The sequence below is a fragment of the Dendrobium catenatum genome, unplaced genomic scaffold (genome assembly GCF_001605985.2).
Source record: "Dendrobium catenatum unplaced genomic scaffold, ASM160598v2 fragScaff_scaffold_400, whole genome shotgun sequence".
Lineage (NCBI taxonomy): Eukaryota > Viridiplantae > Streptophyta > Magnoliopsida > Asparagales > Orchidaceae > Dendrobium > Dendrobium catenatum.
The window spans coordinates 72947-141024 of NW_021318862.1; the positions used below are offsets into that span (position 1 = coordinate 72947).

Below are 68078 nucleotides of genomic sequence, written 5' to 3' on the forward strand. Positions count from 1 at the left end.
GTTCACTTTAAATTCAGCCCTTCATTAAAGCTTCATTTGGAGCAACTTTCGTACCATTTTCTCAAACAAATTTTTAATATAAAATTTAAAAAAAAAATTAATATAAAAATTTTAAATTTTTAATGTAGAAAGTTGCTTGAAAACTATCCCAAATAAAACAAAAATTTTAACCATTTTTTACTTATTTGCATATTCCACCCCAATTATTAGGTCCTTTCACTGGATGTAGAGGAATGTTCGGTTTTAGCCAAAAATAGGTAAAAAGTGCAAATACCGAGTTTTTTGAAAAACTCGGTATTTTTTCAAAAAACTCGGTATTTGCACTTTTTCGGCAAAACCGAACCTTCCTCTAGGTCCTTGCACCGGACCAAATAAAAACTCCTTTACTACATCTCAATATTTCTTCTTTTATTTGTTAAAAATAGTGACCCATTGCGACAGAGGCCCACATGAAATGGCGAGCATGTGATTGATATATACATAAAGAGATGAGCTAATATTTATAGTTTGTTTAGTTCTTATGGCAAGCCCGTGACCAGCTTTATATGTTCATGTTCGTGAGCATGCGAACAAGGCAAAAGCTTAGAGTGGGGACTGGGAATATTACAGCCTATAAAGAGCCGCACCTTCCAACATTTATAACAACTTAGACTTTTTTTTGTCTTTTTTTTTGGAAATTTTGGGGCAGAAGCCCATTCATTCAAGTAAAAGAAATATTACACATGTAGAAGAGAAAACAAAACTCATCAAGATAACTGAAAAAAAAAAGGTTCTCTGCTAGGGTTTCGTCTCTCCTTTTTCCCCTGCTGAGCTTCTCTTCCTCCGCCGCCCCTCCGGCTTCGCCGGAGGTTTAACTGCATGGAGTCATCTCTCCTCTCCTCTGATTTTCCCCCTCTCTCTAATACTGGTGTTGTTGTGCCGGCCTCTTTGCGCAACTGGAATCAAATTTTCGCTGCAGATTCCTTCACTGCTCCTAAAGTCTTCAACTTTTCTCATCACCCATCTGAACCTGACATTATCCCCTTCTCTGGTGAGAAGCTAGCTAAGGGGAGTGATGATTGGAGCCTTTGTCTTGTTGGCTACTCCATTGGTCGTAAACCCTATTATGAAGCTTTGTTCGGAGTGATCAACAAAACGTGATCTCTTAAAGGTTCTCTACAACTTCTCTCGCTCAGCAATGGCTTTTTTATTCTGTGATTTTCCTGTGTGGAAGATTTTGATATGGCATGGTCAAAAGGTGTGTGGTTCATGCTTGGAAAGCCCTTTGTCCTTCAGAAATGGCATCCAAAGTTCAAGCCAAAGAGAAAAAATTTCTCCTCGGTTCCTATCTAGGTAAAAATACAAGATCTTCCTCTGGCCTGTTGGAACTCGGAGGGTATTTCGAGAATAGCTAGCAAAATTGGTATCCCTCTGGCTGCTGATCATCTCACGGAGCAAAACACTCGGCTCACCTTTGCTCGGATTTATGTACTTGTAGAATGCAATGCAACATATCCTGATGAAATTAGGGTTTCATTGGACGGAGATGTGGTTGAGTTGAAGGTGCAATATGAATGGAGGCATGTTCCCTGTGAACACTATAAGTCACTTGTTCACTATTCTTCTTCTTGTCCATTGAATCCTAAACCTGCTGAGGATGATCCTAGGACTTCTTTTCCGAAATCTCATGGTAGAAGTCACAGTAAGAAACCAACCAACCGCTTTCCTTCAAGACCTCCCACCTCCAACAGACCCCCACGGACGGATTCTAAACCTAAAGATGCTTCTGTCCCTTCTTCTGCAGGTCCTTCTTCTCTGTCCATCACACCTACCCACACCAATAGCATTGGGAAACCTTTACACTATCAAATTCACTCCCCTCCCCCTCCTTCCAACAAAGTTATTACTTAGTCTAACTCCTTGGCTGATGATAATCCATCAAATATGCTTCTTAACTTGATTGTCTCTCTCAATGAGGAACCCGATAATGATGCTATTATTGCTAGTATTCCTAATCTTAATATCCCCACTGAAGAAATTTCTGATTCTTCATCTTCCATGTTGAACATTACCCACAAACCGTCTACAGCCATCACCTCTCCCAACAAATTTGAGATTTTAAACTCTCAAACGGATATGGATCAGCATGACAATATGGCTACTAGTAATGATATTGTTGGTAGTTCTCTAAAGCAACCAGGGAAAAGCAAGAAGCAACCAACTGTGGAAACCTCCAAAAAATCTGCTAAGGGAAAGCAGAGTAAACAATCCCAAATTCAAACTTCTTCCTAATGTTTATTCCTAACATTGGAGTGTGGAATGTTAGAGGTTTCAATAAGCCTGAAAAAGTTTTAAGCTGTAAACGGCTTATTTCTTCTTTTAAGCTTGACATGCTCTGTTTACTGGAAACCCGTGTTCATGCACCTTCTCTCCTGGATCCCTTCTTTGACTCTTCTCATTCTCTCTTCCAGAATAAAGATAGTCTCAATAATTTTAATCTCACTTCCTCTGGTAGGATATGGATTAAATGTAATTCCGCTAAGCTCACCTTTTCCCCTACTCTTGTGACCACGCAGTTGATCAATGGGATTGTTACTGTTGGTAGACAATCCCCTTTTTAGGTCTCTATTGTTTATGCTGCTAATGGTGCTTCTAACAGAAAGGATCTTTGGTCTTCTATCAACATGGTTGCTCCCTCTTACGACTCCCCTTGGGCCGTTTTGGGGGACTTTAATTGCTGTTGGTATGCAAATGAGAAATCTGGAGGTTTGGCTCTGCATCACTCCAACCTGGTAGATCTTAATAATATGATATTTGCAAATAGTCTGGTGGATTTGCATTCCGTGGGTTACTTCTTTACATGGTTTAATCAGCAAGCTATAAATCCTATTTTTATTAAACTTGATCGTGCTCTTGTTAATGAGGAATGGGTGAAGAAGTTCCCTAGTTCTTTTTGCTCTTTTCAGAGCCCGTCCTGTTCGGATCATACTCCGATCATCTTACATCTGGGGGTCTCTTTTACCTCTCATCACCATTTTATGTTTAAGAACTTCTGGACTAAGCATGATAGATACTAGGTTTTTCTTTTAAATGCTTTTTCTATGCCTTTAGTTGGAAACCCTTTATCTCATTTATGTAGTGTTCTTAGGCATTTAAAGGGTAACATTAAAAATCATGATTGGGCAAACTCTAATTCTATCAATGTGCAGCTTGATGTCCTACATGCTAAACAACATAATCTCTTAGATCTGCTTCAAATTAATCATACTGATGTTTCTCTTGGTGCCTCTCTTAAAGACATCAATTTGCAAATTTCTGAAGTTACTTCTATGAAGGCTAGTTGGATCATTCAAAGGATAAAATTAAACTGGCTTCATCAAGGAGAGGATGATCTTAAATTTCTTTATGCTAAAATCAGAAGTCGGTTGGGTAGCTCTAAATATGTTGTAAAATTATTTTCTTGTAATCCTAATTCTGATAGGGGGAAGGTGCTCCAATCCATTATTAGTCACTTTCATGAGTTGTTTAATCCTCTGCCTCCTTCCTGTATGAATGTGGATTTTTTTCCCATAGGGTCTTCTGTTCCAGATTTTTATGTTAACTTACTTACTAGCCCTATTTTAGATGATGAAATTAGGGCTGCTGTTTTCAAAGGTTATTCTAAATCATCTCCTGGTCCTGATGGATTCAACTATCACTTTTACAAAACGGTATGGCATATCATTGGACCTCTTGTATGCAATGCTGTCAGATTTTTCTTCTTCAAAGGGTATCTTCCTAGTGGGATCAAAGCTACTACTCTTGCCATTATTCCCAAACATCGCAATGCCACTTCTATTTCGGACTATAGGCCAATATCTTTATGCAATACCCTCTACAAAATTATTGCAAAGGTTATTGCTAGTAGGATGAATCCGATTATGCCTCTTATTGTTAAAGATACACAAGCAGGTTTTGTAAAATCTAGAATATCTACTGATAGCATCCTTCTTGCCAATGATATTCTATCCTTGGTTAATAAGATATGGGGTTGGTAACATGTTTTGTGCCAAGATTGATATCAAAAAAGCTTTTGATTCGTTTTCCAGGGATTTCTTACTTGCTCGTATGACTCAAAAAGGTTTCCCTAAACCTTTTATTAGATGGATCAAAGCTTGTATTTCAAATGTTAATTTTTCAGTGGTCATTGATGGTGCATTGGAAGACTTCTTCTCCTCTTCTGCTGGTCTTAGGCAAGGTTGCCCTCTAAGCCCTTATCTCTTCTGTTTAGTTATGGATGCTTTTTCTAATCTTCTGGAGGTTAGAGGTTTTAAAGATGGTGATTATCATTTATCTCATCTTTTGTATGCAGATGATGTTTTAATTATTGGAGAAGCAACTATTGACAATTGTAGAATTCTTTCTTCAATTCTAAATGAGTTTGCTAATGCCTCGGGTTTACATATAAATTTCGACAAAATCTCTGTTATGTTCTCCAAAAACCAAAGGAACCAGGACATGCTGTGCCAAGCCCTCTCTATCTTTAATGTCACCTCCAAGATCACTTATCTTGGCATTCCTATTTCCTTCAAAAGGTTGAAGGTGGTTGATTTTTTGTCTTTGATGGACAATTTGCATAATAAATTTACTGGATGGAAGGCTAATCTTTTATCTCTTGGGAGATTGCAGTACTTAAAGTTCATAAAAAAATTGCATATGGTATCGTGGGACACTGTTTGTAAGCCTAAACTGAAAGGGGGCTTGGGCATTCCCTCTTTAAGTGCTCTTATTTATGCTTTTAACTGCTCGGTGATATATCGTATGTATAATTGCACTTCTCCCTTATCTTCTTGGTTAACTGCACACTATATCTCCCCTTAGCATCCACATTCTCCCAAAGCTAGCAAATTTTGAATTTCTGTCTGTAAAATTGCTGCTATTGTGAAATCAAATTTTAAGTTTGTTATTACACCTACTGCTCCCATTTCCTTGCACTGGGATCATTGGTGTAATAACTCGACTCTTGCGGATCTTGTGGGTGGTGTTTCTCTGGATTGCTTCTCTTACCCGTTACTGAAGAACTACATTTCAGATACAAGATGGTTTTTGTCTGATGACATTCCTATGAATTTAAAAACTACCGTTTGTAGTTTTCATATTCATGACACTTCTACTGCTTGTTTATTCTGGAAAGATTGTGCAAAGGCTAAATTCAGAGACTTTCTTGAGGGTCACTCCAGTCATCTGTCTGATTGCAGTTGGTATAAGTTTGTTTGGCATAAAAAGAATATTTTGAAACACTCAATTTATGTTTGGCTTGCTCTTATGGGGGGATTGAAAACTCATGATGCTTTAAGATTAAGAACTATTCATGTGCAGGAGTCCTGCTCTCTCTGCTACTCGGCTCCAGAAAATGTTAACAATCTTTTCTTTGAGTGCTCCTACTCTTTTTCTATATTGAACTCCATTATACCTGGAACTAAGAACTTTCTTTTTAGACCCACTATTCTGCAATTATTCCAATGGTTGGAGACTGAATTTTCTAGTTCCCCTGCCACTATGAATTTTAATTTGTTAATGGTTTGCTGTATCATTTATCAAACTTGGAGAGAAAGAAATTATAGGAGATTTGGAAATGAGTTTCGTAGCTCTTCCTCTCTTCATTATTATGTTAAAAAGGTGGTTATTGAGAAAGTATCAAGGTGGAGAAATTCTGATGTTTTACTGGAAAACTTTTGATTGGGGGAGAGGGTTCCTTCGTATTCTATTGCCTTATTGCTGGAATGGTGAATTTAACCAGGACAATGATGATGCTCCTTTTGGTGTAACTATTTCTTTCCCCCTTGGAGGGCCTTCGGGTAACTAGGGGTCTGCTGGATTTCGTTGCTTATTACCTGAGTCCTGGTTTAATAGTTACTGGAGCATTTTTTGGAGAACCTTGGTTCATTTTTGGCTGCTGCTCCTTTTGCTTTTGGTGCTTTCATTTCTCAGGTTCTTCGGCTGGAAGGCTGGAAGGTTGGACGCTTCTGCTATTAGGATGCTCGTGACCTGGGGCTTCTCTGATCATGGGAATTTTGCTATCTGCTTCAAGCTTATTATGGAGAACTTGTTCAATTTTTGACCTGCAGCTTTTTCTTTATTTTTCTGCTTACGTCTATATATTTGGGTGGTATAATTGAGGTTTTTTCTGACTTGCATAAGTTTTTGTTTTATTTTCTTATGCAAGGTTGCTTTACTTGTATTCACCTTTACACAAGTAATCTTTTATTTCTTTGAAATATATGGGCTTTGGCCCCAAAATTTCCCAAAAAAAAGATAACTGAAAAAAAGGGAAAACCAAATAGATACAAGAGCAAAGAAGACAAGAAAATGAACAAAACTAAGAAACTATGAATTAAGTAAAAGAGGACTCAAAATGCTCTTCAAAACGTGAATCCCGACAAGCTGAAAGAGCATCAAAATACTTTTGGATGCCGAGAAAGACCATCTAAGGAGAAGCTGGGCAGCGCCAACATTCATCATCATCCATCCAAAAAATCATATCCGGCACAATATGAGGGATCAGAAAAATACCCCGATTGCCACAAAGACCCTCCTCCACAAAGCAAAAGTATAGTTGAAACAAGATAAAACTCAGCGATAAAAAGACCCCTGGGAAAGAGAAACGCAGCTTCAGAAGAACATGCAAATCATAGAGCCAAGTGCTGGAATAATTGAAAACTTTTTCATTTAGTAGCTTTATAGATAACTGTTTTCTTGATTTTGGCAGCAATGGTTGTATGACATTCATAAGAATTCTCAAATAATCTATCATTCCTTGCTCTCCAAATGAAATATGGCCGCACTTGTGATAAGGTAGTAAAAGCATTTCAATTATTTACAAACACCCATATACTCTATATGAGAGAATGCTTGATTGATGTTGGACCTTAGAAGAAGGCAGCTCGTATGAGGAATCAGTTTTAAGGATTGCAAAGGAGAAGTCATATTCAAAAAAGAGATGAGTGTGGCTTCCCAAAGCATAGAAACCAGAGCCTTAATGAAGTCTTGGTTGGGTACCCACGCTCTGCGCTGGCAGGCTTTGCCTACCTATGCCCACTTATGGTGACTTTCGGGATGTCATACCCACCCACACCGACCCACTTTCCACGCTTCTTGAATACAGTCTGTCACGGATTAATGGCCTTGAGATTTTTTGCCTTTTTCTCTAACTACAAACTTTTAAGCCATATATTAAAATTTATCGTGATCGCAATGCGGTTCAATGCTGCGCACTGCGTAATAAGGATTACTATAATATACTGCATGCATATGATGATTAGTAATGTAAATCGATTTGTCCCTTGATGTTGAGTACCCACCCATACCCACCCACGAGACCATGGGCGTACCCATACCCACCCATGCCCAATGGGCATGGGTGGATACGTGGGTGGGTGTGGGTATGGGTACCCAATGCAGGGCTCTGAATTAGAAACATAGAACACAGTTTGTGCCCGCAGGTATACCCCTTTGAATCAAAGCATCGGCAATTTTAAGCTCGTGTCTTAAGGCCAACTAGGCATATGCATAAAAACAAAGCGCATAACATTTGTGCCAATTGAAATTATGCCAATGAACCCTAGGAAAATCAGCATATAATTGCATGATATAATTCCTAAAAGCAGATTTCTCGGAATGAAGCCACAAACAAACAAATCCCTCCTCAGACATAGGCGTAAAAGAGATGGCTGAGGCAATGGGAGTTGGAAGAGAAGGGGGTAGGTTCCAGCACCCATTTAGAATTAAGGCTTTAACCAGAAAATTAGAAAAATTCTGGTTCTCATGCTCAAGATAAATATGTCATGATATCCATTACAAATTTGTCATTGCACCAAGGGTCCCACATAAATGAAAAACAAGAGCTGCCCAAAACTTTGAAACTTAAGCAATGCTGAATTTTCTTAGCCACTATATATAGAAAATTCCAATAAATAGTGGTGCGAGCAGAGCTATGCTTCCAAAAGTATAAATACTTGGCTCTCCACCAATGGAATAAGTTGCTCTCATAATTAAAAAACAATCTCCAAATTAAAGAGCAGCCAAACGCATGGAAAGAGAAGCAATGGAAGGAATGCCAATGCCACCAAATTGCTTTGGCATAAAAGTGTCTTTCCACGAAAATCATATGTAATTTTCTCATACATATATCTCCTAAGTAAAGGAACCTGAAGCAAATATTGTTTATGATTTTGCAACAAGTCTTAGGAATGATAGCACAACTAATCCAATAGGCCAAGGAGTTGCAAACGGTGAATTTCAAGAACTGAATTCTTCCAACGAAGGAGAGAGTTTTTGCTTTCCAACCATCCAAGGAGCAATGAAACTTTTGCAATAAAGGCTAAAAATCAGAAATATTGAGCTTCCTAGTAAAGATTGGAAGGCCTAGGTAAATGATGGGTTGTGAGATAAAAACAAATTCAGAATGTTACTGATGACTTGCTCCTCTAACACATGCTTTGAGAAAATAAAGGTGTTTTTCTCATAATTAACTTATAAACCCGAATAGGCACCAAACCGAGCCAGCAAAAACTTGATGGCTTGAGCATTCCCAGGAGTTGCTTTCCCAATCACAAGCAGATCATCTGCATAAAGATGGTGCGATGTAGAATTGTTACCCAATGTGAGCCCCTGAAAAAATTTGTTAGAAGTAGCTTCCTCAAAGCAAGAGAAGAAGCCATCCATACACTGCATAATAGGTAGGGGTGAGGGCAACATTGTCTGAGGCCAGAAGTAGAGTTAAAATAGCCTTCTAAAGCCCCATTAATAGAGATGGAGAAGTAGACATCAGTAATGCAACTTTTAATACATGATATGAAGGTTATGTGAAAATCGTTGTCTATAAGGCGGTTGATTAGAAAATCCCTGGACATAGTGTCAAAAGCTTTGTGGATGTCAAATTTTGCACACAAAAAAATTGTTCCTTGCCTTTATATTGAATTCTCCAAGAAGTTCAGAAGCCAGGATAATATTGTCTGAGATAGATCTATTTTTATGAAACCAGTTTAGTTATGGTGCATAATAAAAGGCATAATAATTTTTATTCTCTTAGCAATGATCTTATAAAAGGTGTTGCAAAGAGAAATATGCCTGTAATATGAGACGTTAGCATCATGAGGTCTTTTTGAAATTAAGGCGATTAAAGGTGCTTTTGCTTATTTGGGCATAGAATCAGTAGAGAAATAAGATAAGACCGCATCGCATAGTTGTCTACCAATTATATTCCAAGCGGATTTATAAAAATCGAAGGTGAAACCATCTGGACCTGAGGCAGAAGAAGAGGGGGAAGAGAAAATGGTAGCCTTAATCTCTTCCACAATAACCAGTGCAATCATAATAGGGATAAGATGAGGGGGAACCTTGTCACCAATAGGAATCGGGCTGTAGTCAAGATAAGGTTGATTGGTGGTATTAAAAAGATTCCTCAAATGCTGAATAAAAGTATCACAGACTTCTTTAGGGTCAATAAGAAGACCATCAGAGAAAGTAATAGATATAATCAAGTTGGAGTTATGCCTAGCATTAATCCTTGAGTATAGAAACTTTAAGTCATCCTCCCTACTGGATAACTAGTTGGTCATAGCATGTTGAGCCATCTAGTTAGACCAAGCAGAATTATAGTTTATACTAAGAAAAAATACTAACTTAGACTTCATTTAGTACAGTTTTCTTACTGTTTTATAAATCAATTTTTTAGTATAAAAATTCCAAATTAAAAAAAAAATGTACTAAGAAACGAATTCATATAGTAGTAAGAAAGCTGACACAAACAAAACCTTGATGGTGTAGAGAAGGCTAATTTTTCAATTCACCATATGTTTATGTTTAAACTAACATAAGAAATATATGTACATATTAGTAATATTTGATCTTTTTTAAACTAATATAAGTGATCACCAAAATTTTAAAAAAACTAAATAAGAACAATATAAAAAATAAAAAAATATATCTTTAAGTCAAATTGTTATGATTAAATATTTTTGCATTGTGTTTGATGATTCTGTATTTTATTAATCATCATTATTGATTTTACATAAAAATATTAATACAATTTTGAAAGGTGTTGCACAAGATAATGCAAATTATAGAGGAATTGAGTTGATGTGGCATACGTTAAAACTTTGGAAAAGAGTTATGGAGCATACGATGTGATACTTGTAAAAAATCATATTTCATTTTAGTGGTAATTTAGTTTTCTTTTTAATCAAAAATTTCATAATACTTTTTTGTTAGTTTTTTTTTTTTTTACTTAATAGAAATCAATCTCTTGAGTGAAAGAATGTATTTTTTCATTATTTTATTACTTGTGTAATTATGTACTCTTATACAAGGTTTAAAATTGTGTAATTGGGTATTGAGGCATTTTTCATTCTTGAGGCGAGGCTTAAGCCTCAAGTCATTTTAAGCCGTAAGCCTGAAAATCTAAAAATTGCGTAAAGTCAAAATAATAGTTAAAAGTTATTTTTTATATAATATCCAAATAATATATTAAATTGAATACATATTAACTTGTATTGAACTATGAAGTAACAAATTTACATTCATATGAAACAAAAAATTGTACAAAATGTAAAGTGTTAAATGAAAAATGATATAAAATATAATTGAAATCCAAATATTACATGAACAAAATAATATGAAATATATGAATTGCATAAAAGTATCATATAACATCAAGTTCAAATACAAATTTTTTCTTTCTCAGTTGCCTACTCATCTACGCTTAGTTACTAAAGCTAAAATAATTGGCAATAATTCAGAAATCATTTGTACTATCATTATTAAGGAGATTTTTATTTGAGTCACTGTCATAACAAATTGGTCTCTTTCTTGTCTCATCCTATAGGGTCCAATATCTCTCAATCTCTTCTTCTTTATCTATTTCAGTCTTATTTATCTTTTATAAATATTTATCATTAACATAACTATAATACTCCAAAATTTTAAGAGGAGATGGTGGTGGCATTCAGTTTTCTAGTGATCCCCTGTGGCAGCTATGATGGTGGTGACTATGGTGAAGGCAGTGGGTTGAAGGTCGAGGCAATTGAGAGAAAGTTGTTGCAGCTTGGGGGTGCAAGAAGGTATGATTTTTTTAGGGCTATTGTATAGGATTTAGGAAAGTTTTAAATTAAAAAATTTTCAAAAATAGAGTGAGGCGTATGCCTCATGCCAGCGAGGCGAGGCGAGGCGTGCCTTAAGGCGGACCTCATCCAAGATGAGGCGTAAGCCTCATAGAAAAAGCTCAAGGCGTAAGCCTAGAGGCGTTTTTTACTGGAATTGCGCTAAGGCGAGCCTCAAGGCGAGTCTCATATTGCGCAATTTTAAACAATGCTCTTATATACACAAATTTCATACTAATAAGTATCACAAAATACCAACTCGATCAAGACAAAAACAAACTTTTTTAAGACATTCAGGCCAATTAAGACAAACTCACACACACACCACATACACAAGACTCAAACCCAAGAACTTTTTTTATTAGTAGCTAAAACTCCCAATAACAAACTAAATTGAGTTGCGTGACAAAAGAAACATGTGTTGTGAACTAGATTTTCCTTGAAAATGGTATCATTTTCAGTGGAGTGAGCTCTTGTAATGACTAATGAGAGAGGATTTCAAGAAAATGAATTTTGAAATTTGGTAGGACTAAAACATGGAAATGAAAGAAGAGAGGGTCCCTAATTCAATGTATCGATGGAGGCAATAGTGACGAGGGGGGCATTTGGATGGAGTGAAATAGACAAATAACAAACGTAGAGAAGATCATAATTTTACAAAGAAGTTATCCGCTCCTTTAATGGCATTAATAGAGTCCTTAATTGAAACAATCTTATCCGCTTCTTTAAGCTTAACCATTTTTGTAACCTTGAAACTAAACTAAATGCCTCCTTACTTCATGAATTGCAGTTCTCTTCCTCCCACAAGCTTTTTGATAATAAAAATAGTCATAATAACTTTCACTACATCCAATTAGAAGAATTTAGTACAAATGGCATGCTTCCAAGATCTCTTATATCAATTTAATCAATTACAATCAAATGATAGATGGCATGATACATTTTGATGCTTTCCTCCCATTCCTCATATCCGTGATTTATGCATTTAACTCTCAAGCAAAAAATCTCAACTTTGAAATTTTATTGAAGGTATTAGTGAAAATATTATCCAACTGTGGGTTGTCATGGGTGACTTCAATTGCTACATATATTATTACCTAATAATAAATTATTAGATATTAACAATATGATTTTTGAAATTGGCATAAAGGATTTGGCCTCAGTGAGGCCCTCATATACTTGGTTCAATAATTAAACTTACAATCATATCCATATCAAGCTTAATAGAATTTTAATAAATGAAGCATGGCTAGATCTTTTCCCTTTATTATACTACCAAATTGAAAGCTCTAGAAGTTCACCCCAAATTATTCACACCAACCCCCTCTAAATATCAAACATAGATTCAATTTTAAAAACTACTGGTCTAAAATGTCCTACTTATGGGATGCACTTCTATTAGTTATCTCTCTCTCTCCATCTCTAGTGACCCTTTTTTTTTCTTTATATAAAAAACTCTATAAACTAAAAGCCTTGATCAAAGCTAAAGATTGATATAACTCCCACTTTCTTTCCACCATTAGAAACCATGAGAATAAACAAAACACCAACTCCATGCTTCAATAATGATCCCCAAAACCCCACCTTCAATGTTAATGCAAAAATCCTCATTGAGTCTCTTGCAAATGCATATACTTCTTAGGCTTCTTAGGTCATACAAATATCTATAACTAAGTAGCTAACAAATAGGGAAGATAATATTCACTTCCTATATGGAAAGGTCAAAGGAATTAAAAATCATAACTATATAAAAGAGATCACTACACCTTAGGGCATATTCACAGCTCCTATTGGCATTGTCCAAGCTATCATTTTACGTTTCAAAGTCATATTCAACACCCTAAGCTCCTCTTTGGACATGCTCCACCATCTCCGCCTGGCAACATCATCCCTCAAGACCTCGGTCCTTCCCTTATAGCCCTTGTTTCTATGAAAGAAATTAAAACACTAATTTTCTCTGCCTAAAAATAAGTTACTCTTAAGTCATGATGCATTTACATTTGAATTCTTCTCTAATATTTGAGATATGGGTAAACAACTTTGCTCTGGTATCAAACATTTCTTTACTTGCAATCAGCTGCCAAAAATTACCAAAGAAACTATGATTGCTTTCATCCCTAGAACTCATCATGCCAATAATATTATTGACTTTAGACTTATCTCTCTTTACAACACATTCTACAAAAACATTGTAAAAAATGTTTGCATCTAGGATGAAACAAATTATCTCATATTACTCATCCTAGTCAAGATGGCTTTCCACAACAAAGGATTTTTGTAGATAATATTGTTTTTCCGAATGAAAATTTGGAGATTTTAAAAAACATTCTATCTATTCTATGCTAACTTGACATATGCAAAGGTTATGATACAATTTCAAGAAGATATTTCATCACCAAGATGAAAAAATATATGTATTTCTTCGCCATTTTTATTGATTGGATACATGCTTGTATTAAAAATGTTCACTACTATATATGTATTAATGGGAATATAGAGGGTTTTTTATTTCTATCTCAAGCAAAACAATTCTGCCCTCTATCTTCATATCTTTTTTGTATTATCATGTATGGCTTATCAATTCTTTTTGAAAGCTCTAATTTCGACTATACTTGTAGAGACATTGCACCTGAAAGGAAATACTTCTCTGATCTCTTCTATTACAATAATCTGTTAGTATTCAGTAAATAATGTATAGTAAAATTGCTATTTTCAATGGCATCCTAAATGCCATCAATTCAATTTCCGTTACCTATGGAGCTGGGAACTATATTACTGCAATGGTATTAAAAAATAACAAAGCCATTCCAAACGAGAGCTTTCAAATACTAAAAAACTGTTTTAAGAAATAGTAAAAAAAAAGCCCAAAGAAAACTTTATTTACTACATTAGGCATGAAAGAAATAACCACCATTTTGAAAATGTTTTTCAAAGCTATGCTACTTTGTCTCAAAATCTCGAGAACTTTCAAATATACAAGGAAAATTATTATGTGCAGACACTGGATGCCGCCCAGAGGTCAGCCAGAACGCATCATTTTTTATTGTGTACCGGGAGACGTGGAGCGTTCTAGTTGGCCTTTGGATCATCCGGTGTCTGAACAGAATAATTTTTTTCTAAATACAAAGCTTTATTCTATGATGCTTTGTGCATTACATATTTTTTTGTTGCAACTCATCTGCTCTTGTATTTCTTAACTATAAAGTTGTAACTTTGCTTTTCTGCACATCTGACACCTTTAAGGAGGAGCTCTTCCTCATCCAAAATTGATGAGGTCCTTCCTCCAAAATCTTCTAACCACAAAGCCTCTTCCTCCTCTAAAAAATCAACTGGAGATAATAAATCTCCCCCAAACAAAAACAAAGCCAAATTGGCCAAAAAGGCCAAACCCCACAAGTAATCATATCCCTTCCCCCTATTGCTGCTTGGAACGTTAGAGGGTTTAATAACCCTGTCAAAGTCAAGTTGTGCAAAGACCTTATAACTGCCTACAATCTGAAGCTTCTTTGTATTTTAGAAGCTAAAATCCACCATTCTTCTGTTACTGGTGGTTTTCTTTTACCCATGCTTTGTTTGAGAAAGAGAAAAGTTGTGACAACTTTAACCTTTCACTCATGGTAAAATTTGGGTTAAATGGGACTCCTCTCATTTGTCCTTCACCCCCTCTTTCTCCTCTTCACAAGTCATACATGGCCTGGTTGATGCAGGCTCCTTACCCCCTTTCTACCTCTCGGTTGTATATGCTGCTAATAGTTTGGATGATAGGAAAGTTTTGTGGAATGATCTCCTTGACCTCTCTGCTCGTATTGACATCCCTTGGATTATCATGAGAGATTTTAACTGTTATAGATTCTACTGTGAAAAAGTTGGTGGCAACTATATGTCTACTAACAGATTGAGAGAGCTTAATAGTTTTGTTTTTTATTTTGGATTACAAGATCTTGCTTCTGTGGGGTTAGTTTATACTTGGTTTAATCAAAAGATTGATTCCCAATCCATATCAAGCTGGACAGAATGTTGGTTAATTCTGCCTTTTTGGATCTTTTCCCAGCTGCTTATTACAAAGTTGATTCCCACTCTGGGTCTGATCATGTACCCCTGATTCTTTTTGCTTCTCATATCAGGAGAACCATTTCTAGGTTCATGTTTAAAGAATTTTGGACTAAGTTGGATGATTTTTGGGAGGAGACCCAATTGGCTTTTGAGAGGCCTACTTGTGCTAGCCCAATTGCTTCTTTTTATGACTGTTTGAGATATCTCAAGAATGTAATTCATAAAAAGAATTGATGCTCTTCTAACTACATATCTAATTGCATCCTTGAGCTGAAGAACTTACAACTTCAATGCTTATCTGATATTCAAAGGGACCCTTTGAACCCTGCTTTGAACTCTTCTCTTAAGAATACTAATGACAAGTTAGCTTCTTTTCAAGTTGTTTGGTCCTCTTGGATTTCACAAAGAGCTAAAGCCTATTGGCTTTCCCAAGGGGAGGATGATCTTGGTTTCCTCTATGCCAAGATAAGATCAAGGAAGAACAGGAATGTTATTAAGGAACTTGCTTCACCTACTGGGTTACTTTCTTCACATTCAGATATGGCTTATGCTCTGATTGACCATTTTAAGATGCTTTATAATGCTCCCACCCACCCCTTTGGAAAGCTCATTTAACATTCCTGTTAGAAATACTAACCCTTCCCATTTAATTGTGGGTCTGGTTGCTCCGGTTAGTAATGTTGAAACCAAGAATGTGGTTTTTGTAGGGGTTCATACCTCTGCCCCAGGTCCGTATGGTTTCTCTTTTGGTTTTTACCAACATACTTGGCACATCACTGGTTTTCGTTTATGCAGAGCTGTAAAATATTTCTTCTCCACTGGGCAGATGCCTAGAGGTGCTAAAGCCACGGCCATCACCCTTATTCCTAAGACTACTCATTCCAACTCTATTTCAAATTTCCGACCTATCTTATTATGTAATGTGTTTTATAAAATTGTGGCCAAGATTATTGCTAATAGGATGAAACACATCCTTCCCACCATTATTCATGAGAGTCAGTCTAGTTTTATTGCTAAAAGATGCTCTACTGACAACATCATCCTTGCCTCTGAGATATTTAGGGATTTTAAAAGTCATCACAAATATTTCTGTGCCAAGCTAGACATTAAGAAAGCTTTTGACTCTGTCTCCCGTACCTTCCTGATTAACAGACTTAGGCAAAAAGATTTTCCAGAGACTTTTATCATTTGGATTAATGGGTGTATCTCTGAGATTTATTTCTCTATTTATCTTAATGATGTTTTGGAAGGCTTTTTTAATTCCTCATCGAGGCTGAGGCAGGGATGTCAACTTTCTCCCCTTCTTTTTTGCATTGTTATGGATGCTCTTTCTTCCAGTCTGGATGACAAGGATCAACACTCCTTCATTGGGATGCAGAATCATAACTTCAGTATTAATCATCTCATGTATGATGATGATCTTCTAGTTTTTGGCTTAGCCACTGTTGATAATGCTAAATCCCTGAAAGATATTCTTCATAAATTCTCTGATGCCTCTGGTCTTCATATTAACCCCTCTAAAAGCTCTATTCTTTTCTCTATGAATATTCCTATTGATCGGGACATCTCTGCTTGTCTTGGGATCTCTCGGGTGGAAAACTCTCTCACCTATTTGGGCCTTCCCATCTCTACTTGTAGACTCAATTTCTCTCACTTCCAACCCCTTCTAAGTAGAATTTCTACTCTACTTGAGGGTTGGAAAGTTAAATTTCTCTCTTTTGCAGGTAGAGTGCAATACTTGAAATTCACTATTGCTAACACTATTGCTTATTGGATTCATGGAGCAATTTTACCTAAGGCCTGTTGCAAATTTATTTCTAAAATTTGTTCTAAGTTTTTCTTTTTCGGTAACATTAAGGAGAAGAAGATGCATCTCATTTATTGGAAATCTATGGCTTTGCCTAAATGCAAGGGGGGCCTTGGTCTATCATCTTTTGATTCTCTTTATCATAATATGACTTGCTCTTTTATATTAAGGATGTACAACTATGACACTTTGATTGGCTCTTGGTATAGGGAGAAGTTTGATTCTCCATGGAAATTGCCCCCTGTTACTGCTTCAAAATTTTGGAAATTGTTTTGCCACACGGCTGCTTCCATCCTCTCTTTCGTTTCCCTCTCAGTCCACATGAATTGCAAACTCTCATTCCTTTGGGATCCTTGGTGCAATAAGAAATTTGTTTCTGAAATGTTTTATTCTCACAGATTTTCTCATTTGTGGGTTATGGATTTCACTTATCAAGACCATTGGGCACTCCCTGAGCTTTTACCTGCTGATGTTAAATCCACTATTTTGAATATTGACATTATTGGAGAGCAACCGGTTCTGACTTAGGACTGCTCCCCTAGTCCCTTTTTCTAGGAATTTCTTGGTTTTTTTTTTTTTTCATTCTTACTATGATGATGTGGCTTGGACTAAATATATTTGGCACAAAGGTTACGCCTTATGATATGCCTGCTATGCTTGGATGGCAATGAAAGGGAAACTCAAAACGGCTGATAATCTTACTTTTAGGGGTATTCCGGCTAATCCCTCATGCTCCTTCTGTCTTGGAAATCTGAAAACACACTCCCATATTTTTTTTAATGTGATTTTACATTCTCGATCCTCACTGCATTGTTTCCTTCGACGGTTAAATTTTATTTGAGACCTAACCTTTTGCAAGTTTATAACTTTTTGGGGAGTAATCAGAATTATAACAGGATTGAATATAATTTTTGCTTTCTTACTTTGACTGCTTTGGTCTATTTTATCTGGAGGGAACGGAACAATAGGAGGTTTTCCAATGTTTGGAGAAGTCCTAATGATTTAAAAAGTGTTATCATTTATGCTATTCGTGATAAATCTATACAGTGGAAATATTATGAGCTCCTTAAAGAAAATTTTGTGGAAATTCTGGTGGAATTGATTCTCTGGGTTGTTGGCTGGGCTCTTTTTGACTGTCGGTTGCTGTTACCAAATCTGGAGGCCTCTTCTTTTGTTCACAGTTGGGGTTTTTTTGGCATGGGCTGTGATTGTATATGCTTTGTTGAGGCCATTTTGCATCTCCGTGATGGTTTTATGTATCTGGGCCTTTGGCAGTTGTTGCTTCCTCTGTCTCTCCCAATTCTTCTGATGGCTGCTTTATTGGTTTTTGGGACGATGATGAGCAAGGTCTACATCTTTATTGCATCCTTGGAGGGTCTTATGGCAACCAAGATTGTGATTTCGGACGCTGTGATGTACCGTCTTCTCTGGCTTCGGGCAACTTGTGTCTCTACCGCTGGCTTCGTGGGTTACTATTATGATCTAGGCATTGATGTCTTTGTTATGTAGACCTTTTTTCCTGAGTCCATTTTCTTTTTTGCATTTTTCCTTTCTGTTGTTCTCTTTTGGTGGTATAGTTTCTATACTTGTAATTTTGGCTTCTTGTAACTCTTGGTGATTACTATACGGGCTTTGCCCCCATTTTTCCAAAAAAAAAAATGATATGGGCTAAGCCCTTTAACTTTCTCCCAAAAAAATAAAAAATAAAAAGAAGAAAAATAGGTGTATCAAAAGTGAGGAGCAGCACCAAAACTAAAACGATAATATATATTATAAAATAGCTTAAGACTTAAATGTAAGTTTCCAAGCATACCCTTTTTCACTGATTTTCGGACAACTTTTTCATTGATTAATACAGCAGCTTTAAAAAAGAAAAACTACCTTTCCGACAACTTTATAGTTATTTTTTAAATAGCTACATCGCAGCACAAATGGGGCAAATTATTACGTGCAGAGTCCGGACATAGTCCAAATGCCAATAAAAATGTACCACGTCACCCCAAAAGTATACGGCTTCGGTACCGAGCGCAGTACCGAGCGTCCGGATAGTTCTCCCGTCCGATGTCCGCACAGAATAATCTCTCCACAAATGAACCTTTTTTTTTTAATTTCACTCACTAAGCTTTTACTCCAGCATTCTCCCTAAAAAAACTTTTTTTTTCCTGGAAGTAGTAGTGAATGATGGCAGACATAAAAGCTCCGATATCAGGCTTTTAAGTCTAGGATTGTTCTTAAACATCAGCTTATCAGGAATATTAGTTCTCACCAAATGAAACAATATTATATGCTTAACATCTACAAGAAAAAGCTAAGGCTCTGAAAATACATACAGCTCTATTCTTGTTCATATTCATCGTCGTCATCATCATCCTCATCATCATCCCCATCCTCCTCTGTCTTCCTGTATAAGCTGCCGGAGCCGAACAAGCTCAGCTCATCCTTCCCCTCATCATCATTAATGGCTTCCAAGCCATATACTGTGTTCCTGTGTTTAACAATAAGCCAACGAAGCAGACGGTCTTCCTTGTTTAGGTACTGGAGTTCCTTGGGGAAAGAGGGTGGAACCATCATTGTCATCTGCATCAGGTGACCCTAAGCAAAGCAACAGAATGCAGTGAGCCAAAGACTTATATGTAGTGAAATCGAAAATAATCAAATTAAATTCCATTTATACTTTCACCAATACATCTATTACAATGCCACAAAATTCATTACCGAGCCAATGCTGTCAAACCATATTATCCTAAAGAAACATTCAGGTAACGGTACTTTTGTGGGTGCAGATTGGAAATACAACTGAAATACCTGAATACAACCTTAAAGCTTATGGGTATTTAAGTTATTACAACCCTAAAGCAATTGTAATATAAAGAAGAGAAGGATTTTGAAGGCGACTGATCGGGCCAGGGGTGTATCCTAAAGAAACATTCAGGTAACGGTACTTTTGTGGGTGCAGATTGGAAATACAACTGAAATACCTGAATACAACCTTAAAGCTTCCCCCCCCCAAACTTCTTAAATTTCTACTTTTGCCCCCTTTTTACCCTAACAGCCCGATCAGTCGCTCACCCTTCGTGCTTCTTCACGCAATAGCCGGCAGCAGGAATCGCACGACTCGCAGTCACTGATTTGGGGTCTCTTTTTCACACGGCGGTCATCCACGAGTCAGGCATTCGACAATGAGGATTATCAAATATCGATTGCATAGTATGATGAGTGATGATTGGCTCAATGATTGCTTGATACCTTACATTAAAAAAGATATGTTAAATTTGATTTCTAATGAAGTTGCAATACAACATTATCAAAAGATGCAAAATAGATTATTAAGCTTGTAATAATTTTCAATTTATCTATTATAATGTAATACAAGATTTTTCTTTAAATTATGCATTCATTTTATTTTATTTTTTTAATTTTCTCTATTTCTATGAAAATTTTGCGACCTCCCCCAAAAAAAAATGAAAGGCTAGTTCCGCCCCGGCCTTTGGCAGAAGATAATGCCAACAAGAGGTAAACAGTTACCTGTGAACTAATCTTCATTTTTTATGAGCACTGTTGCAGAGGGAGATGACTCTTAAAACCCTATCAGGGAGTTGCTCAGTTTAGAGAAGCCAATTATTTCATATGGAATGTTTAACTAGATTTAATGAGAAATCCTTCCTGCTAATGTTGGTTAAAACAAGTTTTAATGGCTCATTAATTGTGAACCATTCCAGTTAATTTTTCTATCGGGAATTTAACTGATAACTCTCAAACACTTAGTACTAAATTGCATTATAAGATATAGTTATGTGCAAGCAACTGATGTTATTTTTAATCTTGAGAACCAAAAGAAAATGGATTGAAGTCGCTAACAGTTGAGTTGCAAAATGACTTTGTAAAACTTGAAATTACAGCACTACAGGAAAAACAAATAAATATTCAGTCCTATTGAAAGAGGTTAAATTCATAAATCCAACATTCTTGAACTTCGCCTACTTTGTGGAGAGCTCAACAAAGTTCATCACTCTTCACTGAAAACTGAAGCAGGTCCTCTTGCCTGCCTTTAATTTGTGTGAAATATAAAGATAGAAAGAACATGCTGTTTATATGGTTTCCAATATTTTCCATAAATTGGCATCATATTTAGCAAGGGAAACACTTTTTTTTCCTTATTCTTTGAGTCCTTACCAGTTTTAACCAAAAGTCCCCCCAAAACCAGTTTTGAGAATAGCACCCATAAAATACACATAATCATGTAAGGCAGCGGTTGTAATACATAAATGTAGTGAGCATTACAAAATTCCAATCTGGTGAAATATTGCTAAATTACACTGCCTAAATAGTTACAAATAAAATTTTTAAATTTGTCGATGGAAATCTCATGACAAGTTTTATTTGATTAGACAGACAGCCTAGAAACAAAGACAATTGACATTAGATTAGCTGAGACTAGAATCCAAAGGGAATGATTCGACAAAGTTTCATGCAACAACAACAACAATAACAACAACATCAAGCCTTTGTCCCACTACGTGGGGTCAGCTACATGAATCCTTTTTCGCCATTGTATCCTGTTATAAGTCAAATTCTCATTTAAATCTAATAAAGAAATATCATTTCTAATATTTTCTAACCAAGTCTTTTTAGGTCTACCTCTACCTTTCTTAACATAAGACAAATCTAAAACCTCAACTTCCTAACCAGATCATAGGAAGGCCTCTGTTTAATGTAACCAAACCATCTAAGGCGACTCTCTCAAATCTTATCTTCCACTAGAGCTACTCCAACCTTTTCACTTAAATGCTCATTTCGTATCCTATCTCTAAGGGTAAAGCCACTCATCCATCTAAGCATCCTCATCTCTGCAACATTTAACTTAGTATTATGCTTCTCTTTTAATGGCCAACATTCGGCACCATAAAGCATTGCAGGTCTTTCCACCATCTTATAGAATTTTCCCTTAAGTTTGAGGGGGACTTTTCTATCACACAATAAACCCGAAGCATTCCTCCACTATGATTTGAATATAAGCGTTATTAACTCCTTTCTTTTCAAGAACTCTCCATAGCACTTCTCTTGGAACTTTATCATATACTTTCTCTAAATCAATAAATATCATATGTAGATCATCCTTATTCTCTCTATATTTCTCCATCAAACCTCTCAATAAATGTATGGCTTCCATTGAATCCAAATTGATTTTGAGAAACATTAGTATCACGCCGTAACCTATGCTCCATAACTCGCTTCCAAAGTTTTAAAGTATGACACATTAACTTAATTCCCCTATAATTTGCACAATCCTGTGCATAACTTTTATTTTCAAAAATAGAAATTAATACACTCATTCTCCACTCATCTGGCATCTTTTTAGTCTTCAAAACAGAATTAAAAAATTTAGTCAACCAAAAATTCCTTCATCTCCTAAGCATTTCCACATCTCTATTGAAATATCATCAAGTCCAATAGCTTTTCCACTCTTCATTTTCTTTAAAGCCTCTCTAAATTCGATTTTACTAATACGCCAATGAAAACAAAAATATTTACTTTCATATAAGGTGCTAAAGTCACTAAAGTCAATTGTATTTTCACATTCTTCATTAAAAAGTTTAGCAAAATATCTCATCCACCTTTGTTGAATATCATCTTCTAAGAAAATTACTTTTTGATCTTTGTCCTTAATACACTTCACTTGAACTAAATCTTTACTACTTTTATCTCTTTGTTTGGCTAATTTATACAAGTATCATTCTCCCTCCTTAGTATCTAATATATTATATAAATTATTAAAAGCTAAGCTCTTTACTTCGCAAATAGCTTTCTTAGATTCCTTACAAGCATATTTATAGATTTCCCAATTATCAGAATTTTTACATCTAAACCAATTTTTATAACAAATCTTCTTATTTTTATCTTTTCTTGCACATTCGGATTCCACCACCAACTATTTTTACTATTATGAGTTTTTCCCTTCGAAACTCCAAACACATCTTTTACAATATTCTTAATATCACTAGCAACTTTTTCCCACATAACATTAGCATCCTCGTGGACAAACAAAATCTTAAGATCTAAAATCATACTCTTAAAAATATTTTTGTTAATATTCTTTAAATGCCCCCATCTAATCTTAGAATATCGTTTTACTTTATTTTTTATTTTCTGTCCCTTTATCTTAATGTCTAAAACTAATAATCGATGTTGGGTACATAAATTTTCACTAGGGATAACTTTACAATCTTTGCAATCTAAACAATCTAATTTTCTTATAAGAAAATAATCAATCTGCGTTTTACTATATCCATTTTTATAAGTGATAAGATGCTCGTCTCTTTTCTTAAATAAGATATTTTGCTATCAAAAAATCATAAGCTAAAGAAAAATCCAATCTTGTCTTACCACTTTCATTTGTTGTTCGAAACCTATTATGTGATGAGAACATCAGAGATCAATGGCTACGATCTGGAGTATATTTTTTTATGTGTTTTATGTATTAGTTTATTTTATATTTCTGATTTTTTTCTATTTTTTCCTCTAGGGGTGGCCATGTGGTGTTGTAGCCCAAAGGCATTTTAGTCATTGTTTCTTTTCTTGTTCTGAGGCCTATTTATAGGCTAGTTCACTTGTATTTTGGAGGATGATGATTATTCAAATGAAATTCAACTTTTGTCATGATCTCTTTGTGAGTTCTAGAGAGTGATGGTGAAGCCTAGGAGAGGCTAACAAAGTACCCAACAGCCCACCGGCGGGTGAACTCTTGGTTTTGTTCTTCTCTTTTATTTTCCTTCTTTTTTCCCCTCCCCATTCTCTCCCACAACAGCCGGCTATGGCCTCCCCCTTCTTCCCAAGCCGACCGCCTATTATTCCCCTACCAATCTTCCCAACCCCATGGCTCCCCACACCCGACCCCTTCCCACATCCTGCCAGCGTCCCTACCCTACATCACAGGCCCGCCGGAAACCTCTCATCTCTCTCCACCCGCTGGCATTCCCCCTCCACCTCATCGCCGCCGACAACATATTTCCCTCCCACATTTTGATTTCAAATTTCCCATAAATACTTTCCTAATTTGGCTCCCCTAATTTAGGAATATAATTAAGTTCAAATTAAAATTTGAATTTCAAACCATTCTTAAATTATCATCCCATAAATTAAGAAAACTATCCAATTAGTTTAAATCTAAAATTAATTCCAAATTTAACTATTCAATCCCCTTAATTACTTGGGCCCACCTCCTTAATACCCAACCCCTCTCTCTTCCTCTCTCCTTGGCCGACCCCCCCAACCTTTTCCTTTTAATTAATTACATCCCATGAATTAAGGATCTAATTAATACAATCCCCTCCCCACTTTCCCTCCCAATTTCCCCAATTATTCAAATTCAGATTTCAAAGGAATAAAGCCTAATTCCCCATTAAACATGTAATTAAGTTCAGATTTAATCTGCCCCTCCCCCTACCCCTCCTAAGGCTTACGTTTTCTTTGCTGTCTTGCACTTTTGGAGATTACAGCTTGCAGTCCAGAAGACTTCCAGCACCCTACAACTGCTGTCCAGGGAATTTCGGCAAAAATCAGGTGTTGTCCTGCTGTCCGGATACTCCCACTGCTGTCCAGACTTTCTATTAGAAGACTTTTCCTTACCGTGCAGAACATTTCAGCCAAGACCCTTGCTGTCTAGGAGATTTTGGCAAGTTGAGCTGCTGCCCTGCTCTCCAGAAACCTCCTGCTTGCTGTCCTGAAAATTTCCGACGAGACGAGCTGCTGTCCTGCTCTCCAGTAACCGCTGTTTCCTGTCCTGAAGAGTCACAACCACTGTTCCAAGATTCCAGCAATTTTTTAGTGCTGATTCGCCATCCGGAAGGCTCTCATTTGCTGCCCAAAAGATCCCACACAACTGTCCACACGCAAGACTTCTTCGAGATCAGCCATTGGACTCCGGATCTTCTCCCTCGCACCTTAAATCAAATCTAAGAATTTGATGACGGTGACCTCTTCCCCAAATTTCTATCTCACAAATATATATCAGTTTTCACAAATACCGAAATACATGCAAACAAATACATTTGTCCCATGCAAGTGGAGGGATTTGGTATTCAAATGAACAAACAAGGATTCATATATCTCACTTAGGAGCGATGACCAGGAGATTCATGTATGAATAAGGAAGCCCACTACAAAGAGCCTTGGATACCACTTGCTACAAATGGATCTCTAATGAATGATATAATTTATTTGTGGGGGAGGTAGAGAGATCTAATTTCTCTAAAAGAAATATAGTAAACACATTAGTCTGCTCATGAGTGATGACAATGGCTAAGACGTGAATGTAACAACTCCCCTACAATCGACATTAGATATCTCATGGATACAAACAACAACTGTCAGATTCTGATTACTAACCCTTGCCTTTCATTTATGAAGATGGATCTACATAACACGCCGATGACCGTCCAGTTGGGACAAGGTGCCAGGATTCAGCTGGCAAATGCTGTTATTGAAACTGGAAATACCGGGGCTACCATCCAGTTTGGTAGCATTGACTTTCCTGCTGTCGTTGCAAGAGCTTCTGAGGCTCCTACTCGTCGCACGCATTTCGGAGCCCACATGTACGACAGTCTACCTGTACGAAGCAGCGAATAACTCTATTCAGAAGCTGCTACTTCACGCCACCGGATCCGCAACATTCACACAAGCGGACAGAAGACGTTTACAAATATTTTCATAATACCCCTGCACATACACTATAGCTTGTATACACATAGGTACACTAGAAGAGGTAAAAGCAATCATGAAACCCACATGGGCCCCAGCAAACGTGTTATTGGTACACACGTGACGTCCAGGGATGCTACGCGGGTTATCAAATTTGAATCCGATCCTTCTGAGCAGATAAGTAGGAGTCGACAAGTTCCATAAATAATTACAAAATGCCCCCAAACACCCGCATGGGCCCCAGCAAGTGTGTTATTGGTACACACGTGACGTCCAGGGATGCTATGCGGGTTATCAAATTTGAATCCGATCCTCCTAAGCAGATAAGTAGGAGTCGACAATGTTCAATAAATAATTACAAAATGCCCCCAAACACCTGCATGGGCCCCGAAGAGCGTGTTATTGGTACACACGTGATGTTTAGGGATGCTGCGCTGGTTATTAAATTTAAACCAGATCCTCCTAAGCAGGTAAAAAGGAGTTGACAGGGTATAATTATTAAATGCCCTCAAACACCTACATGGGCCCCGACGAGCGTGTTATTGGTACACACGTGACGTCTAGGGATGCTGCGCGGGTCGATAATTGAATTCAAGTTCGAACCTGATCCTTCTATACGGGTGAATAGAAGTCGATAGGGTTCGAACCAACAAACAAGTATACGGTCGCGACGGCTGGTATATTTGTTTTATTGCATTCATATTAGGTCGTCAAGGCCTATAATAATATGAATTCACTAACAAAGGCATAAAACCTACGAAATCCTATCCTCTGTCAATAACAAAGCAGAGTTGACAAGATTCAATCTATAAAGAGAAATAACCCTAAATACCCTGATGATGACCATGTTGAATGTAAATCTCAATCGGAGGGATTAATTTCAGGCATTTTTCAAATGTCTCTTAAAAGCCCATTTAATCGAAAGCTCCACCCAAATAGTCCAAAACCCAACAAATTCCAATTCCAGATATTTAAAATCAAAATTCAATCCATCAATCACTCAAAGCAAAATCCATCCACCATTCGCAACAGTTTGTCGAGATGGACAAATTCAAATATAACTCCAGCTCACAAATAGCTAATGCCTAGTCGAAAATATCACTATGATCCATTCTCAAATAATCTCCTACTAATAAGAACGTGGTACATGTCCTCTAACAGGCGGTCTGCCGCCAAATGGCACCGCAGGATAAACGGTTATGACCCGGGGCCCTCTGAACCGAGTGGTTTTGCCGCCAAATGGCACCACGAAATAGCGGTTATGGTCAAAGCCAATACACTCCTTAGTGGCATCAAATCCTTGAGACATGAATCAATAGGATATGATCGATAGGGCACAAAGCCCTCTGTTAGCTAAGGTGGATTCAAATTTGTCCCCTTAGACAAACATTCAACCCAGGTCTATGAGGTCCCCTTGGACGAAGCAACCCATGGCTGCCGACAAGGATCCTTCTGTCAAGTTGGGTCGACTACCTCTAACTAAATAGACCAGAGACCACGATGGCCCAGGACGACGGAACCATGAGATCTTGATCGGGTCCATCATCCATTCCCCCACCATCCGCTTTAAGTGCTAGATGGTAATATTTTCAATTTTAAATATCAAATTCTTTCAACGCAAATTTCCAAACCTCCAAAATATTCAAATTTTCCAACTTCCAACCAATTTTTAAATCCAACATTTTCAAATACCAATGTCTATTGCTGCTACTATATGTCTGATACTACGTATCTATGGATACAACGTATCTGATCGACGACTAGCCTTAATCGAAAGTTCTCTCTCGTGATCGGGAGGGGTAATTAACTATAGGGGCTTGCACCTATAGAAAACCAGAACTCGGAACTCAAATCATAAAGTCCTCGCAAAATGAGGGCGAAATCTCTGGGTAATGTCTTATCTACAATCCATCTGCCTTCCAAAATTTACCCCGGTACTTATTCCGTTAAAACTCCCTCGCCAAAAAAAAAGCACTTTAACGTGGCGAGGAGGTCGGGGCCGAATTTTCAGAGTCCACAATTTCCTATCTTCCTAGTCGCTCTTAACTATGGTTTAGTTGATTCACATGGATAATGTTAATTCTCATCCACTATAACCTAGTGAATTAGATAATTGAGTAAGTGGATTCTTATAGTAACAAAACTCATTGTTAGTTTAGGAATCATCGTTGAAAACCAATCATGTATGCAATGTTAGATTAAAATGACTGTTTTACAATCTTAACTACTTTGTATGTGATTTAGCATAAGCTTGTTTTACCGCTCTTTGTGTTTTATTTTGTCATTTATAATCAATATAAAGATATAGTTATTATGGTTTCTAACATTAAGCGTGCAAATTCATTAATCTAATCATCCTTGCATGTTATGTTCCACATCACTATGACCACCATGAATGCTTTTAAAATCATCTACCTCTCTACCAACATGTCCATTTAAATCTCCTCCAATAAAAACTCTTTCTTCAAGAGGTATCTTTTGTATTAATTATTCTAAGTCATTCCAAAATTGTAATTTTAAACACATATCCAAACCTACTTGAGGAGCATAAGCACTTATAATATTAACAATCTTAGCATTAACAATAATCTTTAAAGCTATAAATTTTATTTCCAATTCTGTTAATTTTTATAACATTATCCTTCAAACTCTTATCTACAATCACACATACACCATCTCTAGTATGACTCCCACCTGAATACCAAAATTTATAACCTAAACTATCAATCTCCTTAGCATTCTCTCCAACTCATTTAGTTTCCTGAATGCATAGAATATTTATCTTCCTTAAAATCATAATATCTATTAATTCTATTAATTTTCCTATAAGAGAGCCTATATTCCAAGTTCATATCCTAATTTTAGTTTCATGGACTAACTTCTTTGCCCACATCCATCCTTGATGGGGAACCCTTGCCCATTTAACACTGCACCCGGGTGCCGGTGCAGTGGCCCTTGCACACTTGTCACTGTATTCAGGCCATACAGCGCATCGCTTCCAGGGGACTCCCTAGCATTAACACAATTTTTTAAAATATTCATGTCATAATTATTCGGCAAGTTTTATATTGGCTGTCGACTACCTAATGCAACCCTCCACTTTTATCATCCATGACTTGAAACCTGACAACGGCAAAAAGCATGAAATTTAAACTAATGAATAAAAGGATATGAACAAAGGGTATTCGTCCAACACAAGAAATCTTAGGAAAGCAAACCTAAACCAGGCTTGCTGCAGTGTATTTTACTCCATGCATTTGGAGAGCACAGAGAAGTGATCAAAATAAGAAGTTAAGGAGATTTAAAAGATGAGAGGACAAGCTACAAAGGAGTTAAAAGCTTAATGCGTTACCCATTCTATTAAACCTCATATAATAGTCATGTAAGATGCTTGGTGAGGAGTAACGCTCCATCTCTCTCTCATGATGAGTTTGGGAGGAGAGTTCTTTATTTGAGGAATCTTAGGTTATTATTGTAGCACAAAAATTATATGTGTAAATAGTTCTGAAACAGTCTGCAGATTATGTCACAGCTGGAGCATTGGATCAAAATTGTAATTTCTAATCACTACTTACCACCCACATTCACTTTATTTTATTGTGCTTTCCAACTGCCAACCATCCTCCAACAACAAACTTATTTAATTGACCAAGAGATTACATTCGAGGGTGAAAAAAAGATGAATATGAAAGTAACTTGGAAAGAGCTTCAGAATGGGATAGGAAATTTTTCTTCTTTGGGTGAGTAATCCTCAGTTATTATGGGTGAATTAGTCACAAAATCCCCACTTATCTCATAAAAATTTTCTTTTATAGTAATGACATCCTTCATATCTACTTTCATTTCCACAGTGATTTTTTCTTTGCTAAAATTGGTATCAGAGTTGCCTTTGCCGTGTCTCAAGTTGAGCACTTCAGCAAGCATAAGGCAACCATGATATAGTGAAGCTTCCGGATATTAAACTTTTGTGAATCAGGGAAAATGATGAAGTGACCATTGGATTGCAATTATACTTCCCAAACTCCACTTGGCACCCACCATCCACCGATTTTATTATACTTACTAACAACCAAATATCCCCACACAACCAAAGTTAATCAGCCAATGGTCATTTCTGAGGGTATACAATGCATGAATATGGAAAGTTTTTAAAGAGCTAAAAAGAAGAAAGTGAGAATGTGATCTCAATCTCAAGAGTTTCAGGCTTCCAACATCTGCCAGAGAGATCTTGGGACTTGAATGCCAATTGGACTTTTCCCAAGTATTATTCACGTCATTCAGTAGAGAAAACAATTCATGTACCTCCTACCCCTTGGGATCAATACATGGCTGTTATAAGAAGCAAGTAGGTTATCATTGGACTCCCGAAGGTTTAGCAGAGGGGCTACTAGAGTGCCACGGAAAGCAGAGCAAAGACAAGGAAGGAAAGGAGGGATTAGTTGGCTGTTTAGTCCATAATTTGTAAGAAGAGAACTAATTGCTTTATTCTTATAGCTCTAATGGGAATATAAATAGATTTACAAGGATTTAAATAGCAAGGCAAATAAATTAGGAAACAAATCCTAAATATTCACATTAGAAAGAAAAAATCCTATATCTCAAAATAAGAAAAGAAATAAGGAAACACATCCTAAATCTCAAAATAAAGAAACCAATTTCATGTTAAATAACCTAAAATTATTCTTTTTAAGAGGGATAATTGTCCCCCCTCCCTTGCTTGGCTTTTCAATCAAATATCCTCTCACTAGCTCCCCCTTTTAGGTTCAGTGCTCCTGCTCCTACTAATAGTAGAAGATGAGGGAAAAGCTTCAATTCATTAGAAAACCATTTGGAATGTTTGTGAATTTATTCCTTCTTGGACAATCTAGTAGGTCTCTTCCAATCTACCATGTGTCAATAATAATTGAACTAATGACTTAGTTGGGAACTTGATTGTCAGCTTGGCTCAATATCTTGTGTCTTTTTTTAATTTTTCTTAATTTGAAGGAACAGATGTTGGCTTTGCTATAACAAAGAATATCGGCATCAAGATAGTCCAAGGTGACCAAACATAATACTAGCAAAAACTACGGGTTTTGAAGAGATGAGAGGAGTGAAGGGAGGACTTTTAAAAGGCAAAGAAGAGAGAGGCAACAATTTCTGTATATGTGGAGTACTTTTTGTGAATTATGATTCCCAAGAAGAAAAGGACTTGACATATACGGAAAGATAGAGAAAAGAGAGAGCGAATAAAGAGAAAAATTATGATACTTCTTAATAAATTCAAAGATAATGCCAAATAACATGTTCTCTAGCCTTTTTATGAAAACTAGCTGGCCTGTGCAAATGCACTAGAAATTCTTCTTCTTTTTTTCTCAAGAAAATCTAATATGAAGACATGAGCATATAAATATTAGGGTAAATTACACTTGGATTCTTGAGGTATAAGATTGCCTTCATTTTGGTCCATGCTTTCAAAAACACTTCACTAAAGCCCCTTAAGTAAATATCCAACTGCAAGTAGGTACCTCCATAACAACTCCATTGCAATAAAGACATGAACATAGTGATGTGAAATCAACAAGAATTGCAAGGAACTACTAAAAGTATTGTGAAGCTTTCTACTTTAAGGTTAATGAGCCATAAGGCATGATTATAAGAATTCTCAATTATTAATTTTTTCTTGGTATGCAGTTACAAAACTTAGGAGATTAGAACAAGTTAAGACAACTTAGAAAGTATCACAATAACACTAGATATGCCGTAATAAAATCCTAAGCTTAATATTTAGAAATTTTACTTAGAGTTACCGTTCTCACTCACACTCAATCTAAGGCTTTAGCGGAGAGAGGCTTTCAGCACACCAAACGATGCCACTAAGATGGTAGCAACACCAATGGCTTTGATCCAAGAGAAGATAGTCGGCGGTGGAGGAGTGGATTGTCCGATGAGAAGCCAAGGTAATCGTCGGTGGTTTTTAGAATTGAAATCCAAATATTATAGAGGCAAAACAATATAAAACATAGAAATAGCATAAAAGTATTATATAACATTAAGTTTAACGTCAAATTCCTTCTTCCCAAGTTCCCTACATATCCACATTTAATTCCTAAAGAAAGTTGAAATAGTTAGCAACAATTCAGAAATTATTTGCACAGTCACCACTGAGGGGGCTTTTATTTGAGTCATCGTCAAAACAAATTGATCTCTCCCCGACCTCATCTTGTGGAGTCCAATGTCTCTCAATCATCTTTTTCATTTATTTTAGTCGTCTTGCTATTTCATAAATGTTTGTCATCAACATAAATATGAGAGTAATTGATGTAGAACGAGAGGGAAAGGGTCATGTGAATTTGATATTTCAAATTAATTGGAAAAGAGAGGGAAGAGGTTACTTAATTAATCCCTTAAATGGAGTTCCAATTTTGTGAATGAATTAATTAAAATAGAGAAGGCAAGAGAATAAGGGGGACGGCCATATGGAGAGGGAGGAGAAATGTCCACATACAATATATGTGGACCTAAGCAATAAATGTGATTAGGGAATTAAATCTACTTTTAATTTCAGATTTGAGAGATTTAGGGGGTTTCTCAAAAGAGATTTACTAATTAAGAAAATTAATTTAAAACCAATCCAATTAGAGATTTAATTAGATCTAATTTAAGTATTTTTTCTAAAATATGGATTCTTATTTAGGAAACAAATTCAAATTCAAAATTGTTTGAATTTTGAATTCAAATTTGTTACCAAATTAATAAGGCCAAAATAAGAAGGGCTTTGAATGCAAGATGGGATTTGTGGAGGGAATTTAAACTTCCTAAATCATGATTATAAATTAGAAAAAGGGTAATTAAATCAAATATAATTTAAGATCAAATTAGACTTAATTTAGGAACTTTCCTAAGTTAGCTTAGTTAATTTTAGGAAAATATTTGAAATTCTAATTTGAATTTCAAATAGATTTAATTCTTTCCCCAAATTAGGTAGGCTAATTTTGATAGGTATTAAAGATGATTGAAATTATCATTAAGAGGAAAAGGATGGGGGTGGCCGGCGGCTAGGATGATGGGAGGAGATGGGGTGGCCAGCTAGGAAGCGGTGGTGGAGTGGCTGACAGGTGGAGGAGGGGAAGAGAGTGGCTTGGCCGACAGCTATGGAGGGTTTTGCCGGCGGTCAAGAGGGAATCGGCTAAGGGAGAAAGAGGGGGTTAGGGCGGTGGCTAGAAGAAAGAAGAAGGGTAATTAGAGAAGGAGAAAGGAAGTGTAGGGAAAGAAAAATAAATCATGAGCCCGGACACATCCTGCGGGTGATGGGTGTTGTGCTACCCTCACCTAAGAACTTCAAACCACGAGCCCGGACACATCCTGTAGCTGGTGGATACTACGCTTCCCTCACATAGGGACTTCCACTCTCCTAAGAACTCCCATAGCTCTCAAGAACAAATTGTAGAAAAAAAAATTTCTTAAAAATCCATCATATCAATACAAAAGCAAAGGCCTCTATATATAGGCCTCAAAATGAAAGAAACAAAAAAAGACAGATATGCTCCTAGGGCTTACAAAGGAGAACTTTCTCAAAAGAGGGTAAAAATAACTTTCTCAAAAGAGGGTAAAAATGGAAAATGCATAAATAAAAAAATATAATTAGTAAATTAAGATAAAGTGAAATGATCTCGGTCGTTGATCTTCATCTCTTTCTCAGATAAGCGTACACCGTTGGATGTTCGCATCAGTAATACTCTAATATTTTTAGAGGTGTTGGTGGTGGTGTGCAGCTTCCAATTGATCATTTACAGTTGCGATAGTGGTGGCTGTGGCGAAGGTGAATGGTTGTAGATCGAGGAAGCTGTTACGGCTTGGGGTGCATGAAGGTGTGATTATATAAATATTATATATATATATATATTATATATAATTATAATATATATATTATGGGGAAAGATATACGGCCTTCACGCAAGCGAGATGAGTGTGCCTTAGCAAACTAAGGAGCATGCCTTATAAAAAAAGCTCGAGGCATTTTTCATAGAATAAACTTGAATGGCCTCAAGGCGAGCCTCATTATTGCGCAATATAAACCCCAATGTTCAAAAAAAATAGCAAAAAAATAATATTTAAAACCAAAATCTATCAATTATTATATGTCAAATAGTTGGCATAAAATCAACCCAATGTAAGTTCAATCTATATCTACTATTCAATCTATGGTTTCAACCTTAAGATTTAAATGCCATAAAGCCTTATCAAAAAACCTTGCATACTTTTGAAAAGAAACAACCATTGGAAACCGCTTTTATTTTTGTTTTCTAAAACTGAATATATTGAAGTGAATTTTAATAGTAATAAACCTTGTGGAGAGGATTGTGACTTTGGCCGATCAAGTTCATTAAGAGAGTACACGTTTTTAGAATCTTGGATCTATTGTTCAGAGTGATGGTTGAAATAGCATGGGGATATTATCAACAGAATTAAAGTGATGGTTGACGTGGAGAATGGCATCGGGGCTTGATTGAAATGTGATAGAAAAGTTACCTTCAAATCTTAAAAAAGGAAAATTTCTAAAAGATGGTGGGTTAGAGGACCTGCAATGCTTATGGTGGTCGGAATGTTGGCTATTAAAAGAAGAAGCATTAATACTAAGTTAAGTGTTGCAAAGATGAGGATGCTCAGGTGGATGATGCTTTACCCTTTAGAGATAGGATTCAAAATGAGCATATACGGAAAAAGTGGAGTTTAGCTCTAGTTGGAAGATAAGATTTATGGAGAGTCGTCTTAGATTGGTTTGGTCCACCATAAAAAAATGGCGCCTTCCGATGACCCGGATAAGAAGTAGAGGTATAGATTTGATATGTTAAAGAATATAGAAGTAGACCTAAAAAGACTTGGTTTAGAAAAATATTAGAAATGATCTTTTTTATTAGATTTAAATAAGAATTTGACTTTTAACGTGACACAATAGAGAAAAAGAATTCATTTAGCCGACCCCACGTAGTGGGACAAAGGCTTGATGTTGTTGTTGTTGTTGTTGTTGTGATGTTTAGATATGAAATAAAAATAGCTCAAAAATAAAATGGTTAAAAAAACACTAAACAACTATGTTTAAAAAAACAAAAGAACCCAAATAAGTCCTCCATAACCGATATGTAATTCTCATGTAACAAAAGTTTAGTTGATATCGATGATAGTAGTGAGATCTGAAACAAATAAATCAGAATAACAACAGCAAGAGTTATCAACTCAATATCAAACCACACCAGATCACAAATCAAGTCTTAGGGTTCGTTTGGGACAGCTTTTTACTTGCTTTGCTTTATAAAAAGTTAATAAATAATCGTTTGGGGCATTACGGCAAAACGGAGGTAGCAAAAATTTCACGGCCTGCGACTGCTTTTCGCAACCTACGAATCCCTCCCGCTGTTCCACAGCTTCCCGTTGTTTTGAAGGGTAAAATGACAAATATACCCTAATTTTCGTAAGAGGATTTGTGCTCCGGCTCAATCATTTTCACGATTCCTATACATCTCCTCTATCGCAGCCCTGCAATCTCCCATTCCCACGATGAGTCGTCTGGAGATCACTCGTCGCTGAGTCGTCAGGAGATCGCTCGTCTCCGCTATCGAAGATCGCTCGCCACTTCGATTCCAATTCTCGTCTCCGCTATTGCATCTCTTCTCACAGTAATCTACCAAGGCTACATCCCATAATTGATCGGAGGTCACTCGCCCGCTCAGGTATAAGCTCCTTAAGCTAATCTACTATGGTTTAGGGTTCCGATTACCTACCATTTCTCTATTATAAAATTCTTCTTCGATTTTCTTTCTTCTTCGATATGACGAACTTTCCATTGCCGAGATTAATCCAATCATTTTTTAACTTAACTCTTTCAATTCTCGTAATTAAAAAATTGATCACTTGAAGAAATTTTTATTTGCTGCGAATCTTATGTGTGTTGATTGTAGCTGTATCGCCCTTAGAAATTTCTCCGAGGGCCACCACTGGATGCAGAGCAGCTCTTGCATTCCGGTTTCTGTTGTATTATGGTTGGTATTCTGATTGGTATTCTGTAACAATTCCATTAGAAATTGTAGCTGTATCGCCATTAGAAATAGATATAGGAGCTGTAACAAAAATCCAAATAAGGTAGAAGGGCCTAAAGAAAATAGACAATCAAAGCAGATTAATCTACGTCTGGACTCAATAAGCAACAAAATGATCCCAGCAAGTTCATATTGTTCGCCATATCATCTGGTCCAACCCGGGTTTTGGGACAGAGCAGGCCATCAAGTGTTTAAGGGATTTCCGATTAAAAATTTAGATCTAACATGAGAAGCCTTGACAATTCCAATGTAATTGATGTAGTTTTTTCTGATTTTAATTTAGTAACAATCTTTTATAGTAAATGTATTTAAGTTTGAAACTGTCGTCAAATAGCACCTTTTTTAGGATAAAGCTGTTCAAAGAAGACTTACTGCAGCCTTGGACTCCATGATAATTTGACATTTGGTTTTTTCCAAATATTAGCCGGTGATTTCATTGAGAGTGTGTGAAATTTTATTATCTTTTTGGGTGCCATACATTTTTTTTTAAAAAGTAAAGAGAGAGTGTGTGTGGGGTGGTGCATGTTATGATGCCTTATCGAGTCAGGGTACTCTTTGTAGGCACAGCAAGGTCATTCATTACATTTGTAGGCAGCAATTGTAAGCTTGGTTTCCTAAAATAGCATGGCATCAATACCATTCCAGGATACTATACTTGAGCTGAGCCTTCTCTTCCAATTTTTTTACACTGAGCTTTGCAATTACTTTTTCATTTGGATTTGCTTCCATTTCACAATCAAATTTCAAATCTTAAAAAAATATATCAGTGAAAGTTTAATTAGAATTTTTTTGTAATGAGCTAAACACTAACCAGAAAAGATATTTGATTTGTTTTCCTGTAAGTTTAGTTGCAGAATTATAGATCTGAATGATTGTTTCAAGTTTAATGCATTTGAAACACACAATTGTTCTTACTATTGATTATTTCCAAACTAAACCGGTTATAGAATTAACATTGTTGTGTGCTAATGACTGCTGAATCTCTCTGTTTCCCTACCTTGAATATTGATGATAGCTGAAAGCAGGGGTATTCTTAGAGCATTTGAATGCTAGTTTGCTTGAAGTTTTCTATTTTTAACGATTTAGCTTATGTTGTTTGAAACATCTTTGATCAGCTTATATATTCTTTCTTAAGATTAATTTGCAAAAATTTCCATCTTTTGATTGTTTATATTGACTTTTAGTTTTAATTAAGGATAAGCATGTTTCTTTATATGGTTAATCTAGTTTCATTTAGTAAAGATCATCATTGCACTTGGTTGCATCATTTTAGTCGGATTGTTGTTGTATCTTCGGCCTCATTTTTTTCAGTTTTTTTTTTTTTCTTTTCAGCTTGGAAACGAAGATTTTATTTTTGTCGCTGTTTGGATGAGACGCTCCTATATAAATGTTTGTTACCATGTCTTCAAATTAACAATGCATTCAGTTTGTTACAATGTATTCAGTTTCAATGTATTCAGTTTCAATGTATATTTATTGAACTTTCATTGCTTTGTTACAATGCATTCAATTTGTTACATTGTCTTCAAATTCACGATGCATAAAAATAATTAGCTTTATTGTATGTAGAAAACATTTGGTCAATGTTCTCAGTTTGTCCTATGGAATAATTGAATCATGAAGCGTTTGTTTTAAGAAAAAGAAAATTGAAATAGAGAAACAACTGCACTGTAAGTGCTGCCTATGAAATTATTTTAGCATTGCAGCCACAGGGCATTCAAATCTACATCCTAAGTGCTTAAAGGGACAAATTCCTCATAGAAATTGGTATTGGGATTTTGCATTTTCTGGAATTCTTCTGTAAATAGACTAATTTTTATAAGGATTTGTTCTGTAATTGTGCTTAAAGGGACAAGCCTGTTTTCTAACCAAATGCCCTCTCACCAATGCTTGCAATTTTACCAATCCTTTCAATGCACATAATGCTTTCAAGCATCGGCTGTTGCTGCAGTGGCCACAGTTACAACCATGGCTTGTCTCTTCTGATCAATCAAAGTTTAAAGATACTATTTTTCCCTGCTTGTATGTATGTAATTGCTTTGTCACTCTCCAGTACATCAGGTATTGAAGAGACCATCTATGCACATATTTCTCTTTATCCCAGCTACCAAAATGGCTTTTGTCTCTTTGAATTTAAATTTCTAAGCCGGATTGGATTGGATTGAAGGTGTTCAGAGTTGGGTTTCCATTCAATTCTTTCTTTTTGATTTGATTGGTTAAAGCAGGTTTAAAACTCTCTTATCAGATATTTGTGTATAGATCCTATAATTGAATTAGGGACTTTTAACTTCGATGTAAGATAATTTTCTTCCTCCTAATTTGTTATGCTGCAGGCTCCACTCACACTGAGGAGCTTATTATTGTTTTTTTGAATTTTGGTGTTCTGGATCAATTGTTTTTTTTCAAACTGTTTTATAATTTTTTTTCATTAACTCTTGATCATTCTTATTGATATCTTTATGCAGGAATGGAATGTAGTGAGAATGCAAGTGAGTCACCCGATATTGCAAAACTCAAAAAAGTTATAATTACAGCTTTATGTCTTATAAATGAATGTTATGAAACATATATTTACAAGACACCGTGCATGACCTCGTTGTATAGAGGAGATAGTTGGATTGGAGAGCTACTACAAGGCCATCCAACGAGGTTTCATAATATGTTTCGTATGTCTCAAACAATTTTTGTAGATCTTTTGTATGACTTGGAAAATGTTCATGGTCTACATGATCATCAAGGACAACTGCTAGAGAAGTACTTGCGATAACCTTATATATTTTATCACATAATGAATCAATAAGGTCGACATGTGAGCGATTTCAACACTCAACTGAGACTATCAGTAGGTATTTCTCTATTGGATTGGAAGCTTTAGTGAAATTATCAAGTTCTGTTATCAAGCCTATAGATCCTAGTTTTGAAAATATTCCAAGGAAGATTTTGTATGATAATCGATATATGCCATATTTCAAGGTAAATACTATTATTATAATCTTATATGATTTGTAAATATTTATGAAATATCTAATCATCTTTTTCTCAATTAGGATTGTATAGGAGCTATCGATGGAACTCATGTGGATGCTCATGTTTCAACTGCTGAAAAGGTGGCTTATATAGGACGATGTGGTTTAACGACGCAAAATGTTATGGCAGTTTGTGACTTCAATGTGTTTTACTTTTGTAATGTCAGGATGGGAGGGTAGTACACAGGATAGCCGTATTTTTAAATTTGCTATACGTAATCAACAACATCAATTTCCTATGACACCACCAAGTAAGTATGTATTTCTCTATTGTAATCAACCACCTTACTCATTTTTTTTACTAAATAATGCTCAATTACAAACAGATAAATATTATCTTGTGGATGCTGGGTACCCGATGCAACGAGGGTTTTTGAAGCCATTTTCTGATACAAAGTATCATATTCCTGATTTTCAAAGAGAGAATCAAATTATACATGGGAGAAAAGAAACATTTAACAAGCGTCACTCTTCACTACGAGGTGTGATTGAGAGATCATTTGGTGTTTGGAAAAAGAAGTGGGTTATACTGCGTGATATGCCTACATATCCATTTAAGAAGCAAGTGAAAATAGTGGTAGCTACGATGGCATTACATAATTAATAATTATATACGTCGTCATCCCTCTCGTGATGATCCAGAATTCAATGTTTGTGATAGGGATCAATCATATATACCTCCAGAAGCGTATGAGTATCGAATTGGACAATCATTATTAGATAACGAAGGAGATGTGACAAATCATGAGGCACAAGATGGCGAAGGTGCTTAGGAAATGATACAACTACGGAAGCAAATCACATCTACATTGGTTAATGAAATGAATTAGAAATCATCTTTTTTTTTTTTAATTCTTATATGAAATTATGAACATTCTAGTTTTCATATGATTTGATTGTTACATACATGCACACATCACATCACACTTTATTAAAGAGTAAACATTCTGGGAATCCTAAAAGACCGTTTTTTATCAAGGATTCATCCTTTCAATAATGCTTGACTCTGTTCTTTATAGCCAGCTATTTTCTTCTATAATCCTCTCGTTATTGGTTGCTCCAAAGGTATGTATACTCATTGCTACAAGCCAAAAAAACCTGAAATTGGGATAAATGACAAACTTTATGGATTGTATTGGGAATCAAGTATTCAACTCAGAACTGCTGGGCTTCTTCGGAATATAGGGAAGCATCAGGAACTGCTGGGATTCCTCAAGCATGAACGAGAGGTCTGGCATCTGAGCTAGTAGCATATCCACTTTGTATTGGGAAGCATCAGGAAGAACAGAAGCGGTGCCAATTTTCTCATTAGTTTAATTGTTTTTATGTATTGTTGACAGACAATTTTAACGCAATAGAAGTTGTTTTTATATTTTGTTAAACATAATTTATTACTGTTGTAATTTCCTAAGTAATATATTCTTTAATTTGCTCCGAAAAGCATTAATAATATATAAAACTGCTCTATTTTATTCTTTAATTTGCTCTGTTATCCATAACTTTTGATATCCATTATGCTCATATGCGTGATGTCTTATGGGACAAGTTACTGTACAAAATAATACAACTACAGCAAAGTCGGAAGAGGATTTTTTCTGAATTTATATAACTTATTTTTTTAAAAAAATGAGGGTAGTAATGTAAATTGTTCTTATACAGCTGCAGCAAAGCAGTTTTATAATTATACTACCCAAACAAAAAATACTGTTTTCTATACAGCAACTTCAGAAAGCAGCTTTCTGTGCAGTAACTTCATAACCTGCTTTACTGACAGCTGCAGCCGTCCCAAACGCACCCTTAATTAGTAACGGCAAACGCAACCGCACCAAATAATATGGTTATGATATAAGGATCAAACTGAGAAACTAAATACCCCTAAAAATCACATGAAAATTCCCCTAAAAAAGTTAAAAAAACACTAAACAACTATGTTTAAAAAAACAAAAGAACCCAAATAAGTCCTCCATAACCGATATGTAATTCTCATGTAACAAAACTTTAGTTGATATCGATGATAGTAGTGAGATCTGAAACAAATAAATCAGAATAACAACAGCAAGAGTTATCAACTCAATATCAAACCACACCAGATCACAAATCAAGTCTTAATTAGTAAGGGCAAAACGCAACTGCACCAAATAATATGGTTATGATATAAGGATCAAACTGAGAATCGCATGAAAATTCCCCTAAAAAATAGTAAATAACAACTGATGAATATTCGGCTCATATGAATATTTGAAACTAAAATATTCAATCTTGAATTAGCCCAATCAAACTAGCTAAAACTATACCAAACGGGATGGCAAATACCTTATGGGAATTACTCTAAATTGAATCAAAAATTAAAACTGAGCCTAAGAACTAACTCAAAGATTGTAAATATAATACAATCATCACACTAGCATGTTCTTAACTATAAAAATTACAAAAGGAAATAAAACCAACTAATAAAAGAAACAAATGAATATTACACTGATCATTTCTTGATGCTACATCTTTTACGAGAATAATTAAAGATTCCCATCAAATATGCATAACTTGCATAATTTGATAATTATAAATTAAATTAGGATATAAATTTTGTGCTTTTTACAAGGTAATCCATGAATTATCACAAGTTCGTTCACATTGCAAGATAACAAGATATCTCTGATATTTATCATAAGTAATAGATACAATCTTATCATCAAGAATAATCTCAAGAATGAGAAGAGGTGAAAAGTGATATGTACTCAAAAGGAAACGTGAAAAAAGAGCAAAATCTAAAACTTGACAATAAGCCCGTGAAAAAAAAAATCAAAGAAGACACATTGAAAACTGGTTTTATACCAAATTTTTCATTAATTTTTAATTTACAAGCATTGGTTCCAACGCATTGAAAATTTTTAAATGATCTTACCTTCCTTTCATTCAATTTATTAAAGGTTCTTGATATAAGATTTCAAGAGTTAAATGCACCATGACTTTGCCACCAAGCTTACATACCAAGTATCTCCTATTTATATTAAGATAAATCTCATAATTGTTATAATTAGTAGACAAATTTTTGCAAACACCACAACAAATTTTGCATATGTTGTATAAATTATTGTGCAAAAGTGTTTAGACCTAGAATTTGAAGGTTACTCAACAAGATATATACATTTTCTAGATTGATTCATGGCGACAATCTCAAATTGAATCATGCCCATAAACCTATTGACAAATGAATTATATGCAGACTAAATCATAGGTGATAATAAACCACACCTAAGTGCATGCCAAGCTATAAGACAATGTAACAAATGCCCCAAGTTCTATTAATCACTTTAGTTCGGTCATTAGTTTGTGCATGATAAGTAGTTGAGAAATTAAAATGCATTCCTATTTTCTTTCAAAGAGTATTAAAAAATAGTCATCGATTTTACATCTCAATAATAAACAATTGGTTTAGGTCAACCATTAATCACTTCATTAGAATATATTTTAACAGTGTCAGCATGATTGGATCTATAGTGGGGACACTGGAGGCACGTCCAACCACTAGTTCGAGCCTATCCCACTATGTTGTCCAATTAGGTGAATCCTCAACCTTTCGCTCAATTCCACTTTATTTTATGACTTCGGATAAAAAAAATTTATAAAAAATAGAAACTAAATACAGAGCAAATATCTAGATTGAGAAATTAAAAATACATAATTATCCTAACCAAATCATATGATTCTACCAAAATTAATACTAACTTCAACGCAATGACTTGGATGTTTGATATCGACCTTGGTTAAATAACTAAAAATACATATATCTTGTATGCTTTGGGGTGATTTTGTATGGGTTCAAGCAAATGAATCAAGCATAAAAACTATAATTCTACAATGCAAATTAGTTTGTGTTGCTTGAGGTTTAACATTTTCATTGTAATGATATTGCATTGAGAAAAATTGATAATTTTTGGATGAGACTACAAATAAAGTTTGAAACATTCTTCATCTCCAAAAGGCCCATATCAAGTCCAGAATGATATCAAGACAATGAGTTTTAAAAAGATCCAAGAACTAAATCAAAATCAAATTAAAAGATGTGGTTCATTCCAAGTTTAAACATCAGGTAATTCAGGATCAAACAAACTCATCAAGTGTGCTAGCTGGATTGAAACTAATATTACCCAACCTAAGTTGCACCCCTATTAGCTGCCATTTGGGTTTGGGCATACCTAGCACATGAGGCTTCAGAAAATGGAGAATCTATGGAGTTAATGAATGCAATCTTATCATGAACAACTCCAGTTTTTACATGACAAGAACACTTGAACGTTAGGCAATGAAATAACTTAATTTTTCATAAAAAAAAAATGTGATTTGGCTCAAAACAAAATGGCTGGGCATTAGTCCAATTAGATTAGATTGGTTATCCATCAAGGAAAGAAGTGATTAAGTGGTTAAAAGATCTGTTTTGCTAACCAGTGAGAACATAAAGGCAAGAGAGGGAGGGGAGAACAAGGCATCTGTTCTTAATTTATCCTATCCTTCACTCTATCAAAGGAGTTTTCCAATCCAACGACCACTAAAACTTTATTAAGATGGTAGTCGAAGGGCATCACGTTATGTTTAATGCATGCTTTGTTGATTCAAAGGATTTAACAGTTTTTGTTTATGTTATTTGGAAACATTGTTTAAAATATTTTGGAATTTATCTAGTTGGCTTCTAAATTGATCTAAATTGAGCCTGCTTAGATTCTTGCAAGTGTGATAGCCTAACAAATGTAATTTGCCTATATCAATTTTGTTAAAGTTGGACTAATTAGGTTTTCCTTAATTCAAAATTTATCTTACAGGTTTTGATATAATTAACCTAATTAGTGAAGATTCATGAAAGCTTCGGTGAGTTAGGGATTATCCCATGTTTAGGTACGAGTTTCCTATTTTAGTTAATTTTTTCTTGAATTTTTAATTTTTAATGAATTAAACCAACAATAATTTATTAAATCAGTAATTTTCTATAAATTAATATTTTCAATCATTGTGGGACTTAGTAATTAGGAAGCCATACATTTATTGAGAGGTTTGATGGAGAAATATAGAGAGAATAAGGAGGATCTACATATGATATTTATTGATTTAGAGAAAGCATATGATAAAGTTCCAAGAGAAGTGCTATGGAGAGTTCTTGAAAAGAAAGGAGTTAATAATTCTTATATTCAAAATTCAAATCATTAAAGATATGTATGCATGAGCTATTACTTGTGTTCAAACACAAGGTGGTTTGACCAAGTATTTTTCTATTTCGGTTGGATTACATCAAGGATCAGCCTTAAGTCCATATCTTTTTGCTTTAGTCATGGATGTTCTCACTAAACATTTGCAAGAGGATGTACCTTGGTGTATGCTTTTTGCTGATGATATTCTTCTTGTTGATAAGACTAGAGAGGGAGTTGAAGGTAAACTTGAATTATGGAGGTCAACATTAGAGACTAAAGGTTTTCGCTTGAGTAGATCAAAAACGGAATATATGGAGTGTAATTTTAGCAGTAATAGTCCTAGTGAGGGGATTGTGACTTTGGGCAATCAAGTCATTAATAAGGTACTACGTTTTAGATTATCTTGGATAATTGGTTGTTCAGAGGTGATGGTGAAATTCGAATGGGGATATTTATCAGTAGTAATTCACAAAATGGATGGGTCGAGAGTGGAGGAATGCATCGGTCTTATTGTGCCGATCAGAAAAGTCTCCCCTCAAACTTAAGTTGGAAAATTCTATAAGATGCGTGTGGGAGACCTGCCAAAAATGCTTTTAAAAATGGTGCCGATGTTTGGCCGCATTAAAAGAAGAAGAAGCAAATACTAAGTTAAGTGTTGCAGAGGGAATTGTAGGGATGCCGTAGGGGTTGACGCACTTAGAGATATGGATATCAAACAATTAAGCATATACGTGAAAAGGTTGAGTAGCTCCATGGAAGATAAAAATTAGAGAAGAGTCGCCGGCCTTAGATGGTTTGGTCACATTAAACGGATAGGCTTGCTGATGACCCGGATGCTAGGAAAGTTGAGGTATATAGATCTTGACTTATGTTTAAGAAAAGTAGAAGTAGATCTTAAAAAGAACTCTGGGTAGAAAATATTGAATGAATCTTTTTTTATTTAGATTTACAAGAGAATTTGACTTTTAATTTGACACAATAGCGAAAAAGGATTCATGTAGCCAACCCCACGTAGTGGGACAAAGGCTTGATGTTGTTGTTGTTGTTGTGAGACTTAGTAATTAGGATTAATTGCGAATTGTGGCGTTAAATTAGGGAAAAGAGTCTTTGATGCCATTGGAGTTGAGTGGATTGAGTATAAGGGCGTCTCCTACGATGGTAGATGGCATACTTATTGTAGGGTAACTATTCCTTGGCTATAAAATATGACTTTTATCATTATGCCCTCAATTGATATGAATTAATGGTACATAAGCTATGATGCACAGACACGAACACGGCAGCATGGATACGACACGACACGAAAATGAAACACGTTAATTATTGAAAATATAGGACACAGACACAAGTTGGACATGGTATTATAATTTTTATTTTTAAAAATAGTGTATAAAAATAAAATGAGTATAATATTAAAAATAATTTAAAATAATAAGTCATTTAACTAGAATTTATGCGTAAAATAATTAATATTAGAATGTCGAGAGTCACGTGTTAATGTCGTGTATCAGGCATCGAGAGAGGAGATGATAATGTTGTTGAGAGTCAGGCATTAATGTTATGCAATAAGTATCAGGCGACGTCGAAGTCAAGAGGGCATCTGTCGTCGATGTCGAGAGGGTATTGGTCGTCGATGTTAAAATGAGTTGGATAAAGATGAGCTGTCAAGTTGTGGGTGTATAAATTACTAGCGTCGAGCATCAATGTCAAGACAATGTCAAACTTTGATGTTGAGATGGTTTTGAAATGTCGATGTTGTAACAACATCAGACATCAATGTTGAGATGACATTGATCATTGTTGTGAAACTAAAGTCACGGCCCACCAAAGAGAAAATAAAATGAGAATATTTGATGAATGGGGTATTGAGTGCAGGCGATTGATTAGATGTTGTTGAGAGAAAATAAGAAATTTAATTTTTATATTTTAAATAAATAAAATTATATTAAAAAATTCATAAAATATTTAAGATGCACGCATCAGACACACATGTTCAATTTATATGTAATATTTTTTTTAATAAGACACATTTTCGGCGTGTCTAACACATGTCAGAGATGTGTCAGATGCATGTTGTGTCGGATACTGCACGCCTTTTTGAGGAGAAGTGTCGGTGCATCTTAGTGCATAAGTATAACCACAAACTTTCATTAAATACTACTTTCTTGATCTTAATTCATCTATATGAGCAACCTCTAATGATTGCAGGTTATTGATTTAATTCCAAAAAAAATACAATGGTTTAAATCTGATTTATGTGATATCTCCCAGCATATCTTTAAAATGCATACCCTTGATTGATATCTCATTTGCTTCAAACTTATCACCCAAGCTTTAAATTTGACAGCAAATTAGACTCTAATCTTAAAAAACTAGTGAATATGTGAAAAAACTTAATTTGAGCATTACCACTTATGTTACCACCATTTTATTTATGGCAGGTACACTGATGAGCTGATGTCATGGGAAGAAATTTTGTATTGATCGACATCATTTCAGCTCTATCTGATATTTATAGGTTCCCTTCTATTATGTGGGGCGGTGTCTTTATTTGGTAAGCATCATAGTTTTGGTTTTATTTGGTTATACGATTTCATAAATCACGTTTACATTCTATTTTGGTGGATAAACTGTGGCCGTGTGGATATTAAGGTTTGGTTTCTTTGATTGATTTTATTGGATATCTTGGGTATAATAATGACGTTAGGATTTTCATGTATATAATTTGGAAAAATTCACCCTGTTTAGATGTCATTTTGTCAAAAAATTTGGAATCTAGCAACTTAACAATTGCTCCAAACTAAAATCCTGTCAGAAAAGCAGTCGTGGTTCTCCTACTAATGCATGTACCAAAATGTTCATCACTACATTTCTTTCAGACATTAGATGCTTTCAATCAATTACTGGCAGCAAGTAAAACTGATTCCAATCAATTAGACAGTAATTAACACACAAATATCACAAATTTAACAATCATTGCTATAAAAATTGGAACAATTTTCTAAACTCTTTCTCTAGATACATTTCAGAAAAAAACCTAGAATTTCTCACATCAATCCAACAAAAACAAAAGGTTAGCAAATAACTTTCCAGCAAAGACAAGAGAAGAGATGGAAGAATCGGACCTGAAAGTGGCGGCCATCGAGCTTCTTGATACCGTAGCCGAGTTGCACTGTGCCGAAGGATTTGATGTCGGTGATGACTCCGTTGCACTGGAAAATGCGCTTGCCCAATCGAGCGACCAGATTCATAATCGCTTCTTTCTTCACCGAAGTCTTCGCAAGCAGCATGCAATCGTATAGCGGCATTTCTCCTGCTCCTCTTCCTAATTCCCCTCTTTTGCCTTTTCTGCCTGTGCTCCTCGGCGGCTTCAACAAAGTTAACCAAAGCTTACTAGGTTCACTTTTATTTAATTTTTTAAAATGTTTATTAAATATATTTTTATCTTTTTTTTTTTTAATTTTTTAAAACAAATCAAATTAATCCAAAAAAACATTCAAAATAATTTTATATTATTTTAAATATTTTTTAAAAAATAATTGTCATCACTGGTGTTGGACACTAAGTCACTAATATCACTATTATTTTATTTTTAATTATCATTGTCACTTATATCACTATCGATAAAGCACAATACTGTCATCATAGCTCAATGTTGTCTTAATAATATTGTCATTATAAGTAGGGGTACAAATGAGTCGAGTTCAGCTCAAATCATAACTAGTTCGTGCTTGGCTTGCTAAATTTTCAAGTGGCTTGAACTCAAGCTACGTGCTAGCTAACGAGCCAAATTGAAGGATTTTTATGAAATTTTTACCTTCAAATATCAACCTTATCAAAACTATTCAAAAAATTAAATTTCAAGTAAAATATGACAATGGAAACAGTGCTAACATTCAATAAGAAAAATATCAAATGTTGAAAATAGCACAATAACACAAAGCTCAACCCTACTTAGAACAGCTCAAACAACTAATGCTACAATAACACATTTAATTGCAAATAGATAAGATCCAAAACATAAACTACAACCAAACATCATAGAAATGCAAATGCAAATTCTCATCACAAAGTTCAAATTACAAAGTTAACCAATAAAAATAATTTCTCCGTTCTTTCTTCATCTTTGAGAACTTGCATTTGACAACAAGAGCATTCGAATGCTTGGCTAAATTTAAAGATAACCGAAAATATATAAAAGAAATAATCACTATAATATTATAAAAGATCACGTCTCCAAGCCTTCAGCATCCTCTCATAAATTTTGGTGCAAATCTACAAAATTTAAAAAAATTGGTAAATCATTTGGAGTTAGCATTGATTATAAAAAAAATTAAATAAGATGCAGTTTATCGTGACAACTATCTTAAGTGTACGGTATTGATATCTCAATCTCTTCATCATCTTAGTCTTCATACAAAGTATGTTAGAGATAAAATGAACTTTAAAAAATTATTAAATCATTACAAATGAATACATTTGTCTTGTCCTTCAATTCATAATGAGCACGAACCTAATTTGAACTTCATATTAAAGCATGTACTATTTCAACACCCAATTTAGAATGATACATATCCACAACTCTCTCTTTCCTGCTGAGAATGTAGATTCTAAAGCAACTGTGATGATAGAAATTGACAGCATATCCATAAAACTATTCTTGGCAATATGCGATATTTCGGTATTTCACTTTGTTGCTCATATTGCCATTTCAATTCCTAAGATCCCGACAAAAAAATGTCTAATAATAAAAAATAAGATTTCTAACTGGAAATGCTTAGACACGGGTGAATTTTATATGGGAAAAGCAACTTGACTATTCTAGCCGTAAAAAATAGCTTTCCATTACAAAGTTGTTTGAAAAGTAATAATATAGTAACAAGAAAGAAATAGTCAAGCGAAATTATGGTTGCCATAAAAAATAAAAAATAAAAACAAAATAAAAAACTAAGAAGCTATCCTAAATAGACCTTAAGGGTCCATTTGAGACAACTATAATTTCTTGTAAAGGTGGTTATGAAGTTGTTGTGGAGTAAGTTTTTAGAAGATGTTGTATTGAAAAACTTTTTGGCATAAAAATTTCCTAAAATCAATGGCTAAACATAAACTATAGTTACTATCTAGAGATTAAAACATAATAAAGATGTGCCATAGGAAGCCTAAGTCTTGTGATTTGTTTAACAACTATGCTTAACTTAGGAATTTTTATGGTCCAATAAATCTTATATATAAATCAAAATTCTAAATTTAATAAACCCATGTATGTAGATGAAATTATCTTTGAAGATAATTTCAAATTTGAATAAGATTTTTTTTTTTCTTAATTAATGTGTTTTTAACAAATTTTTTAAAGGTTTAGATATATTTTAGATTGAATTTTATATAATTAAATAATCCCAATCGATATTTATCTATATATTTGATACGTCATCATAAAATTATCTTGATCGGGCACGAATCTTGAGGCAAAAATTAAGATGGAAACTTCAAAAATTAATTTGGAGACCGTCTCAACTCCGATTTCAGCAAACTTATAGTCGAACTGAACGTCTCGGAAATACAAACCCAACGACACCGAATTCGACTCAATCCGAGCTCAAATGAGTCTAAATCAAGGACCCAAAGTGGTTTTGGAAAGTTCAAACCATAATTTGAGTTACCAAACGGTTTTCAAACAAGACGTGCTTATAGTCGAATCGAGCGGCTCGACAAGACGAATCCATCGAGCCCAAGATCGTCAAATTTTGACATAATTAAGACCTTCATATGTCTGACGAATGATACACGATCAAGGGATTCAATATCGGCCGTCCATCCTACCACTCCATATTTACCTATGATCTCTCACCTATTTACAGGCCATGCCACTCCATAATATATATAAATAGCCCCTCATTTCTCTTAAGGAGGGGCCCAAGCCAAGACCCAAGCAAGAAGAACAAGAGAATGATAGGAGGGAAGAGACTCCTCCTCGTCCACTACCGGAATTTCGCGACTTCCATGGGACGCCGGAATTCAGCCCGACTTCCATGGGACGCCGGAATTTCGCCCGACTTCCAAGTGACGCCGGAATTTCGCCCGACTTCCACGAGACGTCGGAATTCCGCCCGACTTCCAAGTGACGCCAGAATTTCGCATGACTTCCACAGGACGTAGGAATTCTGCCCGATCTCCAAGTGATGCTGGAGTTTTGCCCGAATATCATCTAACATCGGAGTTCTCCTCGGCCGTCGACTGACGTCGGACTTCTACCCGACGCCGGATCTCCGCTCGTCGCAAGATTTTTGCCCGACGTCGAACTTCTACATGTTGTCGGACTTTCGCCAGACACCTATCTGATGCTGGGTTTCTGTCCATTGCTGGATTTCTACCTGATGACATCCTTTTGACTTATGTCGCCAGCCGACTACAGTCCTTCCGACCTCCATCACCCGCTGACTACGGTCCTTCCGACTTACATCACCGACCGATTATAGTCCTTCGGATCAAACAAATACATCAGCAGTGATTCTTTGTATTCTTGTCATATAATGTACTCTATAAGATGTACATCAAGCTAAGGCCTTCCCTCAATGAAGGACCTCATTTGTAATCAATTGCAATACTAAGGGATTCATTCAAACTAGGCTAGGCACCGTGGTTTTTCCCCCTTTTAAGGGGTTTTCTACGTAAAAATTTTGGTGTCTTATAAATGCTACACACCCTCTCTCTTATCTGATTGAGTGCCGGATTTTCGTACAAAGCTAAGACATTAAGTTTTATATTTCTTTACCGCCGCGAATACTCTATGACGCAACAATATTTATAATTAGGGTTAATAATTCATTTGAATTTTTAAATTCTCTCCTAAATCACTCACTTGAAGTTTAATCAACTCTAAAGTTTCGTTTGGAACGGTTTTTTTTCTACTTCTTAGAAAAACTTTCTAGAACATATTTTTTTTACTAAAAAACTGCTTTAAGAAGAAATAAGCTATCCCAAACAAAACCTGAAACTTTATTTTGAATAACTTTTCAATTATTTTTATGATCAGGAAAAAGTTAATAAAAAATAATTGATGTTTGAAAAATATTTTTTTTGTCGCTTCTTCAAAAATTTTATTTTAAAAACTAGTTATAAAAAAACATTTTTAAAATTTTCTTTGGAAAAGGAGCTTTTAAAAGTAGAAACAGAAAAACTTAGGTTTCATTTGTGATAGTTTTTTTATTTATTTCTAAATCATTTTTTTAAATAGTGAAAAATGTAAGAACACAGAGCTAGCGGAGAGGAGAGGAGACACCGACGGAGCAGACAAGAAAAGGAAGAAGACCCAGATGAACAGAGGAAAGGAAATGAATGTATTATTAGATTAAATCCAAACGTACAGGTAGACATGTATTTATAGATGTACATAGGTAGAAAAGTAAATAAGTACAGAAATAATATAAGCTAAGTTGAGGCGTCCTGATATCCTCCCGCAAAGTAAGCGTTCTTTGGTTGAATGCTTAATTTGGATCATAATTCAATGAACCGGGCGGTAGCAAAAGGTTTGGTTAGGATGTCCGCAACTTGATCTTTGGACGAAATATGTTGGACGTTGACATTGCCGGACGCGATGTGTTGTCGAATGAATTGGTAGTCTATTTCTATGTGCTTTGTTCTGGCGTGAAAAACAGGATTCTTGGCTATTGCAAGTGCAGAAATGTTGTCACAATATATCGTTGTGGGATTGTGCTGTGGCATTTGAAGTTCGTCCGCAAGTCGACGTAGCCAGAGGACGTCTGACGTGGCCGCAGATAGAGACCGGTATTCCGCTTCCGTGGATGATTTTGCCACCGTGACCTGTTTCTTCACTGTCCAGGATATAAGGTTGGGGCCTAGAAATGTGCAGAAGCCGGAGATTGATTTCCGTTCCGTGCTATATATCCGATGCCCAGTCCGCATCGGAGAAGGTGTTAAGTTGTAAATCACCCTTTGTAATTGGAAGACCGAAGGAGATGGTTCCCTTGACATAGCGAAGCAGTCTTTTGAGTGCGTGGTAGTCGTGAACGGAGGGATGCTGCATGTGTTGGCAGATTCTGTTAGTGGCGAAAGCAATGTCGGGATGAGTTATAGACAGGTATTGAAGGGATCCGGCTAAGCGTCGATAGAGAGAGGGATCGTCAAAGTCTTGTTCGTGACTGTTCTGAAGCTTGGATTTTGGAGTGAGAGGAGTCGGAGACTCCTTGCAGTCAGTGAAACCACTATCGGATAGTAATTGCCTGACATAATGTTCTTGTGTGAGGAAGTATCCTGTGGAGGTTTGCTGGACTTGTATTCCAAGATAGAGTGAAATTTGACCAGGTTCTTTCAGAGCAAAGTTTGAGTGCAGGTCTTTGAGAAGAGTTTGTATGCGATCTTGATCATTACCTGTGACAAGGATGTCATCAACGTAAATTAGAAAGTAGATTTGAGAATTATTGTGATGTGAAATAAGGAGGGAGGGGTCGGAGCGACTGAACCGGAATCCTCGTGTTTGAAGAAAATTTGTTAACTTTTGAAACCACTGCCGTGGGGCTTGTTTCAGACCATACAGTGACTTGTGAAGTTTGCAAACAGCGGTTGGAAGAGTGGGATCGACGAATCCTTTAGGTTGTCGCATGTAGATATCATCTGGAAGGTCGCCGTGTAAGAAGGCGTTGGAGATGTCGAGCTGTAGAATTTTCCAATTTCAGTTTACTGCCAAAGTGAGAAGAATGCGGATCGTGGGCATTTTGGCGACCGAACTGAAAGTTTCGGTGTAATTTTTGCCAAATCGTTGATCATATCCCAAAGCGACGAGGCGTGCCTTGTGGCGATCTACTTCACCTGTAGGAAGAAATTTTGTTTTGAAAGTCCACTTACAGCCGAGTATGCGCTTGTTTGGAGGTGGGGGAACAAGAGTCCAAGTTCCTTGAGTCTTTAAGGCATTGATTTCTGCTGCCATTGCGGTGCGCCAGTGTTCCATTTTGACAGCCTGGTTGTAGTGGATCGGATTGGTAGTGGATGAAGACGTGCTGAGAAGCGAGACAATATGTTTCGGCTTGTGTATTCCTGATTTGGAGCGGGTCTGCATTGAGTGAGTGGGGGGAGGAGGGTGTGCTGTGTTAGGTGCAGAATTGTTGATAGTGGAGTTGGTGGTGGACGGTGTAGGAGTAGGAGGATTTTGGTGAGGAACAGGCACAGGGACAGTGGTAGTGGGGGCTGTGGTTTGTGGATTGAGGTTTCTGGATATGGCTGAGGTTGGGACAAGCAGAGTGGGCGGAATGATTTGCGATTCTGAAGTGTTGTTGTGCTGTTCAGAGGAATTGGCTTGATTGAATGGGAATTGCTGTTCACAAAAGATCACGTGTCTGGAAACGTGAGTTTTGTGTGTTGCAAGGTTGTAACACTTGTAACCTTTGTGGTTAGAGGAATAACCCACGAAAACAAAGTCGGTGGAGCGAGGAGAAAATTTGTCGTGCGTGTAAGGTTGAAGCCACGGATAGCACAAACAACCAAAGGTCCGAAGGTGCGAGTAGTTGGGTACCTTATTGTAGAGAAGTTGGTAAGGAGATTGAAGGATTTTGGATTTCGACGGAAGGCGATTAATGAGGTAAATGGCCGTGGAGATGGTTTCGGCCCAGAAATGGAGAGGAAGATTGGAAGCGTGTAGGAGGGTGCGCGTGAGGTCAAGAATGTGCCGGTGTTTACGTTCGGCGATCCCGTTCTGTTCTGGTGTATGGGGACAGCTTTTCTGATGAATTATGCCGTTTTCTTGTAGGTAGTCATTAAACGCATTGCTAGTGAACTCGCCTCCGCCATCTGACTGAAAGATCTTGGGCATTTTGTTGAATTGCGTTTGAAATAAATTGCATAATATTTTGAATTTCATTAGCGTTTCCTGTTTAGAATGCATAAAGAAAATCCAAGAAAAACGTGTAAAATCGTCTACGAATAACACATAATAGCAAAAACCATTTAATGAAGGATTCGGAGCCGGACCCCAAACGTCCGAGTGAATGAGCTCGAACGGAGAGGAGGTGACCGAATCTCTTTTATTGAAGGAAAGCTTGTGGCTCTTGGCCACGTTACACGATTTACACATAACAGCAGTAGAAGAAAATGGAAAATCTGGAATGCATTTAGCTAAAGAACTAAGCAGACGAGTATTGGGATGTCCCAATCGGGCATGCCATAACTGAGAGGAGGTGGTTTTTGCTTGCAGCGCCATAGGAGCAGTGTCCGGAGACGGTTGTAGATGGTACAAGCCGTTACGTAGATGACCACGTAGAAGTAGGCGTTGATCCTGAGAGTCCTTAATTTCAAAAGAGTTAGCATAAAAAGTAATTGAAACCGAATTGTCTCGAGTTAACTTGGAGACAGAGATTAAATTATGAGTAAGAGCCGGAACATGTAAAAGGGAGCATAGACGAAGCTTACGAGGCGTGTCCGGGAGCGGAAGCAAACCTTGGCCAGTATTTTGAATGGGTAGAGATGAACCATTGGCAACAGAGACTGTTTCTTGGCCGAGGTAAGGGTATGGTTGTTGTATATTGGTGCTGTCCGACGTCAGGTGAGAGGAAGCACCCGAATCGAGTATCCAATCTTGATTGTTGGATGAAGTTGGTTGAGCGAACATTGCTTTGGAGCTGTAGGTGGTGGTCGGCGCATACTTGAAGTTGCACCGGTGCCAGCAGTTTATGGCTATGTGTCCAGTCTTGCTGCAGATTTGGCAAGTTGGGCGCGAAGCAGTGTTCTGAGTGTTGGTTGTTGAAATTTGAGTGGGAGCAGGCGATCTTGGCGGCCCGTTCTTGTTCTTGAAAGACTGTTTTTGATTCCGATTTCGTGGCTGATTGTAGGAAGAGGCGTACAAAGCTATGGCAGCTTGATCTCTGAGGAGTTCTTGATTTACATGAATTTCCTCTGTACAGAGAAGTGAATACAGGTTATCGAGGTCGGCTGGCAGTGAGGAGGTCCGAAAGGCAGCCTTGAAGGAATTGTAGGACGACGGAAGTCCATTGAGGGTGTAAAGAATTATGTCCTCAGGATCAATCTTGGAGCCGGAAGCAGCGATTGTATCGACAATAGTCTTTATGTGGGACAGGTATTGCTGCATAGATAGGTTTTTCATTTGCACATGGTGGAGTTCGTTCTTAAGTTGGAGAACCCGAGAATGACTCGAAGGCTGAAGGCGATGTTCAAGAATCTTCCAGATTTCTTGAGCGGTGGAGGCAGTAATTACATAAGGTAGAATAGGGGGGGAAATGGTGGAGAAAAGGGCGGAAATTAGGTTGCTGTCAACAAGATTCCAGGCAACGTGTTCCGCAGAGGTTGTGTCGGACGGCGGTGTGGTAGAGCCCGTCAAATGGCCAGCGTAACCGTTGGCAGAGAACTGCTGTAGAATTTGAGTTCTCCAAATTGCGTAATTATCAATGGTCAGCTGGTTGGGGATGAGATTTTTGATATTGGAGATGAAGAATTTGAGAGTGGCTGGGATGGTGATGTCCGGAGGGGATACGGTGGTGGGAGAAGGGGAGGGAGGAAGGGAAGAGACCGAACCTTGTTCTCCCATAGATGGCTCTTGATACCATGTAAGAACACAGAGGTTGTAAATTAATTAGAAATTAAATTCAGCTCAAATTAAAATTAAAAGCCTCACAACCAATTCTCTCAAGTACCACCCTATTTTTATTAAATAAAATAGACAATAAAGAGTAAATAAAGAAAGTTTTATTTTATAATGATAGTACCCGATAATTTATTAATCTATATTTTATAAAAAAAAAAAGAATATCTAAATATCTCCGCATGCATCACGGATTCTTTCTGTACGTATATATTGACTTACGAGTTACGACTCATGAAAAAGTCTCTATTTGTATTATTTTATTTTCAAAATGTAGGCTTCCTAATTTATCTTCCTTGCTTCGTAACGAGGGAAATGGGGAATGTGAGAGCCTGCCGCGTGTCACCGACCAAGCCGTCACAGAAATGAGTCGCCATCCTCCTATGGCCCACCACGCGACGGACGGCCCATCAAGGGATCCATGGACCAGGTCGATTTGACGCTTAAATTATATAATGTATTTTTATTAAAAATAAAATAAAATAAAAAATGTAGAAACAAAAGTGGTGAAGGAACCTATTCTCTTGGTTGGTCATCAATACAAATTTTGATTTTGAACATTGTAAATTTTAGTTTATTTTTACAATTTAAGTTATAGTTAGTGTGCGCTGGAAAATTCCTGACGGTAGTGCATGCACACTCATGTAAAGAAAAAAACATAAGACTTATTAGGAGGTTATAGTTTTTATGTGGGAAAAAAAAACCCCACGAGGCCTGATCCGATTAAATATTTCCACTAGTATTTGTATTTGGTTATAAGTTAAGCCGTTTCTCTCAGAATGGCTTTGATACATTGTGAATAATGCACTAGTTGGTTGAAGTAAGAAGAGTCCTTTTATAAGAATTTAGCATATATCCAAGTGATGAACTTCAGGGCCAGAGTTGATGTAAATGGCATGTATTGATCTTATAAGTGATAGTGTGTGTAGGCATTGATGGCGATTATTGTTGATGAAGTTTCTAAGTGTCAAAGTAACCATGCGATAATGATCAAAACTTATAGATTTATGGACAGTAGTGGGCAATGGTGGCTAGAAGATTGTTGTCGGATGATAGAGGTTGGAGAGCTATAGTCAAGCAATGGAGGTAAAAGGACTATAATCAGGTAATGATGGTGTGAAAGATCGCAATATGACAATGGTAATCTAAGGACCTTAAGTTGGTGGGCGACAAAGTTTGCATGATCATAGTTGGACGATGGTGGATGGAGGACAATAGTCAAATGACGGTGGTCGAAGAGTCGTAATTGGTGGGTGATGAAGGTTATAATGATAATAGTTATCAGGTGATGGAGGTTGAAGAACTATAGATGGACGATAGTAGTATGAGGATAGTAGTCTAGCAACATTGATTGGATAATTGCATGCTAAAAGTGGTGGAGGTTGGGGGAACATAGTTGGATGACAATAATCTTAGAATCATAATCGGTAGGAGACAGAAGTTGAAGAATAGTGATTGGCGGAAAAAAAAAACGGGTTGAAAAGATCGTAGTAGAATGATTGTGGTTTGAGGATTGTAATAAGACAATGGTGTCAGAGGATCTTAGTCGATGATAGAGGCCAAAGGAATCATAATCAACTAGCGACCAAGCTAATAGAACATACACACATATGACATAGCTTGAGTCATGCTAATAGATAAATCTAGATTCATTATATTTTATATTGCCCCATGTGCATTTTTTTATGCAACTTATCTTGTATTTTATTGAGGCTCATAGCTTTATACCTATTTATGTGGAATTTGAAGGCCTCCCCTCAATCTAGTATGCATAGTACAAGTCATTTCATTCAATATCTAATGAGGTTAATGCCTAGTAATCCTACCCTATCAATATGCAATCCTCTCTTTAAAATGTATAAAACCCATATATATGAACCATGTTAATGTCATCTATATAACTTGTAATTTACTATTTTAACCCTCCATACGACCATGTGTGCTTGATTGCCTACTTGAGCTTATCTCCATTTGGTACTAAAACTAAGAGCATTAATAAACATCCTTAATCAAGAGTTTTCATGGGTTCCTCTATAAAAGTGAAATTAACCATAGGAGCTTACCCCTATAGGAACATAGTGTCGCATAATCTTTTAAACAAACTTTGTTATTTTTCATGTCATTATAAGAAAATCTTTAGAAACTTTATTCTCAATCAATACTCCATCGATTCAAATCTTGAAGATAAGATCTATAACCATTTTTTTATCCTTCAAGATGGTAAGATAAAACATATTCTTCCCTTACACACGAGTCTCCTATAAAAGTAGCATCGTATAAATACACATCATTCTAAATTCTAAAAGTACTTAAGGACTAAAAGTTGATCTCAAGATCAACGCTCCTCCTTTTGTAATAAGATTCATATTGTGAGAGAGACATTCATACTAAAATGACTCTTAGATATGATTACCTTATGTAGAAAAAAAATCTTTAGTATAATCATATAAGGCAAAGACTTGTTGGAAAAATATACAACAAAGAGTCAAGGTCGAGTAAGACTTGTCAAGTTAGTCAATTATTTGAGAGACTTCACCATACTCATAAGAAGTGAAAGTATTCTAAAGTTTTTTACTAGCCAATTTAAAGTTTTTTACTAGAAAAAAAAAAAAACACATTCATCGAAAAAAAGTTGTAATAGCCCGTATTTTGACCCAGATAAATTTTTTTTTCTAGAGTAAATATAAGTCCAATTTATAAACCATTTTTTCATAGCATTGAGATTGTGGTATTTTAATTACACAATTTTTTTCATAAATTTTGGGCACTGGTGAAAATTCTTAAGAAATTGATACATATTGGTACAAGTGAGGATTTTGAGACTGCCAGGTGTCCATTTTGTAAACAAATTTCATCGATATTTTTTAAATAAAATGATTTATTTTATAGATATTTTTTTGATAATTTTTAAAGTTCCAAATAGATTTATATTGATTTTGTATTAAAATTTGAATAAATTTAATAGTATATTAAATATTTATATTACATTATATAAAAATATCTTAAAGCACTTATGTTTTTTTTTTTATTAAAATCCATCTCATCCCTAAGCATTCAACATTATAGAGAATGGCTTGAGATAATTTGAGAGAAATGAGAGGAGAGAAAAAATAGAAGCTAAGATTTGAAGGTTACAGAGCAATTTTTATTAGTCGGTCAAGTTTGGAGATTTACTCGCCTTGCTGTAAGAAATATTTACCCTATTTCTTATTTCATAGATTCTGTGTTTTTGATATATTTCTTATCAAATTTGTATTTTGTGTACCGAAAAAATATGAATGATTCACCACGTAATTTTTTATATGTTATAGAGATTAAAATTATGAATATTTTGATTATTTATTTGAGATTTTTTATCGAATGATTTTGAAAATATAATAATTTTTGTGTACTAAGAAATTTATTTTGATGTTTAAAAATAATGATTTGTTCAACTAAAACATCAAAATGTTATTTTATGCAATATTTTATAATTTGGTTAAACTCTGAAAATGTGAATTTTTACTCAATACAATTTTTGTTTCTACCATTGTGACATTTTGTTATTTTCTGAATTAAGCTTTATTATACTTTATTTATTTCAATGCATTGAAAATAAATATGAATATGTGATTGAAATTACTGTTATAGTATTGTGATAAAAATGTATGTGAAAAAGATAAGTAAATACTTGTTGCCCATTAGTTGGAGACTGATTGATCTATACAAGATGGTGGGCTGATAAGCTTTCCTTTAAATACTATAGTTTGATATTATCATTTGTTAATTCATGTGATACACTGATTGAGAGTTATAAAGAGATGATTATTGTGCTAACGGGTAAAGAGTGATGATTTTGTTTATTGAGCCAACGATTTACTGATACTTATATAATACTGAAAAAATACCGTGATAATAAGAACTTCATACATGTTTATTGTGACTATTGAAATGCATATTTTTGAGGTATTGCTCTTACTATTACACAGATTTATTGTTGATACATAGATTTACTGTTATTGCATTATTTTACTGCTCCTACCACTAAATTATTATTGTTACTGATTTAGATACTGATACTAAGTATGTAATATACTAAGCATATGATATAGAATATCTGGATAGTATGAGTACACTTTTATATAACTTTATTATATTTACATGATTTTGATAGTCTTTATCAATATTTTTATTTGATTATTTATACTATTTTGTACTAATTGGTATTACAGATATGACGATTGCTTTATATATTTTAGACTCATACTAGTTTTCTATTTTATTGGATTCCATATCATAATATTTTACTATTATAGATTCTACTATTATTACATTTGAAATTTACTATTTTTGTATTGATTCAATAATCGTATGAATGTTACTGTTATGATTTGACTATTGACAAGCATATTACTTCTTTATCATACTTTGAATTCAATTGTAGGTTCTAGTTGCTTGCTAGCTTGTGAGCTTATTATATGTGTTTAAATGATTTCAAGTCAATGTAATGATCAGTAGTGTAAGGTTGGTCAGGATTCCTTTAAGTTCAAGTTCTTTTTTTTTTGTTATTATTTTATACTTAAGACATGATGGATATGCAATATGATTGTGTAAATCCCGAGTAGTATATATATTTTTTAGAAAAATGAATTATATAATCTATTTTTGTTGTATATTACTGATAGATGATATTAGAGAGCTATAGTTATTATTTATTAAAAGATTGAAATAATAATTCTTTCAATTTAGATTATGGGATATCATAGAAGTTGTATTCACAAATCATTATAAATAACAATTTCAATAATAACATTAATATTATATTTCATTTCAAATAAAAATGTAACAATATTCTTTTCAAGTAAGAATTTTCACAAAAAAATTTAAATAAAGTATTTACAAGGTAATTATCCAACACAACAACTTGTTAAGATAGGAAAAAAAATATTAAAATTAAATTCAAAATCAAAACACTAATTTCAAGAACCATAATGATCATCTTTTCTGTCATATAAAAATGATAATATAAACGGTAGTCCTCATCTTCATAAACTATTTATATTTATCTATAGAGACACTTGAAGAAACCTAACTTGATCTAAAAAATCCTTATTCGCTTTATCTTGATCGACCTCCAAGTGATATTCTAAATGAAAATGTACTTATTTTTTAGTCCTTTAATATATAAACTTTGCAGAAAAAAAAAAAAGATTGTTACCTCAAATCTTTTAATATTGAACATATGATTGAAAAATGTGCAATTAGAAGAAAAAAGACTTGAATAAACTATAGAGTCCTTGAATTTATCGCACAACAAGGTTGAAGCTTCTCCTAACACAAAGCAGGACATTATCTTGAGTGAAATATCTCAGTGGGAGTTTGGCATTTTGGATAATACTGAAGGGTAAACTCCATACCTATTGCAAATAAACTCATTTAGGAAATCTCAATAAATTTCCTCATCATGTTGAATTCAATCTTTAGCTTGTTAACCTCTCAATGACTTTCGTGGGAAATTTTTTCGTGAAAATTAGTAGGGCAAGTGATATAATATATAAGTTTAGCTTCAACATCATTCAACCATAACCATTAATCTTGTGTGCATGTTTCAAACCAATTCATTCATATATTCAATGATCTCATCTTCTCATCCACATGCCTTACTTCTAGCAAACTTAATATTTTTTATAGTGATACAATCCCTATAAGTAGCTCATTAACCTTTCTTGATGAGATCATCAATTACAAGTAAAGTTATGTCCGACTCACTACCATTGCCATACTTTCATTGGCTTAGCCAATTTCCTCAACAACTTAAGTTTCCATTGACAATGATTTTTTGTAAATGAATTACTCATAGCTTGTGATTCCAACTTCATTTATGGCTTCAATAGAGGCCTTTTTCAAAGCTAACTTCTCAACACTTCTAACCCGACCAATCTAGTTGAGTGATTGTGAGAAGACCCTCCTCATTCACCCATGAAGTTCCTCTCTATAGGTGTTTGGAGGTTGGTGATCAAATTAGAGACGAGCTCCATGCTATGAGTATCAAATGACATTCACATGAAAACCTAATTCATTTTTGATATGAAAGAAGACACAAGAGTGTTAAATTCATTGTTAATTATTGCCTTTAAAGGTTTTTTTATTTTATTATTATTATTATTATTTTATTATTGTCGTTAAAGGTGTATCAGTCTTCACCTCTATAATAAAATTGTCTAGAATATCTTCAACAAGCACTGTTAGTGTAATCCCATCTTTTTAACAACTACTTACATTCACACAATAACATTCTCTCTTCATCTGAGTGCTTCTCAACATCACCCTCTTCAAGTTTAGAGGTTTCCTCAATAGACACATTACTTGTTGGAGGGCCTTGCTCTCGACCACCTTATAGTCCTTTAAGTGACTCAATCATCAATTTCATTAATAAAGAAAACTTAGAAGATGCACTATACATATAATAAAACTGGCAAGATGATCCTTTTCCTCATTTTGCAAGAATCTTAAGGCTCATAAACATCTAAAATCATAGAACAATAATTAAAAAGGCAATAAAAATTTTTCAAAAGCAACCTTGAGTCATGAATTTATACGTTTTGGATGCTGACGTGTTTGTCACTTGTCAAAAATCTAAGCATCTTACAAATCCATTATTCCAAATCACCCGAGTCAAATTGAATTATTTCGGGGTTCATTGTCTCATTCTTATCAACTCCATTTTAAAAAAATATAAATTACAAACTAATGTACACTCACGAGGCTTAAATTGAGTTTAGAAATTAGATATTAATTAACTTAGAAATCTTTCATCAATATTTGCAATGCTTGAACTCAATTGAACCCCCTTGAAGTTTTAAGTTGCACAGACCTAAAAATCGTTAAGTTACTTAGGATACAGACCCTACTCAATCCACAATACTCAACTATTGAACTTGACCTACATACTCATGAAGATGCCTACTCGGCAAGCTTACGAGCCAATAAAAGTTTGCCACTTATTCAAAAGTACTTTTTGACGAGTATAGATTCTTCCTAAGAGAAACCATTTGATTGAAGTTTCCATTTAATGAACAACCACTAAGCAAGTTTGTCCTTTATCATATAACTCATCCTACACCGTAGATCTTAACCCTTACCTATAACTAAAGAGTAATTGATCAAATGTGGGAATAATATAACCTATACTTTGACAAAAAAATTATTAAATTAAATCCAATTTAGATTCTCTATTATATGGCTCCTTTCTCCCAATAAAACTTGAATCTAGCAAAATTATATATATATATATATATATATATATATATAATTATAATAATAACAAAATGACATATACACAAAAATTTATTTTTTCATAAAATGTAAGAATATACCAAGGTTATTAATACCGGATTGGATTTGCCGGTTCAACTGATTGAACTAGAAAACCATAATCACATGAAATCGCTTTACAACTAGACAAATCGGCATGCGAAACCGGCGTCGATTTTCCAAAATTGTCTGCTTTAAAAGTGCAGAATCTCGGCCGTTATTTTTTGATCAAACAGTTTAGATGAAAAAACAAAAACCCTAAAATCACTCCTATTCGGCTATTCCCAATCCCGTTTGCCGCAACCCTCTTCATTCTTTCCTCTATGTTCAAACATGAAGCTCCCATTCGATCACTCTAAATCTATAAAGTGTTGTATAAGTTGTTTTATTTGTCTATTTGATTCTTCATTGATGATCAAAATTATATAATAGGTTGTTTTTTCCTTTTTTTAGCTTTATGAATTGCTTCTATACATCAAATTGAGGCATGCATTGCTCCCTCAATACAATGTAATAATAACAAATTAGCTGATTCAGCCATCCTGTGCAGGAACCAAGAGCCGCGGAATGGTAGGAGCACCTCGTGAGGAGACTTGGAGCTGCAAGGTGTGTTGTTTGATTTTGTTGCTTTAATAGATTTTAAGTTGCTAAGATTAATCTTTGTATTTACTGAAATCAAATGCTAGTTTGCTGAAATTGATATTCATATTTGATGAATGTGGAATTTGTATGTGATGATATTGCATTTGTATCATACTATGCTAATTTTTTATTATTTAATAATATTATTATTTATTACCCGTCGAACCTGAGCCTCTCCTTATTCTAGTTCGTTGTTTAACCCGATTTTCACCATCTTGAAATGTACTGCATAAATATATTTATTATGCATTTATACTTTTAAAATTTAAAACACAAAAAGTGTATTTAATCATATGTTGAAAAAAATTATGCAAATTTACTAATAAAGACCCTGAAAGAAAAAAACTCATCAATAATTTGACTAGATAAAAAGAAAAAAACTAAGTTATTTCAGCTAGTCCCTCTGCATCTCCAAACAAAACAGAAGAGGTCTCACCTAGCTCAATTTCTCCAGCTTATTCCCTTATAAAAAGGCAATCATGAGCAAAAACATATAAATTCGGCATTATTTATCCATCTACACAGTACCAACCATACAAAGAGAATCATAACAGTGACAGAGACTGATAGTCTAACATCTACTACCCATAACTCTATATATCACTTTTACTCAAAGATAAACTCTAGAAATAAAATAAACACAAGAGCGAGGCGAGTGCGGTAATCATAGGGGTCCCTATTCTTCATTGGCAACAACTTCAACAGAGGATGACATTCACAGGGCCTTCTGCTGCTCAAAAATCAATGGGCTCCGTTCGATCCTGCAACGCAAGGCGCTCTGATACGTCCGCAAGAGACTTGAGGTTGCATTTGATCAGGGCCTCCACGAAGAAGCATGTATCGTCCTTTGTGTTCCCGTTGGGCACGTCAACAACAAAGGATTCGATCACCAGAGTTCCCGGCCTTCCATCGATGCTCTCGGGATGGACTGTTATGACTGAGGAATAGTTCTGAGGCAAATAAACATTAAGATTGAGTCCTATTTGGCTTCCCATCGCTAGACCCTTGAATTCTTCCAAGAATTTCGCTAACCAGTTGAGTAAACGATCAATGGAAAGATCAGAGGAAATAATATCTAAAAGCATGATTAGAATTCTTCTCTTTTTTCTCTTTACTTCATGCCAAGTGATAAAATTTCATTATATTACCAATGATTATATGAAAAATTCTACGCATAATTCATGTTTTCAAACAAATTCCATCTAAAAATCATGAAAATCTTAAGATTCTGCACCATCTATATGCAGTTCAATAGAAAGTCCAATTCAGAGATGCATGAATATGACGATGAATTAATCTGTGCGGACGTCAAACGCCATCCAGAGCCCAATGAAAATGCATCACGTCATCCTACTCGGTACCGCGGCTCGGTAGTGAATGACGTGGCTGCACCGGATTCGACTCGGGATGGTAAGCTGTGTTTGGTGCCCGCACAGAATAATCTCTCGAATATGACACCCTGTGGGCAACTCCCCCAAAATGTAATAAACAAAGGATAAAATCTGTGAATTCATGGGGAAAATATCCATAACAGGAAAACAATTCTTTTTATCAATAATTGAACATCATTCTAGCTGGATTTCATCGTATCTTAAATCAGAAGCATGTGCAACCCAGTCTAGAGAGAATCAATGCGTCAATGCTCAAGGAACTTTTGGTTCTATTCAATATTGGAAACAGTAGAGCCGAGTACGACACGCATTCATAAATATAGTATTAAATAAAACAAAATAAAAAAGGAACACTATAAAGATTAAACATGCATCATGGGAACCAGCATAACGATACAAATAAGCCAAATCATGCTTGATCAAGAGTGCTATTGGTCCAAAAATCATAAATTCCAACAAATATAATCATTTGAATTTTAAACATAAAGTAAATGAATTATAGTTTTTCAAAAGATTTATTGCAAACATTAAATAAGTCAAGCAGACAGTAAATGGATCCCATGACAGATTATTACGTGCGGAGTCTGGATGTAATTTTTCGTTCGGACTCCAATTACATAAAGAAATTTGGATTTTTCTCTCTTGCATACACCTTGTGTGTGTACAAAGAGAAATTATTCTTTTCGGAGTCCAGACGAGAAGAACAGTCCGGATTGTGAGTACACAGTGTATACAAAAATTTTATACACATTGTGCACAAATGTGATACACGGTTTGTACATTTATATGTCCGGACAATTCTTCCAATATGGACTCCGCACAAAACAATTTCTCGTGTACAAGATAAAAAAAATCCAGATATATTTAATTGATTAGACTCCGAACAACATTTGGACTCCGCAGGTAGTAATTTTTCCCATTCTGAGCAATTGATGGCAAACGAGGGAAGATGGGATTCCGTGAATTAAATCAGAAGCAGCAAAACGAAAAAAAAGAAAAAAGAAAAAGGCAAGCGCATATATTTGAGCGATCGATGATGAAATTAATGAAAACCAAAAAGATTTTGCTGTGATCTTTCAATTTGGTGGTATTGCTTTAAATGGAATTAGGCCTTAATTTTATAAATATGCAGCATTTTGATGTTACTTATGAAATTGCCCAACAAAAAAGGGGGATTTACATACATATCAAGAAAACCTTGTATATTTACATATCCATAAACGGCAAAGCAATCAATTTGGGGGAGAAATATAGCTCAATCTATATTAAGGAACACAAAATATTTTTTCTTGAATTGAAAAATATTTTTTTTTCTGCAGATAATATTTAAATAATACATTTAGAAACATAAACTAGATGAACAATTTATCATAATAATTTTGATAATTATCTTGACAGAAGAAGCCTCGAAAATATCATCAAAATATCTTGCAATTCAAAAATTAAACTTTAACTGGAATATCCTCATCCGATCGTTTGCCTAATGAGATTCCTTAAGCAATCATCAATGGTAAAAACATTAAAAACTAGCAGAAGAAGCAATTGAAGGACAGAAGAGAAAAATCAATTAGCAGATATTGATGCTATGTCGTTGGATGATGATCGAATGAAGAAATGAAAGAGTTCTGTATATCAAAGGCTTTGATTATACCTTCAGGCGATGATCACCTCCGACAATCTTGACGCCGAGAATGTGTTCGTCATCGTCAAGAAGCTCCAGTCTCTCTGTGCTGGTGGTCGCCGGTAGGCCAGACTTCACATTAACTTCCCGAACACTTCCAACCTCGAAATCTCCTAGAACCACGCATTTACTCACAAAGGGCTTGTACTTCTGCGGCTGATCAAATCGCCTTACCAGAGACCACACCTTCAGCATGGCACCATAAGAAAATATGAGCTCAAGAAGCTTAATAAATTAAAGAAAAAACCCTCACACCCAATCGGCCAATCTTATCGCTATATCTTCAAACGCGTTTCGGAAAAAAGGATGAAAAAAAAAAAAAAACAAAAAAATCTCTCAAGAAGAGCAAACTAATCGCAAAACCATAACAACTCTACCTCTCTGAGGTTTTTCAAATCAAATAACTGAAAAAGAAGAAAAACCCTTACACGTGTAGATCTAACAAGATCAGGCGATGACATAAGTTGCATAAACAAGCTAGAGAGAGTTCACTTCTTCTAACACAAATAAAAAAGAAAAAAAAGACAATCCGAATCGCAGATGAAGCAGAAGGAAAAGAGAGGGAGAGCAAAGGATCGGTTTCTCACGAGATGAACAGGGGCCTTGACATGCTTGATGAGAGTGGAGCTGCACTGGTTCTCCCTCGGCTCATGCTTGTGATGCTTTCTAACGTACTCGGATTCCATCGTCGACCAACAACAGTTCATATAGTCCCGTTCAACACCCAACGCAACTCCTCGACCGCCGGCCTCCGGATCTCCGCCTCTCTCTCTCTCTCTCTCTTGTCCCGCTCTTTCCTGCAATCCAATTCTTCCCGGCGAAACAGACCCGCGAGCACTGTTCCCAGTTCCCAATCCCCCTATCCTCTCTCTTCTCTCGCTTAGAAGAAACTCCTCTGCCTCCCAGTGGTCAGACCCTCACCTATGATTCTTCTCGACTCCACCGTCCATCATCATCCGGAAAGAAAAATAACTAAATAAAAACTTTCCTGGCGATAAAATCCACCAACCGGAAGGCCACTTCCCATTCCGCCAAATCACCCGTACAATCACTCTATGCGGAGCATCAAATTGACCGTTGGATCAAAGGACCGTCGATCCCAACAACCTTTTCTCGCTCTGCTATAAATTAATCGTATATTTACTTTTGCTTTTAACTTTATGTTAGTGTCTTGAGGATGCAATCAAATAAAATTCAGTAGAGAAAAACATTAATTTAAATTAAATTAATTAATTTAAAAATTATCCATATTTAGCTTGAACTCAAATTGAGTTTTCACTCGATCCCAACAACCTTTTCTCGCTCTGCTATAAATTAATCGTATATTTACTTTTGCTTTTAACTTTATGTTAGTGTCTTGAGGATGCAATCAAATAAAATTCAGTAGAGAAAAACATTAATTTAAATTAAATTAATTAATTTAAAAATTATCCATATTTAGCTTGAACTCAAATTGAGTTTTCACACACATACACATACATACATACATACATATATATATATATATATA

The 68078-nt window shown here is 35.5% G+C and overlaps 2 protein-coding genes across 2 annotated transcripts; both read right to left on the reverse strand.

Annotated features, from left to right (window-relative positions):
- Positions 1-19116: 19116 nt before the first annotated feature.
- On the reverse strand, positions 19117-47344 carry LOC110110334. Its single transcript, XM_020841749.2, has 2 exons — positions 47082-47344; positions 19117-19569 (listed from the first exon to the last, which is right to left on the reverse strand). The coding sequence occupies exons 1-2, from the start codon at positions 47262-47264 to the stop codon at positions 19312-19314; spliced, it is 441 nt and encodes a 146-aa protein (XP_020697408.1). The 5' UTR covers positions 47265-47344; the 3' UTR covers positions 19117-19311.
- Positions 47345-63931: 16587 nt separating this feature from the next.
- Positions 63932-67527, reverse strand: LOC110110335 (abscisic acid receptor PYL3-like). The gene is made up of 3 exons (XM_020841751.2): positions 67156-67527; positions 66539-66754; positions 63932-64446 (listed from the first exon to the last, which is right to left on the reverse strand). The coding sequence occupies exons 1-3, from the start codon at positions 67273-67275 to the stop codon at positions 64231-64233; spliced, it is 552 nt and encodes a 183-aa protein (XP_020697410.1). The 5' UTR covers positions 67276-67527; the 3' UTR covers positions 63932-64230.
- Between the last annotated feature and the right edge of the window lie 551 nt (positions 67528-68078).

Bases quoted from the DNA above. Each gene is read 5' to 3' on its own strand.
- LOC110110334 (XM_020841749.2), bottom strand. From the start codon at position 47,264: ATGCCGCTATACGATTGCATGCTGCTTGCGAAGACTTCGGTGAAGAAA. The intron at 19,570-47,081 runs GTCCGATTCTTC...TGCTTTGCTTAG, and splicing joins TCGATGGCCGCCACTTTCAG to GGTCACCTGATGCAGATGAC.
- LOC110110335 (XM_020841751.2), bottom strand. From the start codon at position 67,275: ATGAACTGTTGTTGGTCGACGATGGAATCCGAGTACGTTAGAAAGCAT. The intron at 66,755-67,155 runs GTGAGAAACCGA...GCCATGCTGAAG, and splicing joins TCAAGGCCCCTGTTCATCTC to GTGTGGTCTCTGGTAAGGCG. The intron at 64,447-66,538 runs GTATAATCAAAG...TATTTGCCTCAG, and splicing joins GAGGTGATCATCGCCTGAAG to AACTATTCCTCAGTCATAAC.